Raw genomic sequence first — 72,089 nt, forward strand, 5'->3', positions numbered from 1 at the left:
ATAAAGCATTGGACCACGAATAAGAATTAAATACTGTTTCAGGGTCTAACCCAATGTCTAACTGAATTTTTGCCCTAGAGACTTTTTTTTTTTTCACAAAATTTGCATGCCATCTTTGCAAATCAGACAACCACAGATGCAATGAAAATCAGGAGGGACTTGCATCCGATTCCAGCTAAGTCACCCAAAATGACAGTTTTCTTAAGACATTTTGAGGACACAGGCCTTTTTTATTTCAACTTAGTTTATGAGGAAAATATGACCTGTGCAGTAATGACCTTTTAAAGATACATTTGGAAAGCAGTATGATCGTCATCAGAAAGTTTCTCGTATTAAATTCTTAATTTTCTTAGTTGTCACAATCCACAACCTTTGCAACACCTCGTACTACCCAAGAGCTGCATCTTCCATTCTACTACTGATAGTAGTGATGATAAACCGTCATTAAAAAAAGATCAATTACCATTTGCACGGCTCCAAATTCAAAAGATAAAATTGTTATCATTATAGGTACACATTCTTGGGCCTCATAGGTGGTGGTCCAGTTTCTCTACGCCGGGCAGCCGAGCCATTTCTAGGATAGAGCCAGTGGAGGCAATTGTCCTGGGCCTAGCAAACAGGACTCTGGACAGTTGCTGTGAATAGGGCGATGATAGGGGGGAAAGGGTTGGGAACTAGAAGCTCCAGGGTCCTGGGATGGAAATTAGGTGGGAGGGGAGCCGTAACTTCCATATGAGCAAAATAAATTCTGCTCTTCAAACCACACCCTTTTCCCCTGGCCAATGGTCCCGTACTGGGTGAGTTGTCTCGAACTCCCCCTCCCTCCTCCTGTTAGGAGCAGCGCGGTCAGTGAGAGCTGTTCAGAGCTCTGGTACTTTCCTTCCTTAGGGTTTGAATGAAAGCAGTAATTATGGTATTTACCGAGCGCTCCACACTCGAAGTATCTGGAAGAGTTAAGCAGAAGCAAGAGACCAATTACCCCCATGAGGAGCTCTTCCTTAGATGAAGCTTCTCTAAAGAGCATAGAGACACCTCCCGCCCCCTCCGCCCCAACTTGACCCTAAACTCATTGTGGGCAGGGAATGTGGTGGCTAACTGTGCACTGTACTCTCCCAAGTACAGTGTTTTGCATATAGTAAGTGCTCAATAAATCAGGTTAAACAGAAATAAACTTGGAATCGCATGAAAAAGTATCTCAGTGGGACTCATAATTTGCTATGAACCTCAAATTGCAGAAGTTTTTTCCTGAGAAGTTGATACACATAAGAGCTAAAAAAAAAAAAAAAGGAAACAAGCTTTCCAAGAGTTTTCATAATTAGGTTACTGAGAGAAAAATGTTACCTTGCAGCACCCCCTGAATTCTCAAATAGAGGCTAGTCAATTTTCAAGTGAGTTTATAACCCCCACAGGTATATTTAGTAATTCAAATTGCATTTTATCCCCACAGATTTAGAGTCTCATTAATGTGGGTTACGAGATGCCCACAGATTAGTGTTTTTGGTATGCTTCAAAGCTTTAACACATAGACCCCCCACACGCACCTTTAATCCCAGAGAATATGCCCAATCCTTGACTTTATGCATCCCATAAGAATTATAGTCACTCAGTATTCTAGTTCTGCAAATAATTGGACCCATATAATTTTATTCTTTCTACTGTCATTGAACTGGAAACAATCATAAACTTCTGACGAGTACTAGTTCTCAAAGTCAATACTGTATACTCAGTTAAGGCTTAAAATACCTAGTCAGTGGGTCAAGAATTCCTGCTGTAAGATTATTATGTTAAAGGTATTAAGTATCAGCTTTACTGCAAGATATATTCCACAGATGACTTTAAACTTATTAAAAATCAATTTACTATGTAGTTTCCCATTACCTTAACATGATTACTAATCTATCCTTATTATGATGGTATTTGTTAAGTGTTTATTACATGTCAAGCACTGTTGTTAAGTGCTGGAGTAGATACAAGTTACTCAAGTCAGACATATGGGGCTCAGAGTCTAACCTGGAGACATGATGGGTACTGAATCCCCTTTTTACAGATGAGGAAACTGAGGCACAGTCAGATTGACTTACCCAAGGTCACACAGCAGGCAAGGGGCAGAACTGTGATTAGAACCCAGATCCTCTGACTCCCAGGCCTGTGATTTCTCCACTAGGCCATGCTGCTTCTCAGAATGCAAACAGATCTACAATATTTCAGAAGGCTCCACTTACCCAAAATATATTTCACTGAATTTATATTTGATAAATTTAAAAAGTCAAAATATCTTACCCCATCAACTGATTTAGCTGGAAACCCTCAAAGTTCACCTTTATACAATATTAACTTTTTCCTCTTCTGGTCTCCTTTCTTTCCCTTTTCCCTTTTTATCCACATTTTAAAAAGGCAAAAAAACAAGCTTCTCAACGGAGTATCTACTCGCTTGTTTTAACAAAATATCCATTTAGAATGGTACTTGGAGACCAATAAGTACTAAATGCTCCATGGGCAAGGTTTTCGAGTATTTTTTTCCCTTGTTTCTCGATTTGTCCAACCAATACCAAAATACGCACTGCTGGGAAGTGCCTCATATTACTAGCCCACTAAAGACTTCAAACAAACTCTGAGATTTTAGGGCATTCAAAGGCTAGTGCATAAATACAGATTTCTAAGGAAAGCAAGACATGAAGGGTGAGTAATAAAATCTGCGGGGTGTAAAATAATTGGAGGAAGCTAAGAAACAAAGAAGCATATTTAACTTATAATTTTAATAGAGCAATCGAAAAACTTCAAATACTGTACATTGAAGTGTAATATAGTACACTATATACTGTTTATAATACACTATTGTTACATTACAGATTTAAAAAACCCAAATTAATTAATACAGCAATCACAAATAAAATAAATCAAAATGTTCTGGATAACAACCAGTTCTGTAGCGATGGTATAACTTCTATGCTAATTGATTTTTACCTAACATTTAAAGCACTTGCTGTTTAAAAAGTTTTGCTTTCTAAATATATACACTAGTACTGCTTATTTATACACATTTTAAATAGCATTTCCCTCCAAAAAGTGCACTCTTCGATTCTTGGCAATAATCCTCATTAGAAAGTCAAGTAAATCTGAAATACTAATAACTTTTTAAATCTTTTATTGCTCTACCTCAGGCATAAAGGCTCAGAGAGGGAATTCTGCATTCTAAAGATTGTAGGCAATATCTTAAAATTTAAAAACCTAAGTAATTGATATTCACAAGCAAAAACAACTCGGTTTTCTGTTTCTTTTACAGGAGGCAAATCATCATGGTATATTATTCTACAAAATCATGTGGAGTCCATAATTTTTTTAAAGTGTAAATGTCAACTATACAAATAATGGCATTTTTTAGTCAGTCCATTCATTCACATTTTGTACAATTCCTGCTGTTGTAGAACAAAGCTTAAATTCCCACGATTCAAATATCTTAAAACATGAAACACTCAGCGTGTCAGAGTATTGTCAAGAATAACAGAACTGATTGGATACCCTGCAAAGTTTACATGGATGACATAGCTACTCTGTTACTTGTTTGCTAAGCATACGTTTGAATAATGTGATTTGTTTTTAAGTTACACTCAGCTTTGGTCCTCAAAATAACTTCCGAATGGTATTAGAAGTGATCGGCTTTAGAGTGGTGTGATTTTGCAAAACTGATATAATCATCCTCTTCAACCGAGGGTATATCTATCAACCTTCTTTCATTCTTTATGTACCTATTATGAACAGAAAAGCCCATTTAAAATCCATGTGCTTGATGGATAGAAATTAACCCATGGTATAAGCGTTCAATGAAAAGTGAACTCAAACGTTACTCCTGAAATGTTCAAAATCTGTTATAGTTCTGTTCAGTGGTATCGAATGGGGGGGGGGGGGGGGGGGGGGCACAGATTACATAGTCTTAAGTGACTTTGAAAAGAAAACTGAGTATCTTAGCACACATCTTGTGATTGCTTAAAAAATAATTTCAGTCGCTATGCTGTCAAATTCAAGTGTAACACTTGATTTTTCAGAGAAGTCGTGTTATACAAGTTCAGTTTTTCTCCATTTCAGAATTTTGGTTATAGATGTGGAGTTATTTCCAAATCAACTGAAACTAGCAGCTGGTACTAGAAGCAGACCATGTAAAATAATACTGTTAAAAACCGTGAATTGAGTCGTTAGCAAAGTATGGTGTCAGGGATTTTTGAGTCGTGGAAAATATATCAATACTGGCACGTGAGACTTGAATAAGGAATTCCCTGAGCTCTAGGTCACAGTACAGAACTACTGCCCATGTACAGTTGAGCACATTTTAAAATTATAAGTTGAGCTCAGCTCCGACTAACTCCCAGGTAGCACTGGCTGGTACTACAGAGATCTTCAGCTACGACCGTACAGTTGCCCAGAAAACCTGGGAACCCTAGCCACATTTCAAATTCATAACTCAATAGCAAACTTTGACATAGTCAAAGAAAATTCTTTAAAAGAAAAAATAAAGCAAGTTATCTTCATGCCTAAGAAGAGCAGTTGGTAAAACTGTTTCTGCTATATCTGTAGCACTTTCCCAGGGAATGTCAAAAAAAAAAAACAGCCGGGTTTACATTTTAATTTTGCTACTCCCATTTTGGTTCAAATGAAATGTGAACATACTACTCTGCACTGTTTGGGTGTGTTTAATTGTAGCTAATATTCTGATACTGTCTGTAATTCTTACTGTCGAAGTCTCAGTTCTGAAGCCTGCCTGTCACTGCCGACAGGAGACTCCATCTAGTTACATATAACCTTGTAGCATACCTCGATCAGGATCTAACAAAACACGATTAGTTTATCCACAGGGAAGATTACTGAAAAAATATTCTGGGGTTTCCTTCAAATTGTTAGTGCGACTGCGAACTGCCAATAGAGCTTAATTGAAAAGTGAAATTATAATTCTGAACTTTGAGAGTTTAAATTCAAATATTGTTTCCATTTTTTTTTTCTCCTAGTTAACTAGCAAAATGTCCAGTGAGGGAAGATTTACAGCAATTCCCACAATATCACTAATGGCTGGCCTCAAACAACAGTCAAATCTACAGCAGTCCGATTACATTTAGAAGAGGAAGGATGGTCACTCGTCAAATAACGTAAGATAAATAAAGTCTACAGAGACCGCTCTAAGCCTTCTTGAAAACACGCAATAGGGTTCATCCCTCACCAAATCTGCCACACCTCTCCACATTCTTGACCCTTTTAAAATAATCTCTAGCAATGTGGTCATTTTTCTGAATCAAGTCTTTTCTAGGCATACTTATTTTCTTTCAAATGAGAGAACTCATATTTCCACTTGACTTTCGAATCTGGCTTCTGAGTAGCAATTCTGTAGCAAAAAAGATTGGTAATATGTTTTTGAAAATTACTGCAGACTTCCGGCAATCGGCCATATGCACATCCTGTTTCATGCTAAAAGAGCAGATACAGTTAATAAAATAAGATTGGTTTTGTCTCTGCCCTGATTTCTTTATACCAAATAAGACTTGCGAGTCATCTGTCGAACATAAGGCAAAGTAGAGAACTTATACGTGTTAAATTAAAGGCGATTCTCTGATTTACCTGAAAGCCGTGCACTGGCTTATTAAACGATTTCCTGGAGTTCGGATTCTTTACTAGGTTTTAAGTTGTATTTACCACCACCCCCTGTAACCTATTAACTAAATATGAAATGTTACTTGTATTTGTTTCCCTCACAATGCAAAACTGACACATTCAAAGAAATACACTTCCCAAAAGAACTTTGACCTAGAGAAAAAAAAAAAGTAAAATGTAGAAGTCACAGGTAAGCGACACGGTCAAGTTTTTCAAGTCACAAAATTAATCCAACAAAATCTTAGCCAATTTTAGTTTTTAAAATATCTAGATTCCTTAGTCTTCTCAACCAAAACGCAGCAGCTGATAAGTGGCTTCGGTTGAATTTATTTCCACATAAAGAAAATGTCCCTCATTGGGAAATTAGGTTCAAAGTGGTATACCAAATTCTTGTGACAGCAGATAAAGAGATTTTTGAACGTTTGATATTTCCCAAATGGACATTTTGCAGAATGAAAATGTTTTGGACTTTTGCTATGGGAACACACAGCCAAGCTTTAAGTGCTCTAAATTCAAGACTATTAAAATACATTCCAATTCAGCTTTACTTCAGTGAGCAGAGGGAAAAAGTGGACTAAAATGCACCTCGTGGAGTACAGATTGCAAGGTGAGAGGTAAAGTAGTGCAATACAAACATCAAGATAACATTCTTTGTCTTTGTGGAATAAGTATGACAGCTGTTTCTCAGGGAAGCTGGCACTAAATAGCTGATGAGTGCACTAAGTGAATGCCAAGATGTCAGAGACCGATGCAGTCACATCTGCATCACAAATTCAAGTAAAGTCAACAAATAACAATCCTCTGGGCACTGAAAGTTAGGAACCACTTGGAGTTTCCAAATGGGTCTCAAAGACACGTATACTATGCAAGCTGCAATATCACTGATCAAGATTTTTTGAACAATGCAACTAATTTGTAAAGATAAATTCTCACAAGTCCTCTGAGAGTCAACATTTCTAAAAATTGGGCATCACATAACTTTAGCTACCATTATCTGTTGTACTTCTGTCCTGACATTCACCAGCCTTTCTGCGAGATTTAAAAAAAAAAAAAACTAAATGGCACCTGACCAGCTTGAGATTCAGGAGACAGTAGTAACATGCTAATGCTAACGTAGTACATAAATGGATGTTTTGGCTTAGACGGCAATACAACTGAATCCCACCCGTCTTATCATTCCAAAGTAGTCTTCTCTCTAACCTTGCTCCAACTGACAAAATAGAGGAGCTTGATACATCTACTCCCTCTTTCCATTCTCTCCATCAAGCGCATGTAGCTCTTTGAATGTATTCAATTCTAAGGGAATGTCAACACCATAAAGTGTTGACCATACTGTAGTATGAATTTTAACATCCACAGTCCTCATTTGTTCTCATTGTAAAGCTTTTTGTACACTATGTGAAATCTGTGTGAATGAAAGTTATGTCTGAGGCCATGTTAACATTGTCAAATTTAGATTTTTGCCCAGTTTAGCCTTTTCAGTAATCTTACGCGTTTATTGCAATAACTTTCATGTCTTTGAAGCATTAAGACTTTCATGGAATGAAAATTACAAAAAAAAAACCCCAAAAACTTTCAGTCATCCACATCTACAGCAGATGTTCGTTTCTCAGTGCACCTAACAACTAATTTCCATGTAATTGAGAGCCAGCCTGGGCAGCAGTATAATAAAAGCTATTGCCAATCACACACTTGCTATCATGCACTGAATAAGAAGATATAATCTTTGAAACATTACGTACGGGATGCTCTTAAGTGACTAATCGTGTAGGTGGCCCAGCCAACGAACGTTACGTATTCACAATAAGTTTTTCTGCTCTTAATGATTTTCAACCCAATCAAGAGTGATCCATTGGCTCAGTTGTATTAGTCATCTCAGCATCTTGACTATCCATCTCTTCAGGCTCCTCCACGGAATTTTCCCTTGGTGCTTTAGGCCGAATGGGAAATGTTGTTCCCATCACACTTGCCGCATTACCGCCAGTCGCTTCAGGATTCGGATGCCCAGTGCCGTCGGTTACGGAAAAGGATTCGGTCAAGCCAGACAGAAGGCTCCCAGGTTTTGCGGAAGAACTCACTTCAGCCTTCCTTTGAGAAGAGTCAGTTAATGCCGGCTGCTCCGTGTTCTGATCCCGCAAGTGCCTATCCATTGAGGCCTGAATCGAAGAAACCATTTCCTGCAATTTTTTCCTCTGCGCCTCTATCAAGTTAGGGTCAAGCTGCCTGCTGTCTCTCATCGTTACTACTCCAGGAGCTATTCGGATAAGCTCACTGTTACCAGGAGCATCCGTGAATACAGAAGCCTCGGTTTTTGTGGAACTCGTACCAAAGTCTGTCCCTGTGCTATGTTTTCTCGCCACTGGAGTTTCTCTTACTCTCTGATCAAGATGGGGGCTACTGGACGCAGTTCCTAGAGAATGCCCTTTCCCTTGAAATGCAGTTATGTTATGCAGTTGTTCGGATTTCTTTTTTACTACTCCACCACTACCTAATTTCAAGAGACCATGTGAAGGACTTGCTTCCCTACTTCTTGAAGTAGCCTCTGCTCGAACCTGACTTAAGGCCTCTTTAACTAAATCTTCAACATCAGGCCCAATGGGGAAGTGCCCTGCAGTATCCACACACAATTCCAGTCTGTCTTCTGTGGCATTGTAGACAAAGGTTTTACCCGGCAGATGTGGAAAAGTACAATGTTTGCCATCAGTCATACCTAGGAAGGGAAAGAAAGAAAAGAGGAAAAAAAAAAAAACAAAACCACACATTTGAAAGTCCTTTCAAACTTTTTCAAACATTTACAAAAATTCAACTATTTCTGAAGCAGCACCTTAATTACACTGATAATCTCTTTTACACGGGGCCACTTGTTTGTAGAGGTTCATTGCAGTTGCACACATCTGGCTGCAGAATTTCGCCACAGAGGTCATGGGTTTTGAAGAAAGGGCCTAGCCAGTGGATGACAGCCAGGGAAGCACATGAGAGCACACGCTCCAAGCCCAAACCGGGAGATGGGAGAATGTGTTCTGGGACTATAAACTCGGTTATATTTTGGGGGTTCAAAAGCACCCCTTCTCATCCCCTCCAGAAAATTCTGAAGAGCTACAGCAAGGGTGAAGGGGTGACGGTTTCTTTTGAAAATTTTAGTCACCTTTTCTCCAAGTACTTCACAGACAAACTGTTGCAATGATTTTGCTGTGCAGGGTGCTGAACTAGAGACTGGAAGGATGACCCAGCTGACTTTAGATACCAGTGGCACTTGGGGATAAACCGGTCTGAAGAGGAAACCAACAACTCTGCTTAACAGGAAGAGTTTCAAACCTGTCGGGTCATTTGTATCTTTAGAATGGCAAATTTTTAAAAGGGCCACTTTTAAAGCCTCAAAGGTATGCTGTATTTAATCCAAGACCTGGCACTTTTAAAGGCACCAGCCGAAAACATCTCCAAGAGATTCTTTAGGAATGCTTGTATTTTGGGTGCCACCAGCTGCTCCTCTCAGACCACTCAGAAGAACCGACTGGAGTCTCAATTGAAGGAATCTGGTTTGATGCCCTTCCAACATCTGGGACCTCTTTTTTTCCTCTCCCCCGCCCCGTTCTCCGCTCGGCTTCTGGTTTCCCCATCAGCTAGCACATCTGGGACCTTGCAACTCGATTACCTTTCTAACTCAAATGTGGGGACTGAAGAAGATGTACCTAGTAAAGAAGTCTAATAGCCAGCACTTCAGTACACCTGTCACCTTTCCCAGCTCCAATCAGCTTAGCTTGTCTTGCATGGCCAAGATCAATGAACTTGGTCATTAAATACTAAGAGAATGAGTGCTTCTGTGTTACATTCTCATATAACAGTTTTACGACAAGGCGATGGAACCTGTGCCAGAATGGCCTCGTTTTTCGATTCCACAATACCGTGATACAGTCAGTTCTCTTATAATGCAGGGGTTTGTGTTCATGAAGAACCTCATGTTTCAGACAGCTTACGCTAGAATACTCACGCCATGATGGATGTTATGCACATGCAGAGAACAGTTTCTTCCAACACCCCACTGCATTGTATTCAGACAGATATGCACTACGGAAAGAACATTCCCCAGTGGTGTTCTATCCAAAACATGTAATAAAAGCATGAGTTATAGAGAAAATTGACTGTTCCTACGAAAATGATTTCCATTTTATGCTGAACTATTCAAGGCAACTAATAGGTAACCAGTAACCAGAACCAGTTCAACTCGTCAACACAACTAAGCGATCAGACCTGGAACAGAAACTTGAGTCAGACCCTCGGACGTACATGCTAGAGAAGGCCAACGGCTCTTCTAAGAGTAACGATGTTGAATATCTTTAACTCTCAATCAGTGGTATTGACTGAATGCCTTTTCTCCCAAGCATTATACGAAGTGCTTGAGAAAGTACAATAAAATAGAGTTGGTAGAAATGATCCCTGCCTTCAAGGAGCTTACAACCTAATGGCGGAGAGGGGACAATAAACTATGGAAAGAAAAGCATCAGAGAATAAGGATCTGTAATATATGTTCTGTGGGGCTGCGGGTGAGATGAGTATCGAAGCGGAGCCCCACAGCATTTATGTACATATCTTTAATGTCGGTCTCCCCCTTTAAACCGCAAGCTCCTTGTGGGCAGGGAACATGTCTACCAACTGTGGTGTATTGTACTTCTCAAAATGCTCAGTACAGTGCTTTGCTCTGCACACAGCAAGTGCTCAGTTAATTCCACTGACTGAATGACTGGAGAAATAAGGTTAGTCAGAAGAGGTAGCAGTCTAATACAATCATTTCTTTGGATTTAAAAAAAACTTTCTAGAATAATTCACAATTCTACTCCCTGAAAAACCTCTCAAATTTGTACTAAAAAGATGAGGGGAAAGACCAGTACGGATTAGTTCTGAGCCTGAATTTTTAAGTGTTTTTCCCCAAAAGGCAGTTTTGTGGCTATATGACTTTTCCCATCTCAAACTGAATATATGAATTATACTGGGTAACTTTCATATCTGGGTAGAACTTTGCAAATCAGGTTAACCACTTAGCATGTCAAAGTGCCTTCAACCATCTGCAACATGCCAGCTGCTAACGCTGAAATACGCCCAGATATAGGAGAATCACGGTATACAATCCTCAGCTAATCTACCTAGCAAAAGCATGGTGGTTTTATCAGAAACTCCTGTGCAAACACCAGAAGCTTCTGATTAGTCACCATCAGTTTTGCTGTTCCCATCCCAAGGAGCAGCAAAAGGGCTCAAGAAAGAGCAGACCCAGGAAAACCTCAGGGAGGAATCTGGCCAGGGAGAGGCTCAACAGAGCCAGCTGCTTGCCTTGGCTGGTCTTTGATGGGGTCTCTCAGTCCCCTCTCCCAACTGGAATTCATCTACCACAGCTTTTGCCACCAACCACCATCACTTGACACAGTTCGCAGACTTCAGATACTTTTTACAAAACTCAGTACAAAATACGACATCCCTAGTGCTACAAGAAGTCAAATCATGCAAAGGATCTAACATATGAAACCTAGATGATACCATGGTGTTTTTTGTATGGGGCTTTTACTTTTTCCAAAGTGCTTTTCACAACACTTTTTTTATCCATTCAATATGCCTGTAAGGGAGGGAGAGGCAGGTATTATTATCCCCAATTTATAGATGAGGAAGCACCGAAAGGTAAAGTGCTTTGCCCAAAGTTACAAAACAGAGCAGGGACAAATCCAAGCTTAGAAACCCAGGTCGCCTGACTTCCAACACTGTGCTCTTTCCACTAGACCATGTTAGATTCACCCAGTTCTAGCTTAAGGCATGTTTTCACTAAGCATCTGGGCTAGTACACCGCTCGGCAAATAGAAAACATTCATCCAGCTTCACAGAGCTATTGGTACTCAGCATGCTCGGTTTTTGGAAGAAAACTGAACAGGTAAGTGCTACAGTGTAAATTTTCCTTTACATGAGGAATGAAGCCATGTAACCCTGGCGTTATAGGGGCTGTAAGTCCCCGCCTAGACTGTGAGTCCCCTGTGGGACACGGGACTGCATCTGACCTGATTCTGTTGAATCTACCCCAGATTCCAAATTTATATGATTTTGTAAATTGTTTTAAAGTGTGCATACTCATCCTAAAAGGTAATCACACTGAATGCATGAATTTGAATAATTCCTTTGTCTCCTTTCTCTATAAAAAGTTACTCACTAGAAGCTATTCCTCCGCCTCTTTCACAATAACCAATTAGGCTCTCTGAATCCACAATTTGCCCCAGTGACAAACTGGCACCGTTATGTCCTATCCATTAGCAGTACCAGAAGTTACGATGGGGACCTTGGCTTCCCAGGATCTGTCCAGCGCTTAGAACAGTGCTCAGAACAGTGCTTGGCACATAGTAGGCGCTTAACAAATACCAAAATTATTATTATTATTATTATTACTACAGGGAAAAGCAAACTGGTGGCTTCTCCTTGTGGAACCATTGCTTCTCCAGTTCCCTGATCTACATAAACTCCAGAGCCCCCACCTTAACTTCCCCTACTGCCTAGTCCACCATGAGTGCTGACTTCTCATGGTTCCCATAATTCACATTTCTAGAATTCTCATGAACTGTGGGAATCTGTCACTAAAGAGCATTTCCACTGTATAAAGCCCACAGAAACCTAGGGCTTGCTCAGGTGACAATTTGTCACTAGAGAAGAGAGATAAGACTGAGTGGAAGAGAGGTTATGGGAGTTGTTTCTATTTGGGGGTGAGAAGGCGGGAACAAAGCAGCAGCCTGAGGTCACTGTGAGGTTCAAAAGACCCAGGCTCTAAGGTTTGAGGCGAAGGAAAGCTAAGTCAAGGTGTTCAGGGAGCCATAAAAGAAAAAACATTTGAGAAATAATGATCAAGATTATTATTTTAAAGCAACAAACATGTAGCATACTTTCAGGCTTTGGCTATCTCTGAGGACATTTTAGCTTTATAATTTTGAAGCTTTCCAAACTCCGAACAACCAAGATTTCAGATTTATTGATGCTTTATCACTGAAATACTAACTTCAGTGTTCATCGTAAGTTTTGAGGTGGACTCTTTCTGAAACAACAATCGAGTTAGAGGCAACGTGGCCTTGTGGAAAAAGAGCATGGGAATGGGAATCGGAGGACCTGGGGGGTTCTACTCCCGGTACTTGTCTGCTGTGTGACCTTGGGCAATTCACTTAGCTTCTCTGTGCCTCAGTTTCCTCACCTGTTTTCCCTCCTACTTAGACTGTGAGCCTCGTGTGGGACAGGGACTGTGTCCATCCTGGTTATCTTGTGGGCAAGGAATGTGTCTACCAACTCTGTTAGATGGAACTCTCCTAAGTGCTTAGTACAGTGCTCTGCACATATTCAGTGCTGAATAAATATGACTGATTCGATCTACCCCACTGCTAAGAACAATGTCTGGCACGCCATAAGCGGTTAATAAATACCGTCTTAAAAATTCTCAGAGGGGTTGGGAAGAACAAAAGCAACAGAAAGGATTTTGTGAGGACGCAGCTAAGAAAAATATTTGGTCACCAGATACATTAAGTGAAAAAACTTGCTATAATAGCAAAAGTTTAAGGTACTGAACATACCTAAAGTCCAGAATTTGGCATTTTTGAGGGTGCATAAAACCAAATGCCAACTTCCTTAATCTTACAATGATCTGAGATTATCCAAGAATAAAGTTAGAAACAAACTGTACCCATGGTTTTCTTCATTATATTGTAGAACACCCCACCCTGTTGGAACAAGTGAGGAAGTCCCTTTGCATAAGACCATACATCTTCTCCTGTAAGACAAAAACAAAGTAGATATTAGAAACCAATAAAATATACCACTACCACCTGAAAGTCATGCTTACAAATGTGATTGAATATAGAATCAAAAGAATGGTTTTAGAAGAGCCTTTCATTGTTTAAGGATTAAGTTCTAAAGAGCATTACAGAATAAACCATGAAATATAAGCAAAACCACCATCGTCAAAAGGGATCATTGAGCCTCTCTGTTTCACAGAGAACATTATGCTAGACACTGTGGCACCATGCAAAGCGGGGAGCACACTGGCCCAGCGATATTTCATATAGTATTCTGAATGTAATACTAACAGTGTACCAAGAAAACCGAAAGGAAACCCAAGAGGGATCTGCATGGATGAGGGAGATGAGGGCTAGAGGAAAGGGTAGAGAGACAAAGGCTAGGAAAAGTTTCCCAAAAGAATGGTCTTACACGCATTGAAGTTACCGAAAAAGGAGTCACTTTTAAGTCGTTGTAAACCTTAGAGGGTTTGCACCCATAAAGAGTTAGAGTCGAAGACCTCTGTTCACAAATAGCCTTTCCCATGAAATCCTGCCTCACTGAAGTCCAAGTTTTCGAAGGGCATTGATAACCATTCTGTGTTTTTCATCAGGAGCCAGTATTTTAACTTCCTCGCCATCAGCAATTAAAAATTGGGATACCCCAGATCAAAAAGAAAAAAACAGACCCTCCAACCCAGGATCTTCTAGTGCCCTCTTCATTTCTGCTGCTTAGAAGTCATCAGCCCTGGTTTGGATCATGAATGAGCATTAAACCTAGGCACAGAGATAAGTGCTTATCATCATCATCATCAATCGCATTTATTGAGCGCTTACTATGTGCAGAGCACTGTACTAAGTGCTTGGGAAGTACAAATTGGCAACATATAGAGACAGTCCCTACCCAACAGTGGGCTCACAGTCTAAAAGGGGGAGACAGAGAACAAAACCAAACATACTAACAAAATAAAATAAATAGAATAGATATGTACAAGTAAAATAAATAAATAAATAGAGTAATAAATATGTACAAACATATATACAGGTGCTGTGGGGAAGGGAAGGAGGTAAGATTGGGGGGATGGAGAGGGGGACGAGGGGGAGAGGAAGGAAGGGGCTCAGTCTGGGAAGGCCTCCAAGTCAAACAAGCCAACAATACGGAGAAGGGGATTTCCCACACTTGCCATTCCCTAGGCCCAACTGTGATCTTCACTTTTTTCACGCCTGGAAGATCCAGTATCTATGAACTTACTTCAAATTCAAAACCTTTACATTTTACACCAAAATTCAGTAACTTCAACTACTATTAGACTATACATTCGGTAATTCGTTTTAGGTTCAGAAATAAAGTAGTGTTAACTTATGTCCAATCTGATTACCTTGGTTCTAACCCAGGGCCTGCAATCTAGCAAGTGCTTAAATAGTGTTATTATTCTTAGTAGCAATTTATAAGTTAAAAGTAAGGAGGACTACTGCAGGTATGAAGAGGTACTTATTTCACTTAGATAGCACTTTAGTGCTATTTTTGAATGTATAAATGGATAAGAGTTATAATAGGAACCTGATGATTAAAAGGTTGGGAAGATCACAAGTGGGCACCATACAAGAGGAATCAGTATATCCATTAAACTCTTGGTACTGGCCAAACACATCCACTTCCAAGCCCAAAACGGTCATCCCTATGACCAACGGTATTTTCTTAATCAACAGAACTCTATCCCGGATGCTTAATGCAGTGCTCTGCACAAAGTAAGCACTCAAATACCACTGCTATTTCCAGTTTGCCACATACCTCTTTTGACTTTATTCCATTAGATGCTATTAGCTCTAGGGTCGCCCAGGAGGTTCTGGGAAATACGGTAATTTAAAAAGCCATGATGAGGGTAGGGACGGGGAATTGGGAGAGACTGTAAAGAGGACATCAGGAGAACAGAGTAAAAGGGCCCAGGGCACCCAAGGGTTACCTTATCACCCGGCAACATTACCAGGGAGGGTTATTATTATTGATGATAATAATAGTATTTGGAAAGGGCTTACTTATGTGTCAAGCACTGCTCTAAGAGCTGGGGCAGAGACGAGCTAATCGGGTTGGACACAGTCCCTGTCCCATCTGGGGCTCACAGTCTTAATTAATCCCCATTTTACAGATGAGGTAACTTGAGGCACGGTGACTTGCTCCAAGTCACACAGCAGACAGGTGGCAGAGCCAGGATTAGAACCCAAGCCCGTCTGATTCCCAGGCCCAGGCTCTATCCACTACGCCATGCTGCTTGCCACATCCATTTTTCCTCGGTAAAAACTGGCTCCTCTGTGTGGAACCTGACTCAACATAAATACATTAATATAGCTACATTATTCATCTACAATGACTTGAGAACACCATTTTGGGTCATCCCGGTATAAATACAATCTCTAACCTTGGCCCAGGGTCCCCTCCCCCAGTTAAAACACTGTTTCTGGGAGAAAGTGGGTTCCAACTTTGGTTTCAAATTGATGCAGTTCAATTGATGCAAATTGATTCCAGGAGCCAATTAAGTCAAAAGCCCAAAGGGCTGCCTGCACTGCAGTCTGGCTCGGGACCTTCACCGTCTGAGTTCTCCTTAGCCGACACTGCAGAAAGAGGTAACAGATCTAGGTGAATGGATTTAAACTACCCTTCAAATGCTATTCCTTTCTGACTTCCGCTGCCGGTTTGTGCCTTTGAAACCTCCTGTTGAATTCAAAGTAGCCTAGGATGTCCAGGGCTGGAAGTGGAAGGAAGGGGAGGAGAGGGAGGGAGAGAGGGGAGGGAGAGGATAGCTCTTGGAAGCCATAATGACTCCAGATGCTGGGCTTTCCCAGAGGGGAATTTATGTGAGAGGAACTGGGTTAAAAGTGGGGGAAGAAGATAGTAGCTCCAGATTCTTAACCCCTGAGGCCTTCTGAAAAGTCGGAGTTCAATTAATCCATCGGCCTGGAACACCCACCCTCCTAAAATCCGATAGAAAACTACCCTCTCCCTCTTCAAAGCCTTACTGAAGGCACACCTCCTCCAAGAGGTCTTCCCTGACTAAGCCCCCCTTTACTCTTCTCCCACTTCCTTCTGCGTCACCCTGACTTGCTCCCTTTGTTCTTCCCCCTCCCAGCCCCAAAGCACTTATGTACGTATCTGTCGTTTAGTTATATTAATGTCTGTAAGCTAGCTGTGGGCACGGAATGTGTCTACTGTGCTCTTCCAAGTGCTCAGTACAGTGCTCTGCACACAGTAAGCACTCACTAAATACTACTGAATGAATGAATTTACTGAGTGCTGACTGCATGCAGAGCCCTGAACTAAGCACTTGGAAAGATAAATGATAACAGAGACGGTAGCTACATTGCCTGGCCACAATGAACTTACAGTCCAGAAGGGGAGACAGACATTAATATGAAAAATGTAAATACGGATGTATACACAAGTGTCATGGGGGCTGAGGGAGGGGTGAATAAAAGGGCGCAAATCCTGATGCAAGGGCCATGCAGAAGGGAGTGGAAGAGGAGGAAATGAGGACTTGGTCGGGACAGGCCTCTTGGAGAAGATGTGTTTTAAATCAGTCGTATTTATTGAGCGCTTACTTGTGCAGAGCACTATACTAAGCGCTTGGGTGAGTACACTATAATAAGAGTTAGTAGGCACATTCCCCGCCCACGGCAAGCTGACGGTCTAGGCTTTGAATGTGGGGGAAGAGTGAGCATCCATTGGATATGAAGAGGAAGGGAGTCCCGGGACAGGGGCAGATCGGGGATGAGACTGAGGTTCGGTGAGTGTGTCGGCATTAGAGGAGTGATCTGTGCAAGGCTGGTTTAGTGGGGGACAAGGTGACCGAGTGCTTTAAAGTCTAAAGTAAGGAGCTTCTGTTTGATGTGGAGGTGGATGGGCAACCACCGGAGGTTTCCTTGAGGAGTGGGGATAACCTGGACTGAATGGTTTTGCAGAAAAATGACCCGGGCAGCAGGGTGAAGTATGAAGTGGAGTGGGGAGAGACAGCAGGAAAGGAGGTCGGCCGAGAGGCTGATGCAGTAATCCGGGGGGATGGGATAAATCAAATCTCCCTTGGCGCCTGTTCTGTCCTACGCAGTCTTCCATTTTCCCTAGTAGCAAGAGAAGGCACTGTCAAGATCACAGCACGACATTTTTACCATAAACTAGAAAGCAGCGCTGCAATCCTGTGAGTTCTGATTGTGTTACTGTGTGGAAAATTAACTTCAAATAAAAAAGTGCTCACTGGCCAGATAAACAAATAATAATAATAATAATAATGACATTTATTAAGCGCTTACTATGTGCAAAGCACTGTTCTAAGCTCTGGGGAGGTTACAAGGCAATCAGTTTGTCCCACAGGGGGCTCACAGTCTTAATCCCCATTTTACAGATGAGGTCACCGAGGCCCAGAGAAGTGAAGTGACTTGCCCAAAGTCACCCAGCTGACAATTGGCAGAGCCGGGATTTGAACCCACGACCTCTGACTCCAAAGCCCGGGCTCTTTCCACTGAGCCGCGCTGCTTCTCTACTCAAATTCACGACGAGTGTGACAACTGGATACTTTTAGCCCTCCTACCCAAGGAAACGGATACAGTTAGGTATTTTATTTTAGTAGAGTCGTTAATGCGAAGTTTGGTTAAGTCTGGTTGCAGTTGGACTAGCTACTAAAATCTTTACTAGGAGACCTTCTATCAAGATAAGTAGAACCAACAGATAACATCCCCGCAAGTAAATCCTAAGCTTAAGGACAAATCTGAGGTCCCAGGAAACAATTTTAGAAACCGGCAATGACCTTACAACAGTGGGCACGGGTCACTCGGCTGCCCAGGGCAGGACAGAATACTAGAGGTGGCACTTGCCAAACGAGATAATATTCACGACAGGAGGTCCATCCATCTGCAAGGAACGTACATGTACGTATTAAGAGACACGGCCTCAAACCTGTGGGCAAATGAGAATCACCCTGGGCTTCAAGGCTGTCCATCCCCTCGCCCCCTCCTACCTCACCTCCCTTCTCTCCTTCTCCAGCCCAGCCCGCACCCTCCGCTCCTCCACCGCTAATCTCCTCACCGTACCTCGTTCTCGCCTGTCCCGCCGTCGACCCCCGGCCCACATCATCCCCCGGGCCTGGAATGCCCCCAATCCCTCTGCCCACCCGCCAAGCTAGCTCTCTTCCTCCCTTCAAGGCCCTACTGAGAGCTCACCTCCTCCAGGAGGCCTTCCCAGACTGAGCCCCTTCCTTCCTCTCCTCCTCGTCCCCCTCTCCATCCCCCCATCTTACCTCCTTCCCTTCCCCACAGCACCTGTATATACGTATATATGGTTGTACATATTTATTACTCTATTTATTTATTTATTTTGCTTGTACATTTCTATCCTACTTATTTTATTTTGTTGGTATGTTTGGTTTTGTTCTCTGTCTCCCCCTTTTAGACTGTGAGCCCACTGTTGGGTAGGGACTGTCTCTATGTGTTGCCAATTTGTACTTCCCCAAGCGCTTAGTACAGTGCTCTGCACATAGTAAGCGCTCAATAAATACGATTGATTGATTGATTGAAATGAGAAGCTAAGACAACTAACAGGGAATGATCTGGAATCACTGGACGAACAAGAGGAGAAAAACACGCTCCACCGCGAGGCATTACAGATTAACAAAAACGTAGCCTGCTGAACCCTGCCCCGGAGGGAGGTCTGGAAGCCTCGGAGGGCCTGACTGCCAAGCCTCTCCTCCCGCCCAGCTCAGCGGAAGCCTAAGGTTTGCCAACCGCAGCATGGGTAGGACCAGGGCCGTGAGTTCGAGGAGCACCCTTGCCCACCCTTCACCCGAGTTCCTTACAAAGGGCTTGCCGCTGGGCTTCCCATCTTTCAATTAATGGTATTTACTGAGCGCCTACCAGAGCCAGATGCCCGTACTGAACGCTCAGAAGAGTTCAATAAAAGTACGAGACACCATTCCTGTCCTTGACCGTGGAAGCCAAAGTCCCACTCCCGCAACGCTGTGCAGAAAACCAGACACTCTGACGCTCTAAGCTCCTAGCAATCCTGAGACTCTTCCCCCAGGACTGAGTGTCATAAGCAACTCTTCTTTTTAAATCAAGTCAGATTTTTGGGTGGGGGGGAAGCCGGGGAGGGGAGAGGGTAGGCCTAGATTTTGAACCGCTGTCTCTTACCCTTCCAACATCAGAACTTCTAGGGCCCGGGGAGGCCCGATGGCCAGCCCAGGCCTCCCTTTCTTCATCTGCCAAACAACGCGGGTCCGTTTTGGTTTTTTCCCCCTCTGTTCTGCCCGCTTAGAATATTATCGTGGTATTAGGACTGTGTGCAGAGCACCGCGCTAAAAACTGGGAAAGAGTATACAGATGGGAACCACACACAGACGCTGTCCCTCAAGGGGCTTACAATCTGAAGCACGTAAGTGGGGGAGAGGCCTGGAGACAGACGTGTATGGGAGAAATGAAACAATCACACAGCAGAAGACGCAAGAGCAGATGCACGGTACATTAAATATAAACAAAAACCGGTTTAGGCCCAAGGGTTTTAAACCGTGAGCTCCGGTCCAGCCTTAAAGGGCGTCTTGAATCTCTGACCTATTCGGTGGCGAGGTATACGGTTAGACTCTTATCGGGGTGGCGGGGAGAAACGGTTTTCTTCCAGAGAAGCAGCGTGGCTTAGTGGAAAGAGCGTGGGCTTGGGAGTCCGAGGTCACGGGTTCAAATCCCAGCTCCACCGCTCGTCAGCTGTGTGACTCTGGGCAAGTCACTTCTCTGTGCCTCAGTGACCTCATCTGTAAAATGGGGATTAAGATCGTGAGCCCCGCATGGTACAACCTGATCACTCTGTATCCTCCCCAGCGCTAAGAACGGTGCTTTGCACATAGTAAGTGCTTAACAGATACCAAAATTATTATTATCATTATTATTATTATTCCACCTTCCTCTCCTTTCTTTAGGACTGTGATCTCTTGGGAGATGGAAACCGTGAGATTTCCCACTGCCGCCCCACAAAAGTGCTCTGCAAATGTTAGACGTTTAACAGGTAGCTGTCGATGACGATCATATCATACAGGGCGCTAAGTTTCGCTCCCTCGAGTTTGGAAATATCAGGCCTATTAAAAAAAAAATCATTACTTTATTTCTGGAGCAATACCGAAAGTGGCCTAAGAATCCCCCCAAGATTAACTTTATTAAAGCTCTTAGGAAACCGCCCCACTGTGAAAGTGAAAGAATAAACAGACCAAAGGCCTGACTTTGAATAGGCCCCTCCTTCCCCCACCCCTCTAAAAACAAATGACCGGGGCCCCAAATTTGTCTACCAAAGAGATCTCAATCTGGATTTAAGGAGGAAAAGAGCTGCTTCGCCTACAACCTGTGTCACTAAGACAAAGAAAGTCCAACTGCATCCGTAGGTTTTGGTTTTTTTTTGCTGAAATTTCAGAATTCTTAAAGGATCAGAACTGCCGACATTACTTATGCTTCAATCTCCTTCGTGACCTCACACCGCTTTATGGGTTAAGGTACTACACGTCAAGCCCTGGAGGGTAGACAAGAAAGTAGCATCGACAAATATGAAACGATCCAAAAGAACAAGCGTAGGTTAACGCTACAGGTTTTAGAGCGGCGGCTTTCGTTTTCTCACTGAGGAACAACGGTTTCGAGCCCTAGTCCGGGGAGGAAAATACTTCACCCGTCCTCCGCGCACACCTAACCTTTCCTCACCTAACCGGTCTCTGGGGTGCTTCGCCAACAACGTCCCATCGGTCAATTACGGTTACCCCAGGTCGCTCGCGCCGACACGCTATTGAGGGAAGGCAGAGGGTGGCGGAAAACACGGACCGGAAACCCCCAGTCACCCGACGGGCGGCAAGAGAAGCAAAATGTAAACAAATACTGGGAGAAGAGGGGAAGCGGGCACCCTTCCACTCAACCGCCGGGGCCGCCGACTAAGCGGAGACACAAAGCACAAGGGATTTAGGCAACCGGAGGCCGCGGGGGGAACTAAAAAGAGAACAGCGTCACGGAAACACGTTACACGGGCCGGGCTTTATCGTTATAAATCTCAAAGAGGATCCGAGGCCCGTCTAGTCGCTCCCTTTTCACATTCCCCTGGTTCGCGTCACCGGACCGCGTCTATTTATAACCTTCGATATACGGTGGATGCAGATCAGCACGTTTCCACGAGGCGCCTGCAGACGGAAGGAAACCATTTTCTCCCGAGAGGAGAATCGGCTATTTCGGCGACGGTCTCGAACGCCTCGAAACTCACGCCGCCGCGGAGAAAGGGGCGGGGGGGGGGGGGGGGTCTGAGACGAGTCGCGAGTTAAAGCGGCCTTACCCATCAACGTGGCCAGGAGACACAAGGAATACATCTCTTTGTCGGTTTGCTCTTGGAGCTCCCTGGGGGAGATTTTGCCGGTCACGGCGGCGTCTTCGCGTTTCCCCGCGGGGGCCGAGCGCGCCGTAGCAGGCCGACCCCCTCCCTCTTTGCCTTTCAGGATCTCGATGGTTATCTTGTCGCCGTGCTGCAAGGGCACGGGTTCGTTCTCCGCGCCCCCTCCGGGGGCCGTGAGTTCTTTCGGGGGGAAGCCGTGGCGGATGCACTGCAGGGCGGGAGGGATGTCAAATTCCCTGGCTATACTCTCCCGGAGTTGGAAGAAGGTGGTGGAAGACTCGAGGGTAAGCGTGGCCTGCCGCCCGTCGTCCGTCGTTATCCGGATCTTCTTCTCTTTGAGGGAAGCGGGCGAACGGGGGGCCTTCGTGGGGGTGGCGGGGGCGGAAGACGGGCCGTCCCGGGGGAGGCCGGGGGAGGCGTTCCCGGCCGGCCCTCCCCGCTCCTGCCTCAGCTTCTCCGTCCTGCGCTTCTGCAGCAGGGGGGCCCGCTCGGCGACGCCCTGCTGAACGGCCCTCTCGGCCTTACTCGCGGTCAGCTCCTCCTTGTGCAGCGTCTTCGTCTTCGGGCCGGTGAGGATGATCTTGGTGGGGAGCCGCGACTCGGGGTCCCGGCCGGGGGGGGCCGTCGCCGCCGTCCGCCCCGCGGGCGCCGCCCGCCCCGCGGGCGCCGTCGCCGCCGTCCGCCCCGCCCGCCCCGCGGGCGCCGTCCGCCCCGCCCGCCCCGCGGGCGCCGTCGCCGCCGTCCGCCCCGCCCGCCCCGCCCTCCCCGCGGGCTCGAGCCCCGTCGCCGCCCAGGGTCGCGTGGCGGTCGGGGTCCCTCCTGGCGGTCTGGCGCAGGATGGTGTGCACCACTTTCTGGACGAGGAGCTCGCTCCCGAACTCGCCGGGGAAGTGCCTGGTCACCAGCCTCGTGGCCACGTCGTACACGTTGCTGTTGAGGGCCGGCTCGCTCTCGTCCTGGAACCAGTAGACGGTCTCGCGCACCACCCTCCCGTTCCACTCCAGGGCGATGGGGAAGGCCTCCGGCAGGTTGTCGTACTCCCTGCCCTCCCAGTGGTGCTTGAAGCCGCAGCCGCACCTGCCGCCGGCGGACCTGGCGCCGGTCCGGTCGCCGTCCAGGTAGACGACGGAGCCGTCGGGCCGGACGCGGCGCACGGCGGGGCCGCGGCACCAGGCGCAGGCGGCGGCGGGGCCGCCGGGCCCGCCGGGCCCGCGGTCGGGCGGCGGGGCGTCCCCGCCGGGGTCCCCGCCGTCGGGGCGCGGGCGGGCGCGGGCCGGCGGCCGGTCGGGGGCCGGGGGCGGGTCGGGGGCCGGGGGCAGGTCGGAGAGGGCCCCGCAGGCCAGGCACCGGTGGAGGCGGCCCTCGGCCACGGCCCTCCGGGCGGCGGCGGTGACCTCCTCGGGCCGGACGGCCACGGCCCCGGCCCGGCGGTAGAAGCAGCGGTGGACGTCGGCCACCAGGGCCGGGTGGACGCCGTGCTCGTCGACGAAGACCCGCTCCATGGCGGCCACGAGGCGCAGCAGGTAGCCGTCGCGCAGGCCGCGGTCGCCGCCGATGACGCAGCCGCCGTCGTCCTCCAGCTGGATGTACCTGGGCAGGAGGTCCTGGGGCACCCCCCAGGCCTTGGGCAGCAGCGGGCCGGGCAGGCGGGGCAGGGCGGCCCCGCGGACGCCCACCAGCGGGATGTAGTGGTTGCGGCCGGAGCTGCTCCAGGCGATGCAGATGGGCTTGTTGAGGCGGCCGTCGCGGCCGGCGCAGCGCTCGGCGGGCACCAGGCCCGGCAGGAAGGTGGCCGAGTAGTCGGCCGAGCTGCGCATGCCGCTCAGGGAGTCGAGCAGGACGATGGGGCGGCGCAGCACGTTGGCCAGGCCGAAGACGTGCACGTTGCGCAGGCCCAGCGGCACGCCCTCGGGGGGCACGAACCCGGGGTCGCACTCGCTGACGATGTCCTCCCACTCGGCCGCCGCGATGAAGTCGCGGAACAGGGCCCGGTAGCGGGCCAGGTGCTGCTGGAAGTGGCGCTTCAGGTTCTCGCGCAGCGCGTGCCAGAACAGCTCGCGCCCCACCAGGGCCCGGGACACGGCGTGCACCAGGCAGTGGCCGTCGCCGTCCACGTGCACGGGCACCAGCGCCTCGCGGCCCCGGTTGGCCCGCCGGATGGCCTCCAGCGTGTCGCGCAGGTACAGCAGGCTGCCCGACCGGTCGCGCCCGTAGCCCGCCGTGTCCACGTGCTCGGGCTCGATCAGGAACGCCCGGTCGCCCAGCACGGCGCAGTCGAACAGCTCGCCCCGGTTCATGTCCCGCAGCGGCCGGGCCCGCCCCGTCGCCCGGTCCAGCCCGTAGCGGGCCAGGATGGGCGCCAGCAGCTTGCAGTGGTAGGACGACAGGCCCAGCACCTTGGCCGCCTCCGGGCTCCTCCGGGGCGGATCCCCGGGCGGGGGCGGGGGCGGCAGCTCGGAGGGCTCGGGGGGCGGCGGCTCCTCGCGGGGGGGCGGCTCCTCCGGCCCCGCCGCGCCCCGGGCCGGGGACGGGCACCGCCCGCGCCCGCGGGGCTGCGCGGGGGACCCCGCCGGCGGCGGCGGCGGCGGCTGGGACATAGCTCCCCGGCCCTCCTCACGGGCTCGCCGCCCGCCCTCACATCCGACGGGATTCACCGAGGCGGAGCCTCCCCGCCCGCCCCTCCCGCAGCCGGGGCCGTTGCCCCCCGAACGGAACGGCGGCCCCCAAACGCTCGCTCGCGGGGACAGTGCGCAGGCGCCCCGCGCCGCTCCGCCCCCCTGGGAAACGGAGTCCGACCGGGCGTCCGTTTAGCCGGCGGGCGCGGGGCGGGACTACGAGGACCGTGAGGCAGCGCGGCGAAAGGGCGGTGGAACCGGTCGCCGCCGCCGCCGCTGAGGCTGCTGGGAGTTGGAGTCCCCACCCTCCTTCTCGCTCGCAGCCTCAGAAATAGTCCTTTCCCAGAATGCCTTGCGGAGCCGCGGCCCCCGAACGTAACGGCGCCCCAAACACACACTCACACACGCCCTCTTGGGGAGAGTGCGCAGGCGCCCCGCGCCGCTCCGCCCCCCTGGGAAACGGAGTCCGACCGGGCGTCGGTTTAGCCGGAGGGCGCGGGGCGGGACTACGAGGACCGTGAGGCAGCGCGGCGAAAGGGCGGGGGAACCGGTCGCCGCCGCCGCTGAGGCTGCTGGGAGTTGGAGTCCCCCCCCCCCGTCTTCCTCGCTCGCAGCCTCAGAAATAGTCCTTTCCCAGAATGCCTTGCGGAGCCGCTGCCCCCGAACGTAACGGCGCCACACACAGACACTCACTCACACATACGGGGAGAGTGCGCAGGCGCCCCGCGCCGCTCCGCCCCCCTGGGAAACAGAGTCCGACCGGGCGTCGGTTTAGCCGGAGGGCGCGGGGAGGGACTACGAGGACCGTGAGGCAGCGCGGCGAAAGGGCGGGGGAACCGGTCGTCGCCGCCGCCGCCGCTGAGGCTGCTGGGAGTTGTAGTCCCCACCCCCGTCTCCTCTTTCGCAGCCTACGAAAAAGTCCTTTCCCAGAATGCCTTGCGGAGCCGCTGCCCCCGAATGTAACGGTGCCCCCAAACACACACACACACACACACACACACACACACAGACACTCACTCACACACACGGGGAGAGTGCGCAGGCGCCCCGCGCCGCTCTGCCCCCCTGGGAAACTGAGTCCGACGGGGCGTCGGTTTAGCCGGTGGACGCGGGGCGGGACTACGAGGACCGTGAGGCAGCGCGGCGAAAGGGCGGGGGAACCGGTCGCCGCCGCTGAGGCTGCTGGGAGTTGGAGTCCCCACCCCCGTCTTGCTCGCAGCCTCCGAAATAGTCATTTCCCAGAATGCCTTGCGGAGCCGCTGCCCCCGAACGTAACGGCGCCCCACTCACACACACACACACACACGCAGGCGCCCCGTGCCGCTCTGCCCCCTGGGAAACAGAGTCCGACAGGGCGTCGGTTTAGCCGGAGGGCGCGGGGAGGGACTACGAGGACCGTGAAGCAGCGCGGCGAAAGGGCGGTGGAACCAGCCGCCGCCGCCGCCGCTGAGGCTGCTGGGAGTTGTAGTCCCCACCCCTCCTCTTCGCTCGCAGCCTCCGAAATGGTCATTTCCCAGAATGCCTTGCGGCCGCGCCGGGGAAGGCAGGGGAGGGGAAGGGCGGGATGAAAAAAAAAGGGAAGGGGGCGTTTAAAGGGACAGGCGCTGGTGGTGATGGGGTCTGTAAGCGCTTGCTGTGTGCCCAGCACTGTTCTAAGCGCTGCGGGAGATGCAAGGTAATCGGGTTGTACCCACGTGGGGCTCACAGTTCTTTTAAGCCTCATTTTACAGATTTTTACTTTTAGACTGGGAGCCCACTGTTGGGTAGGGACCGTCTCTAGATGTTGCCAACTTGGACTTCCCAAGCACTTAGTACAGTGCTCTGCACACAGTAAGCACTCAATAAATACGATTGATGATGATGATGATGATGATGGGGTCTGTAAGCGCTTGCTATGTGCCCAGCATTGTTCTAAGCGCTGGGGGAGATGCAAGGTAATCGGGTTCTCCCCAAGTGGGGCTCACAGTTCTTTTAAGCCTCATTTTACATTGTATATATGTTTGTACATATTTATTACTCTATTTATTTATTTATTTTACTTGTACATGTCTATTCTATTTATTTTATTTTGTTGGTATGTTTGGTTTTGTTGTCTGTCTCCCCCCTTTTAGACTGGGAGCCCACTGTTGGGTAGGGACCGTCTCTCTATGTTGCCAACTTGGACTTCCCAAGCGCTTAGTACGGTGCTCTGCACACAGTAAGCGCTCAATAAATACGATCGATGATGATGATGCTGATGATGGGGTCTGTAAGCGCTTGCTGTGTGCCCAGCACTGTTCTAAGCGCTGGGGGAGATGCAAGGTAATAGGGCTCTCCCCAAGTGGGGCTCACAGTTCTTTTAAGCCTCATTTTACATTGTATATATGTTTGTACATATTTATTACTCTATTTATTTATTTTACTTGTACATATTTACTATTCTATTTATTTTATTTTGTTGGTATGTTTGGTTTTGTTGTCTGTCTCCCCCCTTTTAGACTGGGAGCCCACTGTTGGGTAGGGACCGTCTCTCTATGTTGCCAACTTGGACTTCCCAAGCGCTTAGTACGGTGCTCTGCACACAGTAAGCGCTCAATAAATACGATCGATGATGATGATGCTGATGATGGGGTCTGTAAGCGCTTGCTGTGTGCCCAGCACTGTTCTAAGCGCTGGGGGGAGATGCAAGGTAATCGGGTTCTCCCCAAGTGGGGCTCACAGTTCTTAAGCCTCATTTTACATTGTATATATGTTTGTACATATTTATTACTCTATTTATTTATTTTACTTGTACATATTTACTATTCTATTTATTTTATTTTGTTGGTATGTTTGGTTTTGTTGTCTGTCTCCCCCCTTTTAGACTGGGAGCCCACTGTTGGGTAGGGACCGTCTCTCTATGTTGCCAACTTGGACTTCCCAAGCGCTTAGTACGGTGCTCTGCACACAGTAAGCGCTCAATAAATACGATCGATGATGATGATGCTGATGATGGGGTCTGTAAGCGCTTGCTGTGTGCCCAGCACTGTTCTAAGCGCTGGGGGAGATGCAAGGTAATCGGGTTCTCCCCAAGTGGGGCTCACAGTTCTTTTAAGCCTCATTTTACATTGTATATATGTTTGTGCATATTTATTACTCTATTTATTTATTTATTTATTTTACTTGTACATGTCTATTCTATTTATTTTATTTTGTTGGTATGTTTGGTTTTGTTCTCTGTCTCCCCCCTTTTAAACTGTGAGCCCGCTGTTGGGTAGGGACCGTCTCTATATGTTGCCGACTTGGACTTCCCAAGCGCTTAGTACAGTGCTCTGCACACAGTAAGCGCTCAATAAATACGATTGATGATGATGATGATGATGATGGGGTCTGTAAGCGCTTGCTATGTGCCCAGCATTGTTCTAAGCGCTGGGGGAGATGCAAGGTAATCGGGTTGTCCCCAAGTGGGGCTCACAGTTCTTTTAAGCCTCATTTTACATTGTATATATGTTTGTACATATTTATTACTCTATTTATTTATTTTACTTGTACATGTCTATTCTATTTATTTTATTTTGTTGGTATGTTTGGTTTTGTTGTCTGTCTCCCCCCTTTTAGACTGGGAGCCCACTGTTGGGTAGGGACCGTCTCTCTATGTTGCCAACTTGGACTTCCCAAGCGCTTAGTACGGTGCTCTGCACACAGTAAGCGCTCAATAAATACGATCGATGATGATGATGCTGATGATGGGGTCTGTAAGCGCTTGCTGTGTGCCCAGCACTGTTCTAAGCGCTGGGGGAGATGCAAGGTAATCGGGTTCTCCCCAAGTGGGGCTCACAGTTCTTTTAAGCCTCATTTTACATTGTATATATGTTTGTACATATTTATTACTCTATTTATTTATTTTACTTGTACATGTCTATTCTATTTATTTTATTTTGTTGGTATGTTTGGTTTTGTTCTCTGTCTCCCCCCTTTTAAACTGTGAGCCCGCTGTTGGGTAGGGACCGTCTCTATATGTTGCCGACTTGGACTTCCCAAGCGCTTAGTACAGTGCTCTGCACACAGTAAGCGCTCAATAAATACGATTGATGATGATGATGATGATGATGATGGGGTCTGTAAGCGCTTGCTGTGTGCCCAGCACTGTTCTAAGCGCTGGGGGAGATGCAAGGTAATCGGGTTCTCCCCAAGTGGGGCTCACAGTTCTTTTAAGCCTCATTTTACATTGTATATATGTTTGTACATATTTATTACTCTATTTATTTATTTTACTTGTACATGTCTATTCTATTTATTTTATTTTGTTGGTATGTTTGGTTTTGTTCTCTGTCTCCCCCCTTTTAAACTGTGAGCCCGCTGTTGGGTAGGGACCGTCTCTATATGTTGCCGACTTGGACTTCCCAAGCGCTTAGTACAGTGCTCTGCACACAGTAAGCGCTCAATAAATACGATTGATGATGATGATGATGATGATGATGGGGTCTGTAAGCGCTTGCTGTGTGCCCAGCACTGTTCTAAGCGCTGGGGGAGATGCAAGGTAATCGGGTTCTCCCCAAGTGGGGCTCACAGTTCTTTTAAGCCTCATTTTACATTGTATATATGTTTGTACATATTTATTACTCTATTTATTTATTTTACTTGTACATGTCTATTCTATTTATTTTATTTTGTTGGTATGTTTGGTTTTGTTCTCTGTCTCCCCCTTTTAGACTGGGAGCCCACTGTTGGGTAGGGACCGTCTCTCTATGTTGCCAACTTGGACTTCCCAAGCGCTTAGTACGGTGCTCTGCACACAGTAAGCGCTCAATAAATACGATCGATGATGATGATGCTGATGATGGGGTCTGTAAGCGCTTGCTGTGTGCCCAGCACTGTTCTAAGCGCTGGGGGAGATGCAAGGTAATAGGGCTCTCCCCAAGTGGGGCTCACAGTTCTTTTAAGCCTCATTTTACATTGTATATATGTTTGTACATATTTATTACTCTATTTATTTATTTTACTTGTACATATTTACTATTCTATTTATTTTATTTTGTTGGTATGTTTGGTTTTGTTGTCTGTCTCCCCCCTTTTAGACTGGGAGCCCACTGTTGGGTAGGGACCGTCTCTATATGTTGCCAACTTGGACTTCCCAAGCGCTTAGTACGGTGCTCTGCACACCGTAAGCACTCAATAAATACGATTGATGATGATGATGATGATGATGATGTCTGTAAGCGCTTGCTATGTGCCCAGCACTGTTCTAAGCGCTGGGGGGAGATGCAAGGTAATCGGGTTCTCCCCACGTGGGGCTCACACTTCTTAAGCCTCATTTTACATTGCATATATGTTTGTACATATTTATTGCTCTACTTATTTTACTTGTACATATCTATTCTATTTATTTTATTTTGTTGGTATGTTTGGTTTTGTTCTCTGTCTCCCCCTTTTAGACTGGGAGCCCACTGTTGGGTAGGGACCGTGTCTATATGTTGCCGACTTGTACTTCCCAAGCGCTTAGTACAGTGCTCTGCACACAGTAAGCGCTCAATAAATACGATTGATGATGATGATTTTACAGATTTTACTTTTAGACTGTGAGCCCGCTGTTGGGTAGGGACCGTCTCTATATGCTGCCAACTTGGACTTCCCAAGCGCTTAGTAGGTGCTCTGCACACAGTAAGCGCTCAATAAATATGATTGATTGATACAGATGAGGTCCCTGAGGCCCAGAGAAGTTGGGGCGAGCAGCCTGTCAGGGAGGGGAATGCCCGAGGAGGGAGCAATTCTGGAGGATTTTTGGCCCAAATGTCTTCCCGGGTCTCCTCCCTACAGCCCCTCTCGGGGACCCAAACACGTCCGGGAGGGGGTCCCTTGGCTGTCTTCCAGAAGAAAGGTCGAGGGTCATCTCCTAATTCCAAGGATTTGTGGTAATTAACTCACATTGCTCAATCAATCAATCAATCGTATTTATTGAGCGCTTACTGTGTGCAGAGCACTGTACTGAGCGCTTGGGAAGTACAAGTTGGCAACTTATAGAGACAGTCCCTACCCAACAGTGGGCTCAGTGATGAGACCTTTCACTTCCCTGCCCTCCTTCAGCCTGATAACAGAGTCATTAATGACAGGGAAGAGCTATGAGCCCACTTTTGGGTAGGGATCGTCTTTATATGTTGCCAACCTGTACTTGTAGAGAAGCAGTGTGGCTCAGTGGAAAGAGCCCAGGCTTTGGAGTCAGAGGTCAGGGGTTCAAATCCCAGCTCCACCACTTGTCAGTGGTGTGACTTTGTGCAAGTCACTTCACTTCCCTGGGCCTCAGTTACCTCATCTGGAAAATGGGGATTAAGACTGTGAGCCCCCCGTGGGACAACCTGATCACCTTGGATCCCACCCCAGCGCTTAGAACATTGTAAGCGCTTAATAAATGCCATTATTATTATTATTCCCAAGCGCTTACACACGGTAAGCGCTCAGTAGATACGACTGAATGAATGGATGGATATTGTGTGTCTCCAACACGTTTTCTCCTTTTTTTTTCTTTCTTTGGCTTCTGGGGCTGATTACTTGGGGAACGTTCTGGCCGCTTTCTGCGGCCTCGGAAAACCGCTTCGACGTGTGTCCATGATTTGGCACAGAGTGCAAACATCAAGCTCCGGGCTGGAGGGGTCATGTGAGTTTCCCGAAACTGCCAAAAAGAAGCCGGGTCCGCCCTATTCTGGGGGAAGTCACACGAGGGTTGTGACCTGAGCAGTTATGCGGGACAGCAAGCGGCTCCTCCCCGCGAAACTCGGGGTCATCAATCATCAATCGTATTTATTGAGCGCTTACTATGTGCAGAGCACTGTACTAAGCGCTTGGGAAGTACAAATTGGCAACATAGAGAGACAGTCCCTACCCAACAGTGGGCTCACAGTCTAAGAGGGGGAGACAGAGAACAAAACCAAACATACTAACAAAGTAAAATAAATAGAATAGATATGCACAAGTAAAATAAATAAATAAATACATAGAGTAAAAAATATGTACAAACATATATACATATATACAGGTGCTGTGGGGAAGGGAAGGAGGTAAGATGGGGGGGATGGAGAGGGGTCGGCTCGGTTCCAGGGGTTGTCGGTGGTTTGGCCAAAAGAGAAAATGATGTATTCGTAGCAGAAACATCTGCTGGCTGTCGTTGCTTGCCAACTGAAATTTATGTCTTTCCCTCATTCTATGCCATCTTTTAGACTGTGAGCCCACTGTTGGGTAGGGACCGTCTCTGTATGTTGCCAACTTGTACTTCCCAAGCGCTTAGTACAGTGCTCTGCACACAGTAAGTGCTCAAAAAATAATATTGATTGACGACTGAAATTTATGTCTTTCCCACATTCTACGTCATCTTTTAGACTGTGAGCCCACTGTTGGGTAGGGACCGTCTCTAGATGTTGCCAACTTGTACTTCCCAAGCGCCTAGTACAGTGCTCTGCACACAGTAAGTGCTCAAAAAATAATATTGATTGACGACTGAAATTTATGTCTTTCCCACATTCTACGTCATCTTTAAGACTGTGAGCCCACTGTTGGGTAGGGACCGTCTCTATATGTTGCCAACTTGGACTTCCCAAGCGCTTAGTACAGTGCTCTGCACACAGTAAGCGCTCAATAAATACTATTGATTGATTGATCTCTTAATGTAAGTTATTTCTTTTATAAATGGGCAGGCACGAAAAGAGGGATGACCGTACTTCTACTGATCTCTGATCCCAAAACTAGTCCCGCACTTCTCGTCTGATCATCATCATCATCATCATCAATCGTATTTATTGAGCGCTCACTGTGTGCAGAGCACTGTACTAAGCGCTTGGGAAGTACAAATTGGCAACATATAGAGACAGTCCCTACCCAACAGTGGGCTCACCGTCTGATGTCAATGTTGTTCTTAAACATTATGGTGACTATCCTGGATTTGTGTCATTTGTTTGAAAATGACGCTAGGAAGTTAATTCCAGATGGTTGTGATGGATCCCACCTGCAGCAATGTTATGTTATCTATTTTCCGGATCTAGAACCTAAGAAGTCGATTAACTTGGTCTAAAGCCACACTGCAAATGAAGACTAACAGAGTTGCAGTTCTGCGTCTCGTCTCGACTCTTACAGGTAATGACCAGACCCTAGGTCACATTTTTCTTAGAAAATCCACATCCGTACTACTGACATTCCGGGCCTGGAATGCCCCCAATCCCTCTGCCCATCCGCCAAGCTAGCTCTCTTCCCCCCTTCAAGGCCCTGCTGAGAGCTCACCTCCTCCAGGAGGCCTTCCCACACTGAGCCCCTTCCTTCCTCTCCCCCTCGTCCCCCTCTCCATCCCCCCATCTTACCTCCTTCCCTTCCCCACAGCACCTGTATATATGTTTGCACATATTTATTACTCTATTTATTTTACTTGTACATATCTATTCTATTTATTTTATTTTGTCAGTATGCTTGGTCTCCCCCTTTTAGACTGTGAGCCCACCGTTGGGTAGGGACTGTCTCTATATGTTGCCAATTTGTACTTCCCAAGCGCTTAGTCCAGTGCTCTGCACACAGTAAGCGCTCAATAAATACGATTGATGATGATGATGATGATGACAAGAGCAGAGGGAGAACTAGGCACCTTCGATATTCACCCAAGTGCCTACTTTCTCCCTTCCCTCCTCCCCTCCTCCCCTCAACACGCTTTGTTCAAAAGCAATCAATCAATTGTATTTATTGCATGCCTAGTATGTGTGTTGCACTTCTTCATTTATTCAGTCGTATTTACTGAGAGCTTACTGTGTGCAAAGCACTGTACTAAGCTCTTGGGAGAGTACAATAAAACAGACACATCCCCTACCCACGGCGAGCTTACAGTCTACAGATGTACTAAGCACTTGGGCGAGTACAGTATAACCGAGTTGGTAAGCACTGTTCCCTGCCAACGACGAGGAAAAATTGGGGAAGGATGCCGACCACCTTACCACTTCCTATCTGTGACCCCCTTTGGGGAGTCATCTTCTTCCAGGGAATATTCCGATCACCTTCAGAGACATCCCAGAATCAGCCTTCTTTGGCCCTGCTAGGCAGCTGGAGTTGAAAACCCTGGGATCGGCTTACTTGGGAGGGAATGTCTGAGCTCATTTTGGATCCCTTATCGGCCTGTCCCTGGGACTTGCGGTTCTGCTGGCTCTGAGTGAATTCCCTGACTGGATAAGATTATAATCATTATTGTTCAAGGGTTGCATCTAGAGATAGTGCTCTGAGTTGAGTTTAAGGACTATCTCAACAGCAATAAAAGAAATTATTTTAAATGTGGTCAAGGTTGTTGCTTGTATATGTAACTCATTAACTGTGTGCGTGTATACATATATATATTTTTATCTCTTGCCTTTGCATAAAGGATAAAATGACTGCCCCAACCTTTACCAAACCTCTCTATCATGCTCAAAGATGGCTGGCAAAATGGGTGAGGGTATCATCATCACCATCAATCGTATTTATTGAGCGCTTACTATGTGCAGAGCACCGTACTAAGCGCTTGGGAAGTACAAATTGGCAACATATAGAGACAGTCCCTACCCAACGGTGGGCTCACAGTCTAAAAGGGGGAGACAGTGAACAAAACCAAACATACTAACAAAATAAAATCAATAGAATAGCTATGTACAAGTAAAATAAATAGAGTAATAAATATGTACAAACATATATACATCTATACAGGTGCTGTGGGGAAGGGAAGGAGGTAAGATGGGGGGGATGGAGGGGGGACAAGGGTGAGAGGAAGGAAGGGGCTCAGTCTGGGGACTGAGGGTATGGATGTGTCTGCTGTTGTAGACGTCTCTGAGACGGTCAGGTTTGTAACTCCAGAGTGCATCCACTCTCCTCACCAACCATTTCACAGTGAGTGTGGCTGGATGTAGGGGAACCGGGCAAGAGAATGAGGATTGCTCAGTGCAAACCACCACCACTATTGCAAAAACAAGTAAAGAACATGTCCTGCTGGCACTTTTCCCTCCCAACTATTGGCGTCAGCAATTCTCACTCGAATGGGAAGAGACCAGATAAAAGAACTGCATTTTCCTGGGCACAGTGAGAAACTGTGCTGAGAAAATGTGCTGGAGATTCTCAGCGTGACAAACACCAATGGACACAATGTCACTGTAAGCCGCAGCATCTTCAAACCAAAGGACAACTCTACATGACTAGGCAAATGCTAATAATTCATCATGGGCCTGGGAATCAATCAATCAATCAATCAATCGTATTTATTGAGCGCTTACTATGTGCAGAGCACTGTACTAAGCGCTTGGGAAGTACAAATTGGCGTCACATAGAGACAGTCCCTACCCAACAGTGGGCTCACAGTCTAAAAGGGGGAGACAGAGAACAGAACCAAACATACCAACAAAATAAAATAAGTAGGATAGAAATGTACAAGTAAAATAAATAAATAAATAAATAAATAAATAAATCAGAGGACCTGGGTTCTAGTCCCGGTTCTGCCGATTGCTTGCTGTGTGACCCTGGACAAATCACCTAACTTCTCTATATCTCAGTTCTCTTGTTCTCCTTCCTACTCAGACTGTGAACCCCATGCACTTGAAACAGAGTTTGACACATAGTAAGTGCTAAACAAATACCAGAAAATTAAAAAAAAATGGCATTAATTGAGCACTTACTGTGTGCAGAGCGCTGTACTAAGTGCTTGGGAGAGTACAGTACAACAGAGTCGGTAGACACGTTCCCTGCCCACAACAAGCTTGTAGTCTAGAGGGGGAAACAGTAATATAAATAAATAATATATAATGTATAGTTATGTAATCATTCTTCCCAGACTGAGCCCCCTCCTTCCTCTCCCCCTCGTCCCCCTCTCCATCCCCCCCATCTTACCTCCTTCCCTTCCCCACAGCACCTGTATATATGTATATATGTTTGTACATATTTATTACTCCATTTATTTATTTTACTTGTACATATCTATTCTATTTATTTTATTTTGTTAGTATGTTTGGTTTTGTTCTCTGTCTCCCCCTTTTAGACTGTGAGCCGACTGTTGGGTAGGGACTGTCTCTATATGTTGCCAATTTGTACTTCCCAAGCGCTTAGTACAGTGCTCTGCACATAGTAAGCGCTCAATAAATACGATTGATGATGATGATGATTCTTAAAATAAATCTATGCATCAGGCCCAAGATATTCCTATGAATCATGCTTCAATCAAATGGAACTGGGAAGAAAGGCTGATCATTGTAATCTTTGACAGAGTTTTCCGTCAGTATTCGGGAGTTGCGTCCTAGTTAAGAACGTAAGGAATGTCTTGATTAGGTCAGACTCCTTGGCTCATTCAGTCCGCTCTTCTGTCTACTACAGGGGCATTGGGACATTTGGCAGAACTGTGTATTGATTTCTCTCCTGATCTAGTGGATAGACCACGGGCTCGGGAGTCAGAGGACCTGAATCTAATCCCAGCTCCGCCACACATCTGCAGGTCATTTAACTTCTCTGTGCCTCAGTTTCTGCACCTGTAAAATGGGGATTCAATCCTATTCCTTTCTACTTCGTTCATTCATTCAATCGTATTCATTGAGCGCTTACTGTGTGCAGAGCACTGGACTAAGCGCTTGGGAAGTACAAGTTGGCAGCATATAGAGACGGTCCCTACCCAACAGCGGGCTCACAGTCTAGAAGGGGGAGACAGACAACAAAACATATTAACAAAATAAAATAAATAGAATAGTAAATATGTACAAGTAAAATAAATAGAGTAATAAATATGTACAAACATATATACAGGTATACTTAGACTATGAGCCCCACGTGGGATAGGGTCTTATCCTTAACTCTGCCCTCTCCTCTGCCAGACAAAACTATTTCTCCTCCCTTATTGACACCCATGCCCATCATCCCTGTCAGCTCTTCCATACATTTAACTCCCTTCTCAGGCCCCCTGTTCCTCCCCCTCCTCTTTCCCTCACCCGCATTATATTACTCTATTTACTCTAAAGGGTGAGCCTTTAGAGTAACTTCCTGTTTCAACATTCTACATAAAATTATATAAAATTATTTATTTTATTTGTACATATTTATTCTATTTATTTTATTTTGTTAATATATTTTGTTTTGTTGTCTGTCTCCCCCTTCTAGACTGTGAGCCCGCCGCTGGGTAGGGACCGTCGCTATATGTTGCCAACTTGTACTTCCCAAGCTCTTAGTACAGTGCTCTGCACACGGTAAGCGCTCAATAAATACGATTGAATGAATGAATGAATGAATAATGTCATGCACAAAGTAAACACTTGATAATTGTAACAACAATGATAATGATACAGTCATTAGGGCAGAAAATGCCATTTGTGTCTGTGCATAGAACACGTAATAAGTACCTTTTCTGAGTGAATTCGCCAGTAAAAACAGAAATTGTAAAAGCTAATGAAATTTTTTTTTAGTTCCCATGAGCTCGTACATATGGGTCCAAGAGTATTATCAATCAATCAATCAATCAATCGTATTTATTGAGCACTTACTGTGTGCAGAGCACTGTACTAAGCGCTTGAGAAGTACAAGCTGGCAACATATAGAGACAGTCCCTACCCAACAGTGGGCTCACAGTCTAAAAGGGGGAGACAGAGAACAAAACCCAACATACTAACAAAATAAAATAAATAGAATAGATATGTACAAGTAAAATAAATAAATAGAGTAATAAATATGTACATACATATATACAGGTGCTGTGGGGAAGGGAAGGAGGTAAGATGGGGGATTTATGGAAAGGATTTATCATTTGGGCGTAACTCAGGAATAAGAAATAAGCATTTGGATAGATCACAAGAAAGGGAAATAAGTATTTGAATTCAAGGTTGGTTGTATACTAGGCCTTCAGTTGATGTTGCCAAAATTTAATCCCAAACTACGATCGGTTCTCAATGAGAATACGGGCAGTAGGTGTCAGTAGATCATAGCTGTTTAAAACATCCTCCACCAAACACACAAAATACCAGATCCAATCAATCAATCAATCAATCAATCGTATTTATTGAGCGCTTACTATGTGCAGAGCACTGTACTAAGCGCTTGGGAAGTACAAATTGGCAACACATAGAGACAGTCCCTACCCAACAGTGGGCTCACAGTCTAAAAGGGGGAGACAGAGAACAGAACCAAACATACCAACAAAATAAGATAAATAGGATAGAAATGTACAAGTAAAATAAATAAATAAATAAATAAATAAATAGATCCAAGGGAACTGTAGATCTGGACACTATAGGAGGAAGCCTATCTTTCTCACATATTACTCTATTTATTTATATTACTCTATTTATTTATTATTACTCTATTATTACTCTATTTATTTCTATTACTCTATTATTACTCTATTTATTTATTTATTTATTTTGCTGTTACTCTGTTTATTTATTTATTTTACTTGTACATATCTATTCTATTCATTTTATTTTGTTAGTATGTTTGGTTTTGTTCTCTGTCTCCCCCTTTTAGACTGGGAGCCCCCTGTTGGGTAGGGACTGTCTCTATGTGTTGCCAACTTGGACTTCCCAAGCGCTTAGCACAGTGCTCTGCACACAGTAAGCGCTCAGTAAACACGACTGATTGCTTGATTGATTGATAAGAGAAAAGAAATAGATGCTAAGAAATCCTGGGCCCAGGTAACTACTCTTCCGTAATATTCTTGTTCATTCTTGTTTGTTCGCCGTCATCCACTGTCAATCAGCCGTATTCACTGAGTGCTGTCTCTAGATGTTGCCAACTTGTACTTCCCAAGCGCTTAGTACAGTGCTCTGCACACAGTAAGCGCTCAATAAATACGATTGATGATGATGATGATGCGTGCAGAACATTGTACTAAGGGCTTGGGAGACTACAGTTTAACAGAGTTAGTAGACATGGTCCCTACCCATGAGGAGATTACAGTCCACCGCTTTCAAAGGTGGTTATGAGAACTGATGTTTTCTACAAAGCACATCTCTATGGATGATGGAGAAGCAAGTTCTTGTTTCCTCTAGACTAATCCTTGAAGGCAGGGTTCATGTCCACTAATCATTGTACTGTTCCAACAGAGTGCTTGATAAACAGTAGTTGCTCAGTAAATATTATTAAGTAATTCTCTGCCCGCCTAGAAAAATGGCCAGAGGACAGAACGCCTTTGGGTTTGAACTTAAAAGGAGCTTCGTTCTAATGAGACAAGATGTCTGATGGATTTTTTTAACTCCCTTTTCTGATCATGTCTACACTTACACCAGTGCTAAGTCTGATCTGGAGAATGCTTGAGAAGTGGCGGAGGAGAAAGGAGATGATTTAAGGAACAGAAATTCCTCTACTTCAGTCTGCCACCCTCCAACTGGTACTGTTTTGTCGCTTGCTTTGAGCTTCAAGCAAGTAAGAAGCCACCCAGTGTGGGGTATGATCCAGATTAATGTCCATGGGCACTGGCCCCTTGATTTTTGTACCAGTTTCTCGGGGTTAACTCAGTGGCACGTTGGTAGTGTCAAAAACTCGAGTTTTCAGTAGTGTGTTTCTGGAAGCCAAAAGCTGCAAGACTGTGCTCTGATTCTTTTTTCCCAGTAGTCATGCATGTAGCCCAATGGAAATTTTTTTAAAAAAGGCTACCTACCAGAAAAGTGGGTGTTTTTGTAAATACTGACCGATAAATTCTCACTGATCAAGTGACCTCAATTCCTTCTGGACAGTTCAAGAATGTCAGATGGGACAAAGGAATAAGGAAGTTAGGGTTGTTTTTTTTTTTCCTAGGGTGAGGGAATGTTTCAACATTTCAACAAAACATACAACTAAATCCCTTTGGATGAGACTTGGCAGCGCTGGGCCTTTCAGTTTGAATATCAACAAAGCAGATGCATTTACAAGAGCCAGGGATAGGTTTAAAAAAAAAACCAACAACAAAGCAAATAGAACACTGAATCTCTCAAAGAATTAGCTGTATTTGTTTTGTGTTTCCGAGGCTAAAAGTTAATGAGGATCTCAGAGTTGCATTACTTCAATTTAAAGAGTTGTGAGTATGTTCTTAAACCTGGAAATACAATGTTAAAGTAAAAAGTAAATTTGTTATCCTCAGAAGTAGTTTGCTGACCAGGGAAGGATCCTTCATGATGTACTTCTCAGCCACAATTCTACAGCTCAGAGAATCTGACTTGATTTCACATTTCTTCCTATACCAACTGACCAATTCTCCAGCAAGCTCCTTGGGTTCCTATTAAATGAGTATCCTCCCAAGTCTCCTTCATTTGCTTCCTCTAATCCTCCAGCTCAGGAACTTCCTCCAGTGAACTTCCCATAATATATTTGCCAAACTCCCCTACCTACTTTTCATCAAAATGCAATTTGACATGCATTTCCTCCATAAAGTCAACCCTGACTAGGGATTTCAGATAATGATAATGCCTATTTTCTTGCAATTGATTGACAGTTATACCTTTGTCTACATAAGCCCGTGGCTCAGTGGAAAGAGCCTGGGCTTTGGAGTCAGAGGTCATGGGTTCAAATCCCGGCTCTGCCAACTGTCAGCTGTGTGACTTTGGGCCAGTCATTTAACTTCTCTGTGCCTCAGTTCCCTCATCTGTAAAATGGGGATTAAGACTGTGAGCCCTCTGTGGGACAACCTGATCACCTTGTAACCTCCCCAGCCCTTAGAACAGTGCTTTGCACATAGTAAGTGCTTAATAAATGCCATTATTATTATTATTATAAGCCAGAACAAACAGAAGAAAAAAAATGAAAAAAGCATCATTTGTTTAGGAAGACTTAAGTGGAGTAATAATCATGGTATTAAGTACGTAGTATGTACTAAGTGCCTAGATAGATACGAGGTTAGCATATTGGAGATGGTTCCTGCCCACACAGGACTCACAATCTATTTTATTCCCATTTAATAGATGAGGAAACTAAAGCCCCGAGAAGTTAAATGACTTGCCCAAGGTGACACAGTTGGCCAGTGGTGAAGCTGGGACTCGAACTCAGGTCTCCTGACTTTCCACTAGACCAAGACTCCTCCCTAAACGTAGTCCTGTCCAGAGGCCACGGGAGACCCTTAAAGTATCTGCAGATCCCTTCTAACCCTACATTACTTGGGAAACTATTTTTAGAAAATACGGAAAGGGGAACAAATCTGTTTTGTTGCATTACATTACAAACTTCTAGAAGCAAGGACTGTCATTTTGGAGCCAAGTACACTGGCAAGTCTCCAAAATTCTAAAGAACCAAATGGACTCACACAGCAACTTGGCAAATGCATAAAAACAATTTCACTAGATTGGGTTTGGTCAGCTTTTTGTAATTTTATCATCCTGTCTTCTCAACTTCCTGCCCTGCTTACTGCCATTCATCAACTGCCATTAAATTAACAAGTTCTGAAAATAACTCACAGATCCTCAAATATTCACTTTTTAAGGTAATTAAAACGGGGCTTTAGTTTGCAGATCTGAGCCCTGTGGCTTCCTCATTTCAGAAAGTAGGAAGTGAGAATCAGATATGCCTTCACCCCAAAAGTCAGACCATTTGTTTCATTCATGGCAGAAGTTGACAAAACATCAGGCAGGCAAATGTCCCTTAAACCTTCACTGAAAGGTTGTTTATTTTTTTCACAGAAAAAAGTTCTCAGTAATCTTCAGGTGTGGGCTGAGATATCTCCCTTTTATGTCCTGCTGTTAATACCTGGCCCTAATTGCTTGATCAATGCCAGTCAATTGCTGGCATTTATTGAGCATCTACTGAGGGCGAAACACTGTACTAAGTATTGAGAGAGTGCACAGAGCAAAACACACTTTCCTTGCCCTTAAGGAGCTTATCTAATGGGGAGCAGGGAGAAAAATTGTATTTACAAACGTAGTTAATAGCGGGAAATCTCCCATACATTCAATCACCAGACCCGTAGCCATGGGAGCAGAGCAGCAGTAGAAGAACCAGTCCGCTCTGTGCCATTAACAATAGTGCTTTTTATTAAGGGACTACTGTATGCAGAGCACTTAAACTAAACACTTGAGAGAGTACAAGAGAAGAAGACATGATCCTTAATGATAAGGAGCATACAATATAAGGAGAGAGCATAAAACCACTTACAAATAGGGGTAAGAAGTGCTCAAATAGTTGCATATGTGAAATGATATATACAAAAAGTGCAATGAGAAGCAGTGAGCAATGAATGATAATAGGGAGGATGCAACCTGGGAATGTGATCTGCCACTACCACCGATGCCCCAGAGTTTGCGCCCCCAGGGCTATGGAAATGATTTTAATAATACTAATTTCGGTGTTTGCTAAGTACTTGCTATACGCAGAACACCACGTTAAGCACTGGTGTAGATATAAGATATTCAGGTCAGTCACAGTTCCTGTTTCTGCATGGGACTCGCAGTCTGATTAGGAGGGAGAATGATGTTGAACCCCCAATTTACACAGGAGGAAACAGGCACAGAGAAGTAAAGGGACTTGACCAAGGTCACAAAGCATTCAGGTGGCAGAGCTGAGATTGGAATTTATGGTCTCTGATTCCCAGCCTTGGGCTTCTTCCACTAGGCCAAGCTGCTTCTTGCTGTGCTTTCTGCAGCCTCCTGGACTCTTGAGAGCCAGCATAGGGAAAGGTTCCCTTCTCATTTGTTTCTGCCACTGCCATGTTCCCCCCTTAGCTCCGGCTCCAGGGGATCTGCTTGGGCTTTTAGTCTTTTAGACTGTGAGCCCACTGTTGGGTAGGGACTGTCTCTATGTGTTGCCAATTTGTACTTCCCAAGCGCTTAGTACAGTGCTCTGCACATAGTAAGCGCTCAATAAATACGATTGATTGATTGATTGATTGATTGGGCTGTTGCTGCTCCTGCTATGGCTGGGCTCCCTGGGGTTCTCACTTTTTTTTATGGTATTTAAGCGCTTACTCTATGCCAGGCATTCTAAGCACTGGGGTAGATACAAGCTAATTAGGTTGGACACAGTCCACGTCCCACATGGAGTTCACATTCTTGATCCCTATTTTACAGATGAAGCATGGAGAAATGAAGCGACTTGCCCAAGGTCACACACAGCAGACAAAAGTGGAGCCAGGATTGGAACCCAGGTCCTTCTGACTCCCAAGCCGGGGTCATGCTGCTTCTCACCTTGTCAGAAAGTCCCTCAAGAAGCAGCTCATCAAAAACACGAGCTATTCTTGCTGCCATTGCCAAAATGATGGTCTTCTTCAGAGTACCCTGGAGTACACTTAGGAGCTTGGTTATCCCTATTAAAAACTCAATCAGTAGTATTTATTGAGCACTACCTTTGGGCAGGGGACTGTACTAAGTGCTTGGAAGGGGGCAATAGAGTTAGAAGACACAATCCCTACCCTTAAGGAGGTTACAATCTTTTAGTGTGAGACAGACACAAAATAATCTCTTTTCTTTTGCCCCCCATTTTGAAAGCGACGTGACTATGCTAACTGGACTAAATTCACCTGCTCTTTTGATTTAATTCTTGCAAACATGGTTTCTACTGCAGAAATATCCTTACAGAATTGATGGCAAAGACGTCTGAATAGCCACTGTAGGCTATTGACTACTGCCAGCCTGGCCTAGATTTCAACCAGTGACACGGAGGAAGGGAAAACTCTGAAGCCTGGCAAATCCATGTGTTAGAGAAGGTTTTAAGAGTGTAATTGTTTTTATTCATCTAAAAACCTTGTAAGCATATTTACTAGTTACATTCATTCATTCATTCAATTGTATTTATTGAGCGCTTACTGTGTGCAGAGCACTAAGTGCACTAAGCGCTTGGGAACAATCCTATACTTTAAAAAAATACTGTTCCTCAAGCTTTCTTTCCAGATATGGGATAACTCCTTTAACATATCGCAAAGCAGGTACATGGTGGGGACTTCTACCAGTAATTTGTCTTAGAGGGAGGACCTGGGTGAGGTGTTGGTGGTGAAATAGACAAGATCAAGGTACAGTTAGAAGGTTAGCAATAACACATATTCAACTCCAAATCTGGGTAGAGAGAAATTGGATGTCTTCAAATTTTCAACCATGGCCACCCCCTGATGGTATGACCTAAGATTTTGTTTTATTTTGTGGTACTTGTTAAACGCATATATGTGCCAGGCACTGTACTAGCACCGGGCTAAATACAAGACAATCAGAATGGACATAGTCCCTGTCCCACATGGAAGGTGACTGCTTTAATCTCTTACCTGCTAAAGCCAACCCCGAGTAAGAGTTACACAATCTGGGTCCAAGGTAGTTAAAGCTTGTATTAAAGTAGTGACTCTGGGAATGATGAGGAAAAGGCTGTGAGAAATATTTTCGAGATATGATCATCAGGACTTGGTGCTATCATCATTGGTTGGGGGGCGGGAGGGGCTTGTAGGAGCCTGAGGAGTCAAAGTTATCTTCAAAGTACTGAGGAGGAGGTTCCTGATAGCATTTGTGTTGTTCTTCCCCTTTGCCTTTATTAATATAACTCTTTGTTGAGTAATACAATATATAAAACTACAAGTCTAGATCTGCAGTTAGATAGCTTTGCTTCCTAAGCCCTCCTGATGATTGTCTTGAGCTATAGGTATCCTTTATCCAATAAATTAGATTAGAAAGCATGACTGCCAAGTCTAAGGCATACATTCTTTGCAAATGAAATAGTCCTTTCTGATTATTTTGACTAATCCATAGTTAATGAAGAAATAAATCAATGGGAATGTTATGTTGCAAATGTGGTAATTATTTTTCTACTTGGTGATTATCCCTAGAAATGAAAAATTAAGACCCAATCCTAAAATTAAATAATTTTTTTTTGGAATTTTTCATTTGGAAATTGAAGCTCTGGAATTTTTTTATATAGTTCATCGATTTTGTTGCGTAAACCAAAATGACTGTGAAACTAGAAGAATAGATTATTGATAAATTTACACAATAAAGTCAGATATAAAAAGTCACTTCATATCTACATTCCAGTGCAAAGAATCAGAATGTGAGGCAGATATTTTAAAATACAGTCTATGCAAGCTTCTAGTGCTTGTTGCGGATGTTGCTTATCCAACCAGAGCTCAGCTTAAATACCAGAATATAATGAAAGCAATTTATACACCTGAGCACTGAGAAGAAAGCCCTGAGTTCTGCCCATTTGCCTTTCATTTTACACTCTGGTTCCCTTTAATATTAAGAACTGAGGAGGAGGTTATAGTGGTCCAGGCAAGTGACCTTCCCTAATTCATTTTTAATCTTCCCAACCTATGTCCCCCAATTGCCACATCAGTACTTTCACAGCACCTAAGCACTTCAGTACTCTCAACAGCACCAGCACTTATGTTCATATCTTATATCCCCTCTTGCTTCCTTCAACCGTTTATCTCCTCTGCTTGATTATAAACTCCCTGAGGGCAAGGAGCACGTCTACTAACTGTGATTCCATTGTACTCTCCTAAGCACTTAGTCCAGTGTTCTGCAAAGACTAAGTACTCAATGATCAATCAATCTCAGTCAATCAATCAATAGTATTTATTGAGAGCTTTCTATGGGCACAATACAATACTAGTCCCTTGAGTACTATACTAGTCCCTTTGGAAAGTACAATACAATAGTCAGTAGATGTGATCCCTGTCCAAAAAAAGCTTATAATCTACAGTGGGAGACAGACATTAAATTACAGAAAGGGGGAAATAGTAGACTATAAAGATATGTACATATAGGCTATGGGGCTGGGGTGAGCATCAAAGTGCTTAAAGGGTACACGGTCAAATGCATAGTCAACGCATAGGGGAGGGCAGATAGGGAAAATGAGGGCTTAGCCAAGGAAAGCCACATGGAGGAGATGTGATTTTAGGAGGGTTTTGAAAGTGGGGAGAGTGGTGGACTACCGGACGTGAAGGAGGAAGGAGTTCTAGGTCTGAGGGAGAATGTGATTGAGAGGTCAGCAGGATAGATGAGATAGAGGTACAGAGAGTAGATTGTCATAAGAAGAGCAGAGTGTGTGGGTTGGATTGTAGTAGGAGAGTTGATTGAATACCTCAAAGGCAATGGTAAGGAGTTTCTGTTTGGTACGGAGATGGATGAGCAACCATGGGAGGTTACTAGGACCTGAGCAGTAAGAACTGAACAGTTTTTCCAAAAAAAGTTCTGGGCAGCAGAGTGAAATATTAACTGGAGAGGGGAGAGACAGGATGCAGGAAGGCCAATGAAGAGGCTGATGCAGCAGTCAAGGTGGGAAGTGATAAATGCTTGGATCAGTGTGGTAGCCGTTGGATGGAGTTTTATTTGGATCGATAAGTGTGACTGACAGAAATGATCAAGGCTTGGTTCAGAGATTTGGTTTTGGAAATCGAGGGAAACGAGGGGCTTAGAAAGATGTGGAGTCTACAGGATTTGTAGATTACTTCAGTGTGAGGAAAGAAGAATCCATGCTGAGTGAATTCCAGAGCTCTAGTCATAGCGCTGTTTCTATGTTTCTTTTAGACTGTGAGCCCACTGTTGGGTAGGGACTGTCTCTATATGTTGCCAATTTGTACTTCCCAAGCACTTAGTACAGTGCTCTGCACACAGTAAGAGCTCAATAAATATGATTGATGATGATGATGATGATGATGTTGTTAGGAGGCAACATAGCCTAGTAAAAAGAGCACAGGACTGGGTTCTTGTCCCAGTTCTGTCACTGGTCTGCTCTGTGACCTTGTGCAAGTCACAACTCCTCTGGGTCTGTTTCCTCATTTGTACAATAGGGATAAGATACATTGTGAGCTTTATGTGACCAAGGACTGTACCCAATCAAGTAATCTTGTATCTACCCCAGTGCTTAGCCCATAGTAAGCACTTAATAAATGCAGTAATTGTAGGTGGGTAGAGCATAAAGATGAACAGCTTGGTAATCTGGCATTAGGTCTGAGGTGGCACTGAAATATCCAAGCAGTTCTATTTGAAAGAGCGCTTGTGGCACAGAATGAGAAGGCTAGTGATGTAGGATTGAACAACTACATAGTTTTGACGTGGAAAGGCAAATCAGTAAATCAACAGTATAGAAGTGGGAATGGATATGTTCATCTAGAGATGAGGGGTATAAGGGCCAACACCGATTTGAGGAGGGTAACAGATCCCCCCCGACACACACACCCAGTGCAATTGGAAAATTTTGAAAGTGGTGCTCTGAAGGAGGGAAAATAAAGGTATAAATAGATTCAAGAATGAAAAGTCCAAATCAGAGAGGCTTCCAAAAAGTGATCTAATCTATCAAGGACATTAGAGAAGTCAGGGAAACTTTCTTTGAGATTTAGCAAAAAAGATGTGAATTCAATAAATTAGAAACCCATATTGCCCACCCAATCCTGTGGGATTCCTTTGTTCACTTGAATGACTATTTCTTGCAATTTTGTGCCTATTTACCCTTTTCCCTTATTCTCTTCTCAGATTTCTTTTTCCATTCTGTGAAAAGAATACCAACTAGGTAATCTCTTACTCATAGAGGAGCTCCATTTATATCCAACAAAAAGACTCATTGTGGCATTCATTTTCTTCTCTGCCGCATCAAAGCATGTTTCTGTCTACCACAGAAATGCACACTTGTAGCAAATGCAATTTGTGCATTAGCAGAGACTTGAAAATATACATGAACAACAAAAACAGCACAACAAACTTTGTGTTGAATCATTTATAGGATAGCAGAATTCAGAGAACAGAATTAGAGTGGGTAGTTTAAAATATTGGAAATGCAGCGGGATACAATTATTCTTTCAAAAGAAAGATGAGAACTAAATGGCTTCTGGAAACCTGTGTCATCCTAGAATATCCTAAATTGTGACTTATAAAAGAGATCAGTAATAATGGCATCATTGTGTAAGTAACATAAATTTCAATTTCTTGCCAGAGGACTGGATTGGAAAAGGTGACAGTTAAATCTTTTATGAAATTTCTTGCTAATGAAGAGGGTTGGAGAAGAAACTTCACTTTTCAGGAGCTGAATCTCTAATGAAAACTGGAAATACGTAAATAGGATGTTTTTCAGAAAGCTATCAGCCATCCTTATTTTTAACCGATAGTAAAGAATCACAATTCTACAGTAAATTCAGTCTTCAATCTTCAGTCTTCTAGACTGTGAGCCCACTGTTGGATAGGGACCGTCTCTATATGTTGCCAACTTGTACTTCCCAAGCGCTTAGTACAGTGCTCTGCACACAGTAAGCGCTCAATAAATATGATTGAATGAATTAATTAATCACAAACTACAAAAGATATGAGTCCCTAAAAGATTTTCTTCCAATCCAGATCCATGATAATAATCCTCATGGTAATAATAATAATGGTGGTGGTGTTAAGTGCTTGCTATGTGTTGAGCACTGTTCTAAGCACTGGGGAAGGCATAATTTAATCAGATCAGACACAGTTCCAATCCCACCCAAGGCTCACAAGCTAAGTAGGAGGGAGAACAGGTATTAAATGCCCTTTTGACAGATCAGGAACTGAAGCAGAGAGAAGTTAAGTGACTTGCACAAGGTCACACAAAAAGCATGTGGTAGAGCTGGGATTAGAACTCAGGTCCTCTGACTCCAGGGCCCACGCTCTTTCCACTGCTTCATATTTTCTTCCATTCAATTTTATTTCCTTTATTTATCGCTGAAATAGTTTTATTGAAGCAGCAGTTGCTGCTAATTGTCAAGGGCAACATACATAAACATGTCTAAACATCCAATCACAACAAGCTCTATCTTCATACTCATGACAGATTTTTTTTTTCCTTTTCTTTCAGTAACTCTAATGTTGTGGGCCCCAAACTAATAGTAATTCAACACTTAAATGTTATCATTATTTCTAATTCAAAAATTCTCCAATGTTCAGCCCTGAAGCACAGTCTGTCAATAGTACAATTGACCATCCAATGGTCAGGGCCTGCATTTGGCAAATTTAAGAGCAAGTTTTTAAAATGCCACCTATAATGCATGCATCTGCACAGTTTCACTGAGAACTGAGTTATTAGCTAGTTAGCATTACTTGGACTTGTTCCTAGTACTTTTTAAAATAAATTTTATTTGTCTTGAACTTACCATTTTCAAGCTTCAATGGATGCCCCCATTTCTAGAATTGTGAAACATATATGCGGCTATCTACAGAGTTTCAAAATGTACTGAAAAGAAGGAACTGAATCTAGAGTAGGCAGAGTTTTAACAGAAGGAACATCATTTAACAAAGAGGATTAAGGTGGCAGAGAGAATCTGAGAGACAGTGCAAAGGTGAGAGAGCAGAGTGGGTAAGGACATAGTGACTAGGGTGGAAGTCAGGATCATTAATCCTTTCATTCAGTCGTATTTATTGAGCGCTTACTGGGTGCAGAGCACTGTACGTTATCAACATGGTGAAAATCCTTTAAAATCTCAGGCAGCAATAGATTCATAACTGCTCAAGACCCCGTACTTCAAGGAGACCAGAATTTATATAACTGGGTTAATTTGGAATAAAACCCTGAGATGACTACCAGATAACACTCCTCAATAGATGTAATGCTTCTCGGTAAGTGTAACATTTCTCGATAGGGACTGTCTCTATGTGTTGCCAATTTGTACTTCCCAAGCGCTTAGTACAGTACTCTGCACACAGTAAGCGCTCAATAAATACGATTGATTGATTGATCGATTGATAAGTGTAGCACTTCTCGATAAGGATTGTCTACACACCAGGACCAAAAATATCACCGAAGCACTAACCTGAAAACATCCGAGAGGCCGGTACACTTTGCAGTTACTGAAAGAAAAGAAAAAAAACCCGTCATGAGTATGAAAATAGAGCAGTGGTCCATTCATTCAATAGTACTTCATGCTAATCAATCTGCAGCAACCGACTCGGTTTTCAGCTGCGATGAAGCATGGTCTGAATCTTTATTTAACTGTATCCTCAAAGCATTTTAAAAGTAATTTGATGGTGAAAATACATGAGAGTCATTGCAGAGTTTTGAGAAGAGAAATTCTGTAATCAAAATGATGCTTCTGAAGAGTATGATTTTGACTCCTGGAATAGGAGAAAAAGGAGGCCAGCAAGTGTGCGTGTGTGTGTATATATATATATATATATATATACAGAGTTAATTTAATATTTTCTATCAATCAATTGATTCCTGAGTGAGTCTCCAACCAATCAACCAATCAATGGTATTTATGGAGTACTTATTGTGTGCAGAGCACTGTATTAAACTTTTGGGAGAGTATACGCAGTGTGGCCTAGTGGAAGGAGCACAGACCAGAGAGTCAGAGGACCTGGCCTCTAATTCCAGATTTGCCTCTTGTCTGCTGTGTGACCGTGGGAAAGTCACTTAACTTCTGTAGGCCTCAGTTTCCTCATCTGTAAAATGGGGCTTAAATCCTCTCCCTACTTAGACTATGAGTCCCAAGTGGACAGGGACTGTGTCCATCCTGATTATCTTTTATATACCCCAGTGTTTAGTTTAGTGCTTGGCACATATTAAGCACTTAGCAAGCACCATAATCAATTAGTTAATTACAGTACAATGCAAAAGAGTAAGTATAAAAGTTCTCTGCCTCCACTGAAGGGGTGTTTTTTTCTAATTCTTCAGTGTTCAGTTACTGGGGCTTTTTGCTGGCAAAAGGGCTCCAGTTCGTCTATCCTGAGGAAGGCAGTAAGGCCTAGTGGAAAGAATAAGGGACTGGGAATCAAGAGACATGAATTTCAAACCTAGCTCTGCCCTTGGCCTTCTGTGTGACCTTGGGCAAGTCATTTCACTTCTCTGCTTCAGTAGCTCATCTGTAGAGTGAGAATGAGATACCTGCTCTCCTATCTCTTTGATTATGGGATAACAACATTCTGGTCTGATTTTCTTGTATCTATGCAGGTGCTTGACACTTAATAATACCATAGTTGTTATATACCACCTTCTGATGTCCAGGCAAAAATAGGGGGAGATATGGAAACTAGACATTATTTAAGCCAAGTTTTTTTCCCCCTTTGGATGCCACTTAACAAATTTCAAGGATGCCTGATGGATTAAAATATTAGCAAACAATTATTTCCTTGAGGATTAGCTGAGTCTCATGGTTGAATCAGCTCAACTTCTCAGAACCAACCTAAGCAGTAACAAACAGCAGAAATGGAAACTGAAGCGGTTCATGAGGTAGCTGGTTTCCAAGCAAAAATGCTAATTCGTCGCATGTCTGAACTTGCTAGGGTGCCTATTTCTGTTTGTTTGATCACTTCCTCTTTGCATCTTTTTTTTATTAATAACACTCAATAAATATCATTGATTGATAGTATTTGCTGAGCAATGCACTGCACTGACTGCTTTGAAAAGATACACAACACAGAGAAGTGATGCATTTTCTACTCAGAAGTTGCTTACACCACAACAAAGAATTTAGATATAAAAATATTTGCAACTACAGAAATAAAAATAATCATACAACTGAAAGTGTCAGGAATGACTGGTAGGATTGTATGGTTCAGGGTGCTGGGAGTTAAGCCAGGACAGTAAAAAAGTTTTGGCCCTAACCAGATGATGATAGTAATAACAGTATTAATAATAGTGAGAGTGATATTTATTAAGTGCTTACTATATGCCAACCATTGTACCAGGCACTGGAGTGTATATATATATATATAGATATATATATTCATTTGTATTTCTTTATGCATATACATATTTATTTATATATATATAAACCCCTTACTTACCATAGTTGGATAATTGAGTCTAAAGTGTTTCTTTGGGCCAAAATTATATGGGTAATTTGCACATGCTCATTATGGGCAGGGAATGTGTCTGGTAATTCTGTTGTATTGTACTCTCTTAAGCGCTTACTAAAGAGCTCTGTACATAATTAGCACTCAATAATTATGACTGATGTAGACAATCTGAGAGGTAGGATGGCAAACTTTTTTTTTTGTATGTGTTAAATGCTTACCATGTGCCAGGCACTGTACTACACACTAGGGTAGAGACAAGATAATCAATTTGAACACAGTCCCTGTCCCTGAATGGGGCTCCCAATCCTAATCCCCATTTTACAAATGAGGTAACTGAGGCATAGATAAAGTGACTTGCCCAGAGTCACACAGAAGATAAATATTACTACGCTTTTCCAGTTGTGGCTGCAGCTGCAAACCAAAAGAGCAGTATTGATACAGATACAGCTTACGAGCCTTTTCAAAGATACCCACGTACGGTGCACTGGTTAGAAGCAATATTTTTGCAGCTAAAAGACGATAATAAGCTACCTCAATTCTAAAGAAAAATCATCGCCATTTTTCACTAGAAGAACACCTGCATGAAAGAAAATTAAGTAACTTAGCTATAATAGTGTCAGTCCTCTTACGTAAGATGTTTGCCAGGTAATGGGATGAAATTAAGAAAGGGAATATTGAATCAAACTCCATCAAACATAGATAGCATTTATTGACTGCCTACTGTGTGCAGAGCACTGTGCTAAGTTCTTGGGAGAGTACAGTTGAATTAGTAGACCTGATTCCTGCCTTTAGTGAGCTTAGAATCTAGCTGGAGAGATATACTTACAAATATTACAGGTAGGAAGAAGCAATAGAGTGTCACAATGGATTAAGGAAGCCTCAACAAAAGGAATTAATGAAAGAAACCTTGCTAGACATAAAACTTAAAGAGCATCTAGTAAGGATTTGTCCCTCCTTAATAGAAAAGGATGAAATGATTTTTTTTTCAATTTTCTGGATCCATTCCCTATCCTGCACATGGGAAATAGGGCAGCAAATATAAAATCATAAAATACTTTTGCAAACACATCAATCAGTCGTATTTATTGAGTGCTTACTGGGTGCAGAGCACTGTACTAAGTGCTTGGAAGAGCCCAAAATAAGGGAGTTGGTAGACACATTCCTTGCACACAATGAGCTTACAGGCTAGAGAGGGAGACAGACATTAATATAAATAAATAAATTACGGGTACGTACGTAAGTGCTGTGGGAGAACTAGAGGAAATTGACTTAGTATCTCATGAAGAATCTGGGCTAGATAATACTGAATTTTCATAACACTGAGGGTCATTATGCAGGAAAATGAACGAACAAGGGAAGTTATGGACCTTTCTTCCCTGGGGATCTTTTAAGACTAAGGAGATTTTCCCAACTGCCTGTGAAAGTTTAAGCATAACCAGGCTTGAGGATTTGCAGGCTGAGTAAGCAACCTCTTAAAATCCTTTTAAGCCCCGGGATTCTGAAAGCCCTGCAAAAGCCCTTGCAGTGGGTCCAGTGGAAAGAGCGTGGACCTGGGAATCAGGAGGTGTGCATCCTAGTCCTGGCTCTCCAAATAGGTCTGCTGCGTTTATGCCATAGACCTACTGGGTCTATACCATACAGCGGTGATGGTTGCTGTCCAAAGAACAACCAAGAGAGTTCCACAAAGTCGACAAAGCTGACAAGAATCCTGAGAAATAACTGGCCTAGTGTGGATGGCAAAGACCGCAAGCCACCAAGGCCACCACTTGCTGGGTTACGGTGCTATGGCACAGCATTGGCAAGTGAAAAAGGTTTGCATGCAGTTCAAGATGCTTAGTTCTCTCAATCATCATGAAGGAGGACTCTCGTCTTGAGGAAGTAACATGCATTCCTTCAAGTAGGTAGTGAGCAGTACAGTGCTCTGCCCACAATAAGGGATTAGTAAACACCATAGATTGATTTAGTTTATGCATTTTTCTTGGGTATAATCAAGCAAGAGCCTCGAAAACAGGGAACATATCTCCCAACTCTGCTGAATTGTACTTACGCTGCTTTGTACTCTCCCCGGTGCTAAGAACAATGCTCTGCACATAGTATTTTTCTTTGACTCATTAAACACCACTGATTGAAAGAGTTGTTTATAATTGACAAGAAATAGCTAACACAAATGGATAAAGTTTAAGAAACTACATCAATGCATCTTGCAATCGTGACATCTAACTAGGTCTAAGCCCAATTAAAAAAAAAACATTTTGGCTTAACTGAAGAAAGACTAGGTAATAAAGCCAACCCATTCTTCCCCTCCCCCAAAAGAGGCAAAAGTAGAAAAAGGAACCATTAGTTATCTTGTGTTTATACTAATATTTTTGAGATTTCAAATTATTTTAGACTCACGGATGCCAAGGTTTTAGTAACAGGAAGCAAAATATCTTTATTTCAATTGACTTGTGAACTATGGAAAGGAATTACATCAGTTTCTAGCTGCTTGTTCATCCAAGGCACTGTACCACTCCCAAATAACTTCTCAAGCTAAAGCTCTTTTCTTCAGCTTATTATATATACAAGAACTAAAATAGCTCTATAGTTTTAAGAGCCCACTGTATCTGATTCAAATGCAATTTAAGCTTTTGAGAGGGTATAGATCTTCCCTTTTTCCACTTTACTCATCAGAAAAGACATCTGATCTTCAATTCGGCGGGCTGAATCTTCCGTACCTGACAGTTGTGGATTGAAAAGGGTCTGATGCCTTTTCCCTTCAAAGTGAGTTCACTCTGAACAATTCTCTTTCGGAAATATAATCAACTTCTTCTCTAGATGAACTCATTTAGCCTCAGTTTCAGTTCCCAAGAGTGTTTTCAGTTGGGAAAAGCCACTCGAGTTGTTTCTCTCATTTCCATTAAACACACCATTGATTTGATCATCATATTCATGGAAACTAAGGAGTAGCTGTGCTTTTAGCATGCTGTTTAATTAGTCTCCACAGGATGCTTTAATTTTTAACCCTATTCTGGGGTAATTTGCTAGAATCAGGCCTTCAATTATGTTCCCAATTATAAATTGTTTTTCTCTGCAGGCTCTTTGAAGTTGAGATCCTGATTGCCATTTTCAGCAGTTGATTGCAACAGTAAATTATAGCAACAAGCTGTGATGTCTGACCCACTTGATAAAGTGGGTTCATTTGTACTATAAAGAAAAAATATTTTGTCAAATCCTTTGACAAAAATGCAGACAATCAATCAGTGGTGTTTACTGAGGCCTCACTGTGAACAGAGCACTGTACAAAGTGCTTGGGAACAAACAACGTAAGAGAGTGCAAGTGGCAGCAGCTTCTTAGGATCATTATTTAAATTTACCCCCCCTACTTTACTAAGCTGTCAAACCCTTAGTTTTGCCTCTCCGATTATAAACAATCAAGAGAACAAGATAATTGAATGTGGCTATTTCTTACTAGGTCTGAATGAATTGTCAAGTATAGGAGGTGTACCTTGTCAGCAGGATACAGAAGGTTATTCTGCAGAATGGGAATAGTGATTTTTAGATAGTAGGTCAGATAAGAAGCAAAGTGTGTCGATGAAGCTAGAATTCACCTTTGATAAGATTCTTAGTTGACATTATACAGTAGGAAAGTTTTGATACTGTCTCAAAGACTTTCCCAGCTGGTGCCTGTGCAGTCAATAATGTGTGGAAGGCAGAAAAAGGCATTAACAGCCCCAGTCAACCATGGCTACTTGGAGTTTCCCACTTTCTTCATACCTCTGATACAGTCATTGTTGGGGTTCAATTAGCATCAGCAGATTTGGGGAGAGGAGTACACAGGAGTAAAGATAAACTCTTTGATACAATTGGGTTATTGATCAATCAACTGTATTTACTGAGTGCTTACTAGGGGCAGAGCACTGCACTAAGCACTTGGGAGAGTACAATATAACAGAGTTGGTAGACACATTCCGTGGCTTTAGCCTTGCAAGTGGGGTGTTCCAGGAGGTACATTTCCATGTAGCCTTGAGTCTTATAAATTAGGATCAATTAGCATCAGAATCTCTTGAAAATTAATGTGAAATTCCCTTTTGAGCTATATACTTCAATGATAAACATTAATAAACTTATTTAATCTTTAATCTATTAAAGGCACATCACCATGTTAAATGAGAAATTGTGGTGATTGCATTTTTCAAGAGGTTGAAGAAAAAGAAACTTGTTTGACTGACTGTAGCAGTGCTTTTTCAGCTTCAGTGAAGATTTTGTCCAATTTAGATTAAGCAGAAGCCACCTTGTGCTGGGCTATATTCTTTTGAATATCTCTGAGCATCTTGGATGCCTCTCTCCACTAAGCCCTGTTTAAATCATTTTTGCAAGCTCATCAACTTTTTTGAAAACCTATACGAGACTTTTTTAAATGAAGATTTTAGCCGGTGGTAGAAAAAATGTAATTTGTTCTTCTGTTCTGTCATCTTGCAATGATGATTTGGATTGGTGAAATTCAGTGAAGTCCTCCTTGGACAGTGATTCCTCTGAATAAGTGCAACTGGCACATCAACGTCTATATCATCAGTTTTAAAAGTAAGTTGCCTTCCCAGTTCAACAGCGTCTTTCATTATGTGTTCTGAGGGGGTTCTTCAGTGGCTGGAGAATCTGATACAAACTGTGGAACTTATTCCAAGATCTCTTTGTTGTTGATTGCTTAATGTTACCAGTGGGGAAGGGGTAGGGTGGGATTTAGGTACCTGAAGTGCTCCACCAGAATGTAGGCTGATTGCATATCTAGGCTAAACTATCAAACAATATAGATTTTATCTCTGGGATGGTTATAATACTGGTTAAGCCCATACATATCTAGAGAGCCGGAGATGAAGGTGATGAACTCTGAGGGCTCCCTAAGGTTTTCTCTTTAACCTGATCCTGATTGCATAAGCACTGTTCTTGGCTCTGGGAATCTGGCTCTAAAAAACAAAAGACATATTTGCTTGTTGAGTTTTACTTTCACGGAGCAAGTGTTAAGCTCCCCTAGCTTGCTCTAGACTATGAGCTCGTTCTTGGCTGGGATTGTCACTCTTTGTTATTCATTCATTCATTCAATTGTATTTATTGAGCACTTACTGTGTGAAGAGCACTGGACTAAGCGCTTGGAAAGTACAATTCGGCAACATATAGAGATGGTCCCTACCCAACAACGGGCTCACAGTCTAGAAGGGGGAGACAGACAGCAAAACCCGAACAAGTAAACAGGTGTCAATACCATCAAAATAAATAGAATTATAGATATATACACATTATTAATAAAATAAATACAGTAATATATACAAATATACACAAGTGCTTTGGGGAGGGGAAGGGAGTAGGGCAGAGGGAGCGAGTGGGGGCGATGGGGAGGGGAGGAGGAGGAGAGGATGGGGGGGGACTCAGTCTGGGAAGGCCTCCTGGAGGAGGTGAGCTCTCAGCAGGGGCTGTTACTGCAGTGTACTTTCCCAAGTGATTAGTACAAGCTTAGTACACTCTCTGCACACAGTAAGCGCTCAATAAATATGACTGAATGAATGACTGAGTGAATGCTCTAATTATGTGCCTTAGTGTGGGTTGCCCTAAAGTTGCATAGAGGACAGGTTATATTTTCTGGCCAGGATCTAGTACATTCTGGTACCGTGTTTGTTCAATACTTAAAACTGATATTCAACTCCTCTTTTAGGATTATGTTGAAGTAAATATGCATTTGTATTATGCAACCCATTTATTTTGGAAGGGAAAGTAAATACTCTAGCATTACATATAAATGTAAAAGACGTTCTCATGGGAAAATACACTTTTGTTTGGGTAATTAAGATAAGCACAAACACAGGGCTAAAGCAACAAAACCAAAGTTTTAGCTACAAGGTAGTTTATGACTCGTGTTAAAAAAACGGTCAAATAGCTTTAATTTCAGCACTTCTAGAAATTGATTTCTGGAGGAATTTTCTAAGGCTCGTAAAAGCCTTCTCCAACAATCTCTGGAGCATTGTGAAGAGGGCTGTCCTTGGATTTCAAGCTGGGTTCTATCTGAAGGGAATGTGCTGTCTGATACGAAGCATGGGGCAAAGTCTCAGTGCTCCACTTCCCACTAGTCCACTGGCTGGTGAGATCCTTGGCCCTCAAATGAGTTAGTTATCTTCTATGAGCCTCTCATTCCTCATCTATAAAATGGATACATATGAGGATATTCAATTTTCTTTGGCTGTGCTGCTGGAAGATAACTCTTAATAAAGAAGATGAAAACCCACAGTGTTCAACTTTTAGACTGTGAGCCCACTGTTGGGTAGGGACTGTCTCTATGTGTTGCCAATTTGTACTTCCCAAGCGCTTAGTACAGTGCTCTGCACATAGTAAGCGCTCAATAAATACGATTGATTGATTGTTTCAACACAAATCAACAGTTAATTTCAGAGAAGCAAATCTCTTAACTAGGAAAATATAAATTGAGAGTGATTTTTAATGAGCCACCATGCCGTCACCAAAAAGCTTATTCAGATCACCCCAGTTCCGGTTTCCTGATCTATGAGGAATCTTAATTTTCACTATCAGAGTGTCCCAGCCACCCTTAGGCTTGGAAATTGATAGTCCTGGAACCTTCTTTGGTAGAAAATAAGCACCAGGGAAGTGACTGGGAAAGCGTCATCCGCCTTGGGATGTTGAGAGAGAGGAATCTCTCCCCCTTCTAGACTGTGAGCCCGTTGTTGGGTAGGGACCGTCTATATATGTTGCCAACTTGCACTTCCCAAGTGCTTAGTACAGTGCTCTGCACACAGTAAGCGCTCAATAAATATGATTGAATGAATGATTATGGGGCAGATTTTCTCAAATTGAAAGGGTGCAGCTCCTCCCCCACATGCCTGTCAATTAGGAGACAATTCTGGCAGGATCATATACCAATCTCCCCTCCCCTAGAAGAGTGTCAGGAAGGGACACAGACCCTAGCTTCCCCAAGTCTCACTACAGAGAAACCACAATAAAGAAGCACTGTGGCCTAACAGAAGGCATAATGTCTTGGAAGTCAGAGGACTTGGGTTCTAATCCAGTTGCTGCCCCTTGCCCCTTGGGTTGTCTTCAAACTGCTTCCTGGCCCCATTCCTTTCCACTGTAGAGCAGTAGGCCATATTCAGCCTGCCAGACAAACCACTCACATCTTTTTGGGGAAACAAGATTAAAAAGATGGGAACCACAAGTGTAGGAAAATGAAATACCCCACCTATAGCAACCCCCTGCTCAAATATCTTCCTGCACCATAACCCATCTCCCTGGACAATTTGTTGCAGCCAATACCCTGAGAAATTAGAAGTTCTGGCAAAAGTATGTGTGTATTTTTATTCCTGAACTACCTGAATTGTCTCAGTTTTCCATTTTCCAGTGAGTGAACACCTGGCCACAGAAGGGGGCCTACTGAAAAATAAATATTTCCCAGCCTTGTGGTGTAAAACCCAACAAAGCTTTTTTTAGCACTGGAAAAATGACTTTTCAGGTTACTCATTTGCTATTTATCTTTGTCATTTATATCTATATCAGGCTCTTTTAATGGCTGTATTTTTTTCCATTTATTTCTTGTCTCCCTCATTGACTTGCAAGCACTTCGAGTGTAGGGATCACATCTTACATTTTTTTCCTCAGCCTGGGGAAAACAGTTTGTGATGACAAAGGAAAGCTGATTGATGAATGACCTTTGGGTGAACTATTCGACAGCTAAGTCATCTGTTTTGCAGCCTACTCCCTTTTTAAGAGCTAGTCTATTTCCTGGAAAGATCCCCAAAGAGCATGTTTAGGGGTTAACTCCATGAGGCAAAAACAGCATTTTCGTCTCTGTAGTGATTTGGACTAAAATCTCAAGAGTCACCAACCCCAGTCACCTATAAACTCTGAAAGTTTCTGAGGAGGGCTAAAAGGAGATAAATTTCCCTGCACGCTGAAACAATCTGAAATTGGGTCTTTATAGCTCACTAGGTTTTTTGAAACCTACTACCTCTCCCAAGTCCCAACCTGCTTCCATCTTCCCTAATATCCCCATCGCTTTTTTACTCCTCCTATAAAATGAAAAGCTGGCACCTATATTTTAGAGGAGCCCTGGACCGTTTTGAACGTCTAGTTGGTCGGTTCATTACAGGTCATTTTGAAAAAGAGGCTCTGGATCAGAGATAAATGAATAGGTTTGTTCCTGTTCCTGTTCAGGGTTGGTGTTCTTATGCATGAAGTCTCCCCATCAGGGACAGGAACACTAAATATTGGAGGAAGCCTGGATGAGTAGTCATTTCTCTAGTTTCATACTGGGTAGTCTGATTTTCATTTGCTCTGTAATAATAATGATAATTATGGTACTGTTTAAGCACTTACTCTATGCCAAGCACTGTTCTAAGGGCTGGGATAGATACAAGTTAGGTTGGACACAGTCCCTGTCCCACTCGGGACTCACAGTTTTAATCCCCACATTGTACAGATAAGGTAACTGAGGCCCAGAGAAGCTAAGTGACTTGCCCAAGGTCATGCACCAGTCATGTGGTGGAGCTGGGATTAGAACCAGGTCCTTCTGATTCCCAGGCCCTTGCTCTATCTGCTAAACCATGCTGTATCCTGTTGGGAAGGGGCAGGAGAAAAAGTGGGAGAGAGTCGGGGGGTGGGGAGGAGAGAGAGAGAGAGGCAAAGGGGTGTCTAATATAGTTGAATGGTGTCAATAGCCATACTAGTGAGTTATCTGCTTCTTTTTCATTCAGTCGTATTCATTGGACACTTACTGTGTGCTGAGCACTGTACTAAGCGCTTGGAAAGTACAATACAGCAACAGAGACAATCCCTGCCCACAACGGGCTCACAGCCTAGAATTATGGCGTTTACTAGAAGGTGTGCTAGAGGTAATCAGATCGGACACAGTTTCTGTCTCCCCCACAAGGCTTCCGATATATTTTATCCCCGTAACTGTAATATTTGTTAAGCGTTTCTTGTGTGCCAAAGCGCCATTTTAAACACTGGGGAAGATATGAGATAAATCGAGTCAGACAGTTCCTGTCCTACTTAGGGCTTTCAGCCTAATGGGGGAGGGAGGACAGGTGATGAATCCCCACTGTACTGAGGAGGAAACAGAGGCACTGAGAAGTGAAAATAATAATAATAATAATAATGTTGGTATTTGTTAAGCACGTTCTAGTTCCCAGCTCCACCACATGACTGGTGCATGACCTTGGGCAAGTCACTTAGCTTCTCTGGGTCTCAGTTACCTTATCTGTACAATGTGGGGATTAAAACAGTGAGTCCCAAGTGGGACAGGGACTGTGTCCAACCTGATTAACTTGTATCTATCCCAGCCCTTAGAACAGCGCTTGGCATATAGTAAGTGCTTAACCAGTACCATAATTATCATTATCATTACAGAGCAAATGAAAATCAGACTATCCAGTATGAAACTAAATGCCAAGCACTGTTCTAAGCTCTGGGGGAGATACAAGGTAAACAGGTTGTCCCACGTGGGGCTCACAGTCTTAATCTCCGTTTTACAGATGAGGTCACTGGGGCACAGAGAAGTTGACTTGCCCAGGGCCACACAGCAGGCAAGTGGCGGAGTCGGGATTAGAACCCAGGTCCTTCCGACTCCTGCTGCTTCTCATGGAGAAGATTGGCCATCCTCCAGTTCAAGGGGCGGGGAGCCACAAACCCCCCCCAACCTTTTCCCTTCCTCCCCCTCCCTCTAGGGCCCCTAAAACCTGCTCACAGTGGTGGGGGTTAAGTTCACGAGGGGGTGCCAGGCCTTGGAAGACGGGGGGAGTGTGTTGGGGTGATTTCAGAGGCCGGGGGCGGGTTTCCTCCTGACTAGAAGAGAAGCCCTGTGGTTGGGCGGCTTTTCCCTCCCTTACCCGCTGTCAGAGCGAGTCCTCAGATGACCCCGCGAAGGGGTGGCGGGCATGGCCCGGGGGGCGGGGGGGGGAGGGTGCCAACCCTTGCCCGCCCCCTGCTCCTCAGCGTTGGGGCGGGAAGGCCGAGGTTGGGCTCGGGGGAAGCCCCCAGGCCCCCAACGGGAACCGGCAAGAGAAAAAGTTCCCGCCCCCAGCCCAGACGGGGCCCAGCGCCCGCTACGGCTTTGGCCCGGTTGGCACTGGGAGGTGGCACCGTGTGTGTGTGTGTGTGTGTGTGTGTGTGTTGGGGGGGTGGGGGGCAAGGCAAAGAAAAGAAGGGGCGTCCGTCCGAGCCACGGAGCCCCTCTCCTCCTCCCATTCCCCTTCCTCTCTCCCCCTACTTTTCCCTCCTTTCTGAGGGAAAGGCTGCCCCTTCTCCCTCCCCGTCTCCCACCCAAACAGCAGGTCCTCTCTCCTCGCCCAGCCTTCCCTTCCGCACTACCCGTTTATAACATCCCCATTTTCTCTCCCCCTCCTGTCCTCCTTCCCTCCCGCACTACCCGTTTATAACATCCCCATTTTCTCTCCCCCCTCTTTCCCCCTCCTGTCCTCCTTCCCTCTCGCACTGCCCGTTTATAACATCCCCATTTTCTCTCCCCCTTCTTTCCACCTCCTGTTCTCCTTCCCTCTCGCACTGCCCGTTTATAACATCCCCATTTTCTCTCCCCCCTCTTTCCCCCTCCTGTCCTCCTTCCCTCTCGCACTACCCGTTTATAACATCCCCATTTTCTCTCCCCCTTCTTTCCCCCTCCTGTCCTCCTTCCCTCTCGCACTGCCCGTTTATAACATCCCCATTTTCTCTCCCCCCTTCTTTCCACCTCCTGTTCTCCTTCCCTCTCGCACTGCCCGTTTATAACATCCCCATTTTCTCTCCCCCCTCTTTCCACCTCCTGTTCTCCTTCCCTCTCGCACTACCCGTTTATAACATCCCCATTTTCTCTCCCCCTTTTCCCACCACCTGTCCTCCTTCCCTCTCGCACTGCCCGTTTATAACAACCCTTCCCCACAGCACCTGTATATATGTATATATGTTTGTACATATTTTTTACTCTATTTATTTATTTATTTTATTTGTGCATAGCTATTCTATTTATTTTATTTTGTTAGTATGTTTGGTTTTGTTCTCTGTCTCCCCCTTTTAGACTGTGAGCCCACTGTTGGGTAGGAACTGTCTCTATATGTTGCCAATTTGTACTTCCCAAGCGCTTAGTACAGTGCTCTGCACATAGTAAGCGCTCAATAAATACGATTGATGATGATGATGATGATGATCCCCATTTCTCTCTCCCTTCTTTCCACCTCCTGTCCTCCTTCCCTCTCGCACTACCCGTTTATATCATTCCCATTTTCTACCTCCTGTCCTCCTTCCCTCTCGCACTACCCGTTTATATCATTCCCATTTTCTCTCCTCCTTCTTTCCACCTCCTGTCCTCCTTCCCTCTAACCCCCCCCCCCCCCCACTTTATTCCACCCCACCACCCCTCCGGCCAGAGGCCCCAGAAAACAGGAGCTGATGGAAGCACTGGGCTGGGGTGGACGGGGGTGTATTGGGGAGGGTAATGACCAGTAGTGGGGAAAAGAATTTGAATAGGAGAAGTTCAGTGCCATGTGGGTATAATAACAGCAATTAATAATTATGGTATTTGTTAAGCACTTAATACATGCCATGCACCGTTCTAAGTGCTGGTACATAAAATAATAATAATAATAATTTTGCCATTTGTTAAGAGCTTACTCTGTGCCAAGCGCTGTTCTAAGCTCTGGGGGAGATACAAGGTAATCAGGTTGTCCCTCATAGGGCTCACAGTCTTAATCCCCCTTTAACAGATGAGGTAACTGAAGCCCAGAGAAGTTAAGTGAGTTGCCCAAAGTCACACAGCTAACATGAGGCGGGGCTGGGATTGGAACCCATGACCTCTGACTCCCAAGTCCACACTCTTTCCACTGAGCCACGCTGCTTAAGGTAACCAGGTTGTCCCACACAAGGCTCACGGTTTTTCTCCCCATTTTACAGATGAGGTAACTGAGTTATGGAGAAATTGAGTGACTTGCCCAAGGTCACACAGCAGTCAAGGGTCAGAGCTGGGATTAGAACCCACGTCCTCTGATTTTCAAGCCCGTGCTCTTGCCACTAGGCCATGCCTCTTCACGCCTCCCCAGTGAGCCCACTGTTGGGTAGGGACTGTCTCTATATGTTGCCAACTTGTACTTCCCAAGCACTTAGTACAGTGCTCTGCACACAGTAAGCGCTCAATAAATACGATTGATTGATTGATCCCCCCTGCCCTACTTCCTTCCCCTCCCCACAGCACCTGTATATATGTTTGTACAGGATTTATTACTCTATTTTACTTGTACATATTTACTATTCTATTTATTTTGTTAATGATGTGTATCTAGCTTTATTTTTATTTATTCTGGTGACTTGACACCTGTCCACATGTTTTGTTTTGTTGTCTGTCTCCCCCTTCTAGACTGTGAGCCTGTTGTTGGGTAGGGACCGCCTTTATATGTTGCCAGCTTGTACTTCCCAAGCGCACAGTACAGTGCTCTGCACACAGTAAGCGCTCAATAAATACGACTGAATGAATGAATGAACAGAAGCCACAGCCCATTCTCTCATCTGCCTTTAGGAGCTTGAGTTTGGTGACTGCACCCTAAAGGGATCATTTGGGCCGAATCGCTTATTCCCTGGGATTCCTAGATGCCTTCGTATCTGTGGACTGCTACCTTGGTTTGGGAATGAAAAAGTCTAAAGTAATAATTACGGTACATGTTAAGTGCTTACTATGTGCCAAGCACTGTTGCAAATCCAAGTTAATCAGATTGGACACAGTCCCTTTCCAACATGGGGCTCACACTCTTAATCCTCATTTTTTACAGATGCGGTAACTGAGGCCGCAGAATAATTAAATGGCTCACCCAAAGCCACACAGCAGACATGTGACGGAGCAAGGATTAGAACCCAGGTCCTTTGGGTTCCCAGGCCCATGTGCTATCCACTAAGCCACACTGCTTCACGTGCGAAGTATGTGGAGGAAAATGACAATGAAGAATGGGGAGGAGTAGCCGATTCTTGTAAAGGTAGGCAATAGTCTGGAGCTCCAGCTGGAGTCCTACTAAAGTCAGAAAATACTAGCAGTCATAGGTGAGGATCCTGGGCTTGCAGTGGTAGAGAAAGTGACCGAATTTTTGTGTGTGTGTGTGTGTGTGTGTGTGTGTGTGTGTGTGTGTGTCAGAGAGAAAGAGAGAGATGGACAGAGAAAGAGACAGAGAGAGAGATCTGGAAAAGTTATTTTTTTGCACAGATCGCATCTTCATATAAAGGACTCCAGTGTACTTTCATCTAATAAAAATAATAATCATGATGGGATCTATTAAGCGCTTACTATGTGCAAAGCACTGTTCTAAACGCTGGGGAGGTTACAAGGTGACCAGGTTGTCCCACGTAGGGCTCACAGTCTTAATCCCCATTTTACAGATGAGGTAACTGAGGCCCGGAGAAGTGAAGTCACTTGCCCAAAGTCACACAGCTGACAAGTGGTGGAGCCCGGATTTGAACCCACGACCTCTGACTCCAAAGCCCATGCCCTTTTCCACTGAGCCACGCTGCTTCTCTAACTGTTGAGAACTGTCTAATGTTAAATTTCTTGTTAATTTGGGAATTTCCAGATTTTCCTGAGTTAATATTAGATGGATATCTTCATATCTTCCGTGGCTCAGTGGAAAGAGCACAGGCTTTGGAGTCAGAGGTCATGGGTTCAAATCCTGGCTCCGCCAATTGTCAGTTGTGTGACTTTGGGCAAGTCACTTAACTTCTCCGTGTCTCAGTTACCTCATCTGTAAAATGGGGATTAAGATTGTGAGCCCCACATGGGACAGTCTGATCGCCTTGTATCCCCCCAGCGCTTAGAACAGTGCTTTGCACATAGTAAGCACTTAACAAATACTATCATTATTATTATTATTATTATTAGGGTACTAGCTTTGCCTTTATTCATCCCCCCTCCCATCCCCACAGCACTTATGTACATATCTGTAATTTTACGTATTTACATTAATGTCTGTCTCCCCCTCTAGAACTTAAGATCATTGTGGGCCGGGAATTTGTCTGTTATATTGTAATTATTGTACTCTCCCAAGCACTTATCAGATTGGATACAAGGTGAAATTCATTAATAGTTGTGTGTTTGTGCCTAAGAAAGCTGATGTGGGGGCCTCAGTCCCACTATACTGTGCCAACCCAGAGATTGTTCCCTGTTGCAGTCATGTTTGTTTGCAGGGGCTGGTACTGTTTTCACTTAGAATAGGAGCTGTGCACCTACCCCTGCTTTATTTCCCTGCTGCAGCTCGGCTATTAATGTCTTTTTGGGGAAGTGTTCACCAGTGCTTTCACTTCACTTATCAACAGCATTTATTGAGTCAGTTGTGATCAGAGCGCTGTAGAAATCAAAATGATGGTGGTAGTAACCATGATGTTTAAGCACTTACTGACTGCAGTGTACTGCTTTAAGCAGTTGAGAGAGACAGCAGAAGAACAAGACATGTTCCTTGCCCATAAGAAACTTATATTCTAACAGGGGAGACAGACAGAGAAATACCAAAATGCATATACGTAAGTGCTGAGAGTTTTTTATGATATTCGTTAAGTGCTCAGTCTGTCAAGCACTGTTCTAAGTGCTAGGATAAATCTGAGTTATTCAGGTTGAACACAGTCCCTGTCCCACATGGGGCTTACAGTCCAAGTAGGAGGGAGAACAGGTATTGAATCCTCATTTAACAGTGGAGGAGGCTGAGGCACAGAGAAGTTAAGGGACTTGTCCAAAATCACTCAGCAGGCAAGTGGGTGGAGCCAGAATTAGAACCTAGATCCTCTGATTCCCAGGCCCACGCTCTTCCACTAGGCCATACTGCTTCCCATTGACCATAAATAAGTATATAAGATAAGGAGGTGACTCAAGAATTGATATGAATTGAGGGATGAATATATGATATGATATGAATTGATTGATATGAATTGAATTGATATGAATTGAGGGATTTCCTTATCTCTAAAATTAAATACCTGTTCTCCCTTCCCATTAGATACGGAATCCCATGTGGAACAATGACTCTGTCTGACTTGATTATCTTATATCTTCCCCAGCACTTAGTACAGTGCTTGGCACAGTTTTCATTATTATTACCTTAGGCAAATGACAACCTCTCTAGGCTTCACTTTCATCAGCTGGAAAATGGGGATAAGATAGATTGTGAGCCTCATGTGGGACAAAGACTGTATCCAATCTGATAACCTTGTGTCTACCCCAGCCCTGAGTTCATAGTAAGCCCTTAATTCATTTATTAAATCATATTTATTGAGTGCTTACTGTGTGCAGAGCACTGTACTAAGTGTGATTCTTATAATTATTATAGGTGAATTTGGGAGGAGTGAAGAGGGCAGACAGGAGAATGGATGTGAAGTGAGCCTATAAATTAGGCAGAGAGACAGCTGGTGGAAAAACTTTAAGCCGATGGTTAGGCATAGTTACTTGTTACAGAAGGGGTTGGCAACCAATTAGAAGGTTTAAAGATGGGGAGGCATTTCAGGTCAGTGATTCAGGTGGCAGAGTGGAGAACAGACTGAAGATGGGAGAGGCTGGTGGCAGGGAGACTGACTGTGAGGTAGATAAAATAGTTTAGTCACAATATGAGTGCTGACCCAGGGTAGTGGCTGCAGGGGTGAGGAGGAAGGGACAGAAACAGGAAACGTTTTGGACGGCAGATCGGCAGACCACCAATGAGGAGTCAAGGAAGACACCAGCCATGTGGGCTTTAATCACAGGGAGGTTGGTGAATGTGGCAGTCGAGATCGGGAAAATGAGGGGGTAGGAGGGAAGGGGGAAGTTCAGTTTAGGACATTTTGAATTTGAGGTGTTGGCAGACTATCAAAGTGGAGGTGCTCTGGAGCAAGAGGAGATGTGGGATTGGATAACAGGGGAGAGGTCAGGGCAAGAGAGGTGGATTTATGAGTCATAAACGGGTAGCTGAAGTCTGCCAAGTGGATGGGTTCCCCCAAAATGGGCATAGAGTGAAAAGAGCAGAGCTTGGCTTGGAGGATGATAGGTGGAAGAAGAGCTAGGGACCTGGTACCATTCCATGGCTTAGTCCCTATCCTCAGTGAGCCTACGGTCTAATGAGCTTAGTATACTTCAATTACTGATGAATGAATGGATTTATGGACCCCATCAGGTCATCTATGGCAGTCTGAAAACATTTCCCTCTCCTCTGTCCTGATGTCTCTGAAAATGGGGCTTTCCCTACATAGTTCCCAGCCATGACTGCTGACACATGAATTCAGGTCTTAAAAATTGTGCTAGAAGGCTAGGGAGTTTTCAGATGTATCCATGCAACTGGGAGATGGGAGGGTTGGATGCATACTCCAGAGCACAGGACCAGTTTTTTTTAAAATAAAAGGAAAAAAAGGCAGTAATCAATTATATTTACTGAGTGCTATGTGCAGAACACTGTACTAAGCACATGGGAGAGTACACTATAACAGAGTTGTTAGGCATGTTCCCTGCCCAAAATGAGCTTACAGTCTAGAAGATGAGCTTATAGTCTAGAGTGAGAGCATGCATGTGAGCCAGAGCTCATGAAAAGAAACCAGGTTCAGTCGTTCCAAAAAGCACCATGCCTCCATCATTACCACGTTTTCTTACTGCCGCTCAGCACCCTTTCAGGGACACTCTCAGGAGTGTGCTTTCACAATGCAAGGTGGCAGCTACTCCGTAGCAGAAACTCAGTACATCTCTCTGACAAAATTTGTCATTGCTGCTGTCTTCAATTTCTCAACTTCAAGTGATTTGGGGATACATAAAATTCTAGAAACTCCATCTCATTTCTCTGTTACTAGGGTTACACGTTCCTGCTGAAAGATTTGAAGCGAAGAAGTCTTTTTTTCCCCATCTCCTCACCCTGCCCTCTGCATTCCCCTCATGACCACAGCCTTAATGTGGACTGTTTTCCCTGAGCCCATGCTGCTTCCAGCTTACTAGATGGGGTGAGACCTGCATTTGTTGCATCCTAGAATCTGTGTGGCGCTGGAAGCTGAGGCTTTGAGCCGCTGGGAATTGAGAGATTTCCCCTCCTTCTCCTTACCTTTCTGCTGTTGTTGAGTTCCCCAGCTCCAGAGACAGGAGAAAACAGGAGCAGTAGGAGCAGGGTGAGGTGGAAGGGGGAGTTGATAAAAGTGAAGAATGTATAGGATAGTAATAATAGTAGTTATTTATATTAGCGTCTGTCTCCACCTCTTGACTGTAAGCTTGTTATGGGCAGGGAATATGTCTACCAACTTTGTTGTACTATATTGTTGTATTGATATATGTTGCCAACTTGTACTTCCCAAGCGCTTAGTACAGTGCTCTGCACACAGTAAGCGCTCAATAAATACGATTGAATGATTGATTGATTGATGTCTGTCTCCCCCTCTAGACTGTGAGCCCATTGTGGGCAGGGGTTGTCTCTATTGCTGTACTGTACTTTCCAGCACCTACTACAGTGCTCTGCACCCAGTAAGCGATCGATAAATACGATTGAATGAAGGAATATTCTCCCAGAGGAGCAGGGTGGCCTAGTGGATAGATCATGGGCCTGAGAAGGACCTGGGTTCTAATCCCTGCTCTTCCATGTTTCTGCCGTGTGACCTTGGGGAAGTCACTTAACTTCTCTGTACCTCAGTTACCTCATCTATAAAATGGGGATTAATACTGTGAGCCCCATGTGGGACATGGACTTTGTCCAACTTGTTTAGTTTGTATCTCCCCCAGTGCTTAGTACCATGCCTGCACATAATAATAATAATAATAATAATAATTATAGCATTTATTAAGCGCTTACTATGTGCAAAGCACTGTTCTAAGCACTGGGGACATAATACCATGCCTGGCTCTGTGCACAATATGTGCTCAATAAATACCACTGATTGATTGGTAATAGTCTTTACTAAGCACTTACTGTGTGCAGGAGTAAGGTACTAAGTGCTGGGAAAGTGTATACAGGTGAGAGTTAGACAAGGACCCTCACAATCTTTGTAGTAGGAATTTCTCCTCCTCCTTGTCTCTCTCCCACACACCCAAACAAAATAGCAGGAGAGAAAGAAGCTTGGATCTCTTCTCCCAATTCCCGTAACCCCACTCTTTCCTCCAATTGCCAATTTTTGATTTGTTACCAATTTTGCTGTGTTACATTAGGGGTAGATGAACATCTCTGGCACCCTCTCCCCGCGTCCTTATCTAGCCCATCCTCAAGGGCTGCCGATCCACTCCGGGTTTTTATTGGGCGTGAATACAACCCAGCAACTTGATTAACTGCTCAAGGAAGATGCAAGTTCAAACATATCATTGCTAAGGGCACATTTTAAATAAAGCCATTTAGAAATGACTCTTACTGCACACTTGTAATGTGCCCATCACTCTAGAACGGGACACAGCTTTCCACACCCTAGTGAAAAAAACCTGCTCCCTTCCTCTGTATCCCAAAGTTTCAGCCCCCTGGTGAGAGCAGAAAAAGGTGCTTATTTCTTGGTGGGAGACAACAGGGAGGAGGAAGAGACTGAAGGAGGGGAAGCCATTTCCCATGAGGTGATTTGAACCGTAGGAAGGCCTTAATGAAGCCTAAATATGAATCATCTGCCTGTCAGGTTTCTACAGTGAGGGGGTGGAATGAAATACTTCTGAAACCTGCTTTGTTTCAAGCTCTGTTTCGCCTCTGTTCCATCCAATCTTTGTGGTTTGTTTTAAATTCATGTATATTACTGACAAAACTGCTGATTCATGAAAGAGAAATTACATAACATGTTATTCATGCCAGAAAATTGCTCCCACTTCATTTTTAGAGTGCTCTAGCTGTCTCCTTGTTCCTGGACCGTGGAATAGGGCATTCACCTACATCATGTCCTACATTTACCTTGTATCAATCAATCAATCAATCAATCAAACAATCAATCAATCACTGGTATTCGTTGAGGGCTTACTGTGTGCAGAGCACTGTACTGATCTCCCTCAGCAGGCCAGAGGGAGGACATAAACAAAGGGTCGGTGGCGAGAGAGGCAAAACTGAGGTACAGTGAGCAAAGTGTGAAGGCTGGGTCATAGTGGGGATAAGTGAGGGAAGGTAGGAAGGGGAGAGCTGATTGAATACTTTGGAGGAAGGAAATGAATTTCAAGAGAAGGCAATATTAATATCAGAAGTATTTATTGAGCACCTATAGTGCAGAGCACTATGCTTGGCACTCAAAGAACACAAACAAGACACAGTCCTTACTCTCAAGGAGCTCACAATCTAATGGGGACAATAATAATAATAATAATGATGGCATTTGTTAAGTGCTTACTATGTGCAGAGCACTGTTCTAAGCACTGGGGAGGATACAAGGTGATCAGGTTGTCCCATGGGGGGCTCACAGTCTTAATCCCCATTTTACAGATGAGGTCACTGACGTACAGAGAAGTTAAGTGACTTGCCCAAAGTCACACAGCTGACAAGTGGTGGAGCCAGGATTTGAACCCATGACCTCTGACTCCCAAGCCCCAGCTCTTTCCACTGAACCACGCTGGAAGGCAGTAGACAGAAACGAACAGCTATACCATAGGCAAGAGTGAGAAGAATGGACGTAAGAAACAAACCAAAAAATACATTCATGCTGAAGTGAGTGCTGGGATGACAAGATTTGGAAGGTGGAGAGAATTAATCATTTTTAGTATTTGTTGTGTGCTTACTGTGTACTAAGTACTAGTCAGGTGGTTGGAAACATACATGAGAAATGAGAAACAATTTCTGGCTTCAGGAAACTTACACTCTAAAATGCGTTTCTTATGTTCGTATATCAATTTACTCAGTGGAATTTAACGAGCACTAACTGTGTGCAGAGCACTGTACTAAGCACTTGGGAGAGTATAGTATAACAGAGTTGGTAGACACGTTCCCTGCCCACAGTGATCTAAAAGAGTAGTTACAGATGATCCCTGCCCACCAGAAGCTATTGATGCTATCGATGCCTGTTTACTTGTTTGGATGTCTGTCTCCCCGCTTCTAGACTGTGATCCCATAATGGGAAGGGATTGTCTCTGTTGCTGAATTGTACTTTCCAAGTGCTGAGTACAGTGCTGTGCACACAGTAAGCACTCAATAAATACGATTGAATGAATGAAAGGAGCTTACAGACTAGAAAATGGTGATTTCTCCTTCAGTGACCTTGACTTAACGTCATATCAATGCTCTTGGTGCCTACAGTGACTTTGGGTGGGGAAGGAGGGAATCAGGGTTGTGAGGATAAGAAGGGGAGGTTTGACGTGCCCTCCTAGACTGCTTCCAAGCAGGCATCATTTGCAGAGGGGGAAGGTGCACTTGAAGAAATTAGTGCCTTGCTGATGCTGCTTTTCTGGAAGAATCGCAGAGCCAATTTCAGAGGAGATGAATCTAGGGATGTTCAAGACAGCTAGGACATTTGCTGTGGGGTTGGTTGGGATTCTTCTGCGCTCTGAAAACAAGGACATAGCTAGTGCTGTTTTCTTCTCCAACCTGAAATAGGTCTCAGAAAGTGAGGGCATCACAGACAGTTAAAACTGCAAAAATTTAAGAAATGTGGGGAAGAAGAATAATCGTGGCATTTAAGTGCTTACCATGTGCCAAGCACTGTTCTAGGCACTGGGGTAGACAGAAGCTAATCAGGTTGGACACAGTCCATGGTCCATATGGGGCTCACTGTATTAATCACCTTTTTACAGATGAGGTAATTGAGGCAAAGAGAAATGAAGTGACTTGCCCAAGGTCACCCAGCAGACAAATGGCAGAGCTGGGATTAGAACCCAGGTCCTTTGGACTCCCAGGCCCGTAATGTGATTCATTAGGCCACACTGGTAACTCCCCTTGGATTGAGAATGAGCAGATAAAGCCTTCCGTGTTAATTGTCTAAATTCTCGGTTTCCTCCCCCCTGTCCGTCTTTAAGGATGCATCTGAATTAGTCAGTTTTCACAATTTATAAATAGTCATATTTACATATGCCCAGTTCTCCAATAATTCCACGGTTGCATAACCCAATATGAAGGGAAACTTGAATTGCAGTATGCATACTGAGTCCAATGCCACACACATGCAGAATCATTTCTTTCAACTTGGTATCGTGCCGTAA

At 44.4% G+C, this 72,089-nt stretch overlaps 1 protein-coding gene and 1 long non-coding RNA gene across 2 annotated transcripts; one reads left to right on the forward strand and one right to left on the reverse strand.

The window, feature by feature from the left end:
* Positions 1–2,737: 2,737 nt before the first annotated feature.
* VCPIP1 (valosin containing protein interacting protein 1) lies at positions 2,738–25,654 on the reverse strand. Its single transcript, XM_038766527.1, has 7 exons — positions 25,441–25,654; positions 25,123–25,160; positions 24,678–25,073; positions 22,576–24,581; positions 21,748–22,442; positions 13,325–13,411; positions 2,738–8,344 (listed from the first exon to the last, which is right to left on the reverse strand). Exons 1-7 carry the CDS (start codon positions 25,652–25,654, stop codon positions 7,473–7,475), a joined length of 4,308 nt encoding a protein of 1,435 aa, XP_038622455.1. The 3' UTR covers positions 2,738–7,472.
* A 164-nt stretch (positions 25,655–25,818) lies between these two features.
* Positions 25,819–33,617, forward strand: LOC119945582. Its single transcript, XR_005456248.1, has 3 exons — positions 25,819–25,924; positions 32,408–32,498; positions 33,385–33,617. It is a non-coding gene; the product is annotated as an uncharacterized LOC119945582 (long non-coding RNA).
* The last annotated feature ends 38,472 nt before the right edge of the window (positions 33,618–72,089 follow it).

This window comes from Tachyglossus aculeatus, chromosome 25 (genome assembly GCF_015852505.1).
Source record: "Tachyglossus aculeatus isolate mTacAcu1 chromosome 25, mTacAcu1.pri, whole genome shotgun sequence".
Lineage (NCBI taxonomy): Eukaryota > Metazoa > Chordata > Mammalia > Monotremata > Tachyglossidae > Tachyglossus > Tachyglossus aculeatus.

Coding starts and splice junctions, on each gene's coding strand:
- VCPIP1 (XM_038766527.1), bottom strand. CDS start 25,654: ATGACTATTTCGGAGGCTGCGAGCAAGACGGGGGTGGGGACTCCAACT. Junction 25,074..25,122: donor GGCGCCTGCGCACTCTCCCC/GTATGTGTGAGT, acceptor GTTCGGGGGCAG/CGGCTCCGCAAGGCATTCTG. Junction 13,412..21,747: donor TCTCCTGGCCACGTTGATGG/GTAAGGCCGCTT, acceptor TTTGTCTTACAG/GAGAAGATGTATGGTCTTAT.